This window comes from Thalia democratica, chromosome 1 (assembly GCF_965202585.1).
Source record: "Thalia democratica chromosome 1, ktThaDemo2.hap1.1, whole genome shotgun sequence".
NCBI classification, from domain to species: domain Eukaryota; kingdom Metazoa; phylum Chordata; class Thaliacea; order Salpida; family Salpidae; genus Thalia; species Thalia democratica.
In genome coordinates, this window is record NC_139165.1 from 89777750 (window position 1) to 89849838 (window position 72089).

Below are 72089 nucleotides of genomic sequence, written 5' to 3' on the forward strand. Positions count from 1 at the left end.
AAAACAAACTCAATTAAGTTTTTAATCCTTTGCGCACAAAATAAAACAACATTATATCAATACACTTTGAATAAATAACAAAATACTTGCTGCAAATGAGCACACAAGTTAGAAACACTCTTTTTTATTAGAAAAAGTGTTTTAAAATGTAGTTTATTTACTAATTGCAATAAAGGATTACCAAAAATATGTGTAAATCTCTACCTTAGTTGATCATTTCAGTTGCATTGGCAACGAACGATTTTTTTTCATGTTTGTTTACTGTCTATAACAAAAATTTATGAAGGTTAATGATTTATTTTATTTTTCATTTTCTCGGTTGCTTTAATTTTCAAGAAGCTTACGAATCTGTTGTCTTATCACTTCGTTATTGTGACGTGACAGCTCAAGTTGACGATGTTCGTCTTCATCAACCAGTGACGTGACAAACTGCGATCTCACGACAACTAAACCTCACGTTCATATCAAACTCCAGCGTTCTCGATGACGTCAGTTACCGCGTTCGTGACGTCACCGCGTCAGCTCTGCACGGGGCAGGCGACGTAGCCGAGCTCGAGCATCAGAGAAGAAACCAGGAAGACAATGTAGAGGGCAAACAGGGCAAATCCCAGCTTCTTGGTCATCTTCCACTTGTTGCAGGCGATGCTGCACACGACCAGGAAGAGCATGATGGCCAGCAGCAGCACGCTGCAGAACAGCCCGTTCGACTCCACCTGTTTCGATTACGTCACGGTTATTGAACGAAAAAAATACGCTAAAAATAGTTGGTCTTAGGACGTGGTGCGCGAAAAACCATTCGGTTATCGGGTCGCACACCTTTTAACGTCTTGTCCAGGATAGTTTGTTGTTATTCCAAGCTTTTATAATTTGAAACTCAAGTGTATACAGATTCAAAATAAAAGATTTTTTTTTTTTAATTTTAGCTTCTGACTTTTACTTTTGTTTACTTTGATTTAAGTTTTTTTTTGATATTATAGTTGTTTTCTAAGGATATTGTTAACTTAAATTTTTAAGTATTTTTAATCTTTTTTTATTAAAATTTTAAAGCTGAATTAAAAAAAAAAAAGCTACATTAGTTTACTTTCTTAAAACTCAAAATTGTCTTTATATAAAATATGTAGTCTCGAACACAATTTTGTGTGATAGGTTTAGTTTAAAAATATAGTCGAACTATAGTTTTTTATCTTTAATATGTTAACATAGTTTGTTAACTATCTTTTACTTACCTTTACAGTTTCTCCCAATCTTATTAGTGTTGCCATAGCCCACGGTAGAGGCAACCTGTTTTTTCATAATTATTTTTATTTTGTTTTATCTTTATCAATATTGAAACGTACATGCAAAAAAGTTGAGTAAAGTAAGTGTTATTAAATAGGTAAGACATAAAATTTTTGTTTACTAAAAGCAGCTTTATTACCAATTCTGAACGTTAAAAGTGTATGAACATAGTCTGGTTAAAGTTTATACATGCTACAAAATGTTTAACAAAAGTTTTTACGTATAGGAAACAACTTCAAACAAAATTTACATAAAAAAACAAAATAAATATAATTAAAATTTTTAGTTAAAAATACAAAAGCCCTTTTTAATTTAAGTATAAAATTTCTATTTAAGATTTTTTTTCTGAGAAAATTTATTATTGATTAACAAGTTTTTTGGTTACTTAACTGCTACTAAGTATTTTTGTTACTTTAACTTTAAAAATGCCAAGTCTTTCTCTAAACATCATTATTTTATCTACATCAAGGCAGTATTAACGTGAAATTTTATCATAATTAGCCACAAATTTTCCCAAAGTCTTTGTTTAAATAGCTTTAGAATAAAGTGAAAACAATTTTCAGAAAATTTTATTAGTAAGTACGTCTCATTGGGTACAATACTATATGATTGTCTTAAAAACATTAAAGTTATTTTAATAACGTACTACAATTTACATCATAAAACAAGTTTTTAATTTTTTAATTTTGCATTAAATCTTAGTGAAATTCAATGCATACATTGTTTTTAAATTATTTTGATCATGCAATTACTTATCACAACTTAAAATTATTGATAACGCTTACATAACAGAATATAATGATGACTTATTTTAAAAACTTTAACTTTTCGATAAACTTTTAATGAAAAGAACTGTTGTATAACAAAATATTAAAGCCTTATATAATAAGTTGAATTGTTATGTAATTTTCAAAAGTTTAAACAATAAAAAAGCTTTGTTTTTTTTTTACTGTAACTTGTCTTTTAAAACATTTTCTTTTAGTAACGAAAAGTTTGAATTTAATTTTTTACGTTAAAAAAAATAAATGAATCGTAATACAAACGACTCGGTTTCTACGGAATATTTTACTTAATTTTGAAAAAGATCTAGTTTTGTTTACTTGAACTAGCTATAAAATTATTTAACAATTTTAGCAGTTGTAATTTCTTGGATATTATGAACAAAAAAACACGACAGTATTTGAACAATCGCGTATTGAATCCTAAAAATACTAAGAGAGTAAATAAATAAGGATATTTTTCATTTTTTTTTACAAAAATCTTCTCTTCACGACTGAAACTATTTTTGAATAAAAAAAGCTACGTAAATTTTGATACAGAACACTTGTTTTAAAACTAAAATAAGTACAAAGAATACGTCAAAGCTCTGTTTTCGATCACACCATATTTAGTTTGTCCCAACCGGTCTTCCAACACACAAAGTGAGAAATCGATTTCGACTTTAAACTTGTTTGTCATTGATTAAACTTGCGCAGAAAAGTACTGGCAGAAAGTAGTTTAGTCTTTCGATTGAATAATTAATGTTAGAAATCAATATCCAAACATAAACTTATCTGCATACAAGAGCTTAAGTAGCTGCGTTAGTTATAAAGATTGAAATGTTTTTTTTTATTGTTTGTATGCTAAAAACATACACTAAAATTTTAAAATTTGTTTAACCTAAAACAATCTAGTTTTTATCTGACGACTGTGGAGCTAGGTATTTTAATTTAAACTTATAACTGAATAAAATGGCTTATTTTTTTACTGATTTTTTTTTTACTTTAAAAATAGACTGCTTATACTTTTACTTTCCATACACAAAAAAAAGGCACTTTGCGCAGAGTAAAGTATTGGACGCGTAAGGTGACATAATATTTGTATGAGGTAGGTGTTAGTAATACTACAATTTTGTAAAAATAAAAATCATAAACATTTATTTGAAATTTTCCTACTTCACAAAAACATTTTCATCATTACATTATGAACAAACTAGTAAGATAAAATATTATGCCGGTAGGTCTTTTTATGAGTTTCCTTTTATGGGTTCCCTAGTTGCAGCAGCAAAAATTTTGCAAAACTGCTAAAAATATTTTCATAATGACGTCATCAAAATTCCTTGTAAACGTTTTAATTCCCTAAATCAAAACAAAGTGGTTGCTACAATCACAATCACTAAAAGTTAACAGTTATCGTAACTATTTTCCTAATCAAAGAAAGTTTTAAAATGCTTTAATTGTTATACTTTTTAGTTTAAAATAAGGTTTGGTCATACCAATTAGACCATCAGACCACAAGCCTTGGTTAGACCGATACCGGTTTCGTCCTGATTGGGACTCATCGGTCCACTGAAGTCTCAGTCTACCAAAGGCTTGTGGTCTGATGATCGAATTGGTTTGGTCAAACCTTGTGTTAACTTGAGCTTGTCTCACGGCACATGAAAGTCCAGGATTTGGCTCTGTAGACTTTCGCCAATGTTTTTGTTTTCGTTAATGTATAAAATTGTGACCATTTAACGATTATTAAATATTTTTATATTCAGTAGAAAACATTTTGCAAAAAATTTAACTTTCTAAAACATAACAAATTGGTTGCTACATAAAAAACATTAAGTTCGTAAATTTTAAAACTTTTTTCCTTATCAAAAAAGATTTTTTAAATTATTAAAACATATACTTTTTAAATTAAATTGTATTTGTTTGTAGACAAAATTATTTAAGAAATTATTTTAAGCTCTATTTGTTAGTAGTTTATACTTTTAAAAAAAATTTAATTCTTTTTTTTTAAATCAAAGTGGATTTTATTCATTGAAAAACCAATAAAGAACGGTTATTTAATTAAAACATTTATTTGTCTACCAAACAAAAATTTCGATAAAACTTTAAATTTTATGGTTTATTTTTATAACAATGTACAAAAGAAAAAAAACTCTATTGTAGCAACCACTTTGTTTTAATTTAGAGAATTAAAATGTTCACAAAGTATTAACTGCTAACAAATAGAGCTTAAAAAAATGTCTTAATATTAGTACCTATAGTTTTTCATAATACAACTTAAAAAGTATAAGTTTTAACAGTTTAAGAAATTGTATCAAAATATTAACTACTATATAAGTGAAGATTAAAATCATTGTAAAATACCTACATTTACGATTTTATACATTATATTTTAAAAAGTATAAGTTCTTTAGCACTTTAATAACTTGCTTTGATAAAGAAGTTACTTGTAACATTAAAGCATTCACCGTTTTTTATTGTAGCAACCACATTGTTTTGATTTGAAAAGTGTAATGTTTACAAACGTAACCCATAGCATTTTCTTGAGTAAGAAACCCATAAGTTAAATAACAAAACAAATGAGTATGTCTATTTAGGGATCAAATTCAAATTATACCGAAAAAAAACTCTTATTTGGTCTTTGTATGCAATTTTCAAACTGTTGCACATAATTGAAAAAAAAAATTATAAAAAGTTATTAAGAGTTTAAATAATTAGAGTTTTTTTTTTATTATTTACACAAGACAAAATGGAATGTTTTAGTAGGCACATATAACTTCTAATAAAGTTATTTTAAATTAAAAAAAAAAACAGTACTTACTTTCTTTTTTAAATTATTAGATAGAAGAATCATAAAGTTAAAAGCTTAACAGCCATTGCTAAAATAGGAACAAAAAGTTTATATATAAAAAAGTTAAAAAAAGACGCCAAGTGGATTAAAATTAGTAATTTGTAAGAAGGAAACTCATCAAAAGACCCCCAGTGGTCTTTTTATTGGTTTCCTTTTGCTGCAACTACGAAGCCTATATAATAAAACCCATAAAAATACCGACCCATATGATGCTTCTAAATTATCGGGAATACCATGACTTATTCAAAAACGTAAACATTGCGCCGACAAAAAAGTCACATCGCATAATACAACTATGACGTCAAAAAAAACATTTTTGATTTTGCAACAAAACCGTTACGTCGCAGAAAACACTTTTGTTACGACATCACGTAAACAACCCAAATACGAGTATAATCACAAACAAAGCAAAACACAACTATCTCTTGAAAAGTTTGATTTTGGTACTGGTTTCACACAACTATTTCTATTATGACGTAACTATTCATAATATTTTTGAGGGACTATGTTGGTACAACTACTTTTATTATGACGTCATACTAACCCGATGGTGACGTCGAATATGTTGCTGCCCACCGAGCTCGACACGGCCATGTCGCCCCGCCCCTTCCTGGCCACGATGACGGAAGTGATGAGGTCGGGGACGGAGGTTCCGGCGGCCAGGAACGTCAGGCCCATCACCGTCTCGCTCATTCCCGTCGTTTCCACCACCTGACGAAGTCATGATGTTTGTGTTTATAATATTTATTTTATCTGAACTGAAAAAAATTTACAAAAAGTAAAGTGTGTAAAAATATAAAACAAATGAAATACGAACACTATATAATACTATACATACATATATACATAACAGTTTCGCTCATTCCCGTCGTTTCCACCACCTTGATGGAAGTTTATTTAAAATTTTACATAATTTTTTGTACTACATGTATTAAACATAAATTTAAGACGTGACTCATTCAAAAAGTACTTTTATTTAAACACACAATTAAAACTACTTTAGTTAGCAACTAACTTTAAAAGATAATTTTGCGTAAATGAACAGTTAGAGGTTTCATCAGAAAATAATTCAATTATCACCAATTAACTTAATTAAATTAATTATACCACAGATGTTTTTGTGTCAAAACTTTATTCCGACTAACGGCGTTTCACTGCTCTCAAATAAATTTAAGAACAGATCTACGGAGTCTATAAAATATTTACTCTTTAGAAAAAAAGCATGTATAATTATGTATAGTGTTTATGTGAGTAGTAACTATAAACGAACTTTATTGTTTAAAAACAAAGTTTTTTTAAGGGAACCATCGATTCAAGTACTTCAAATATACTTTTTTTCTTAGAATTCAGCATTTAAATTAGTTATATATATTTTTTACTTAAACTGTTATACTCGAGGTATTTTAGAGTTACTCCCATAACAGTCTTCCCCGTTGTTTCTTGATGTCGTTTACTGTTTTAATTCATATGTATATAGGTATTGTGTTATATATTGTTCTATTTAATTTATTTCATATTTTTACGCACTTTGTTTGTTGTACAATTTGTTTAACTTGTTCTTTTTGTCTATTAATTTAGGGTTTTTTTTAATTTTAAATAAACACTTATCAGGTTTTACAATTTGTTTTAAATTACGTTATGGAGTTTGAAATACTTTTGAAGTCACTAATTTATTTTTAAATTTTCTTACTAAAAAATTATTTATAAACTGCATTGCTAATTTTTAACAAAGCTTAAACTATATGCAGTTTTTAATAACATAGCTGAGTTTATAATTTAAAAAATTTACAATACTCAAACACATAAGAATTTATTTACTAGAAAAAATGTAAAAAACTTCCACAACATCAATTGTTTCAGAGTTAAAAAACTTGATACCATTTAGTAGTTTGTTTAACAAAGCTTTTTTTTTCATAGTAAACGAGTATAAACAGCTTTGATAATAATATGTTTTTGTAAAGAAAATTGTAAGTTATAAACTATAAGTAAAATTAAAAGAAACTAGTAGTTTTTTTAACTATTTAACAAACATAACCTTTATTTTAGAATAAACGAGTATAAAAGTCTTTGAAAGGAAAATGTTTTTATAATGAAAAATAAAAACTATAAACTACAAGTAAAATTAAAACAAATTAGTAGTTTTTTTTAACAAACATAACGTTTATCTTATAGTAAACGAGTATAAAAGTCTTTAAAAGGAATTTTTTTTATAAAGAAAACTAAAAACTATGAATAAAAATAAAAACCATGATTAAAACTAAAAACTATGAATAAAACTAAAATAAGTAAATAAAACAAGTCACCTGATGCGCCCACCACACCATCAAGTACGTGAAAAATCCAATCCACAAAATGCTCATTGCGAACGTGACCAGGAAGTACTTTTCTTTTTTCTGTTGAGTTTTAAACTTTTACAATACTTCTGACAGAACTATTTATAACTATATAACTAGTATATTCTTTAACGATTTGAACAAGCACTTTTAAGTTTTTGAAGGTAAATGCTTTGGCAAAAAACAAAGAATTGTTAAAAAAGAGGAATTTTTTTTTAATACAGAAACAAAAAGATTTAATAGTTTATAAAAGTAAGAACTCAAGAAACCAAACAAAAGTATTTTAAGTTCTTTAGTTAAAAAAAAGTTTGTGTGTTCAATAAAGAACAGCAGGAAGATAAAAAAAATTAATTGCAGCAAAAATTCTGCAATCGCAATTGTGCACAACACGTGCGCTTGTAGACCAAAATGGTCGAAATAGACGTGATCTCTCAAGTAAATCAGTGAATAATTAATGACGGCAATTTCAGTGCGTCTCTTGACTTTGTGTTTTCCAACAAACAACAAGCTTTCTGCCTAGTTCAGTTTTTTTTAACACTTTACGTCTCGATAAATGTGCGTTGCAAAAAATACTATTTAAACATACATATAAACATGCACAAAACAACAGACTCGAGTTTCGTGCTTATGCAATCATCAGCTTCAAAACAAGTTCAAACTAAAACTCGAGTCCTTTTAGTTTTACATCTTGAAATAAACCTTTTTATTAATAAAGCCTTTAAGGTGGGCTCAGTGAGAAAGATTTGATTAATCAAGTTAAATAACTTAATTATATGTATATACATATTTATAATATAAAAAAACAACTAATTTTCAATTTGTTTACTTAGTTTTAATGCTTTGTGCATCTCCTAAGAACGAAATAAAGAACAAAGTAAGATTTTAAAAGAATTACACAAAAAAAAAATTGTTACGTTTAAACTAAAATTAAATAATTTTAGTTAGCCTATTTTAAAAACAACTTATGTACAAGTTAACTTATTTTTGCTTCGTTTGTTCTTGTTTTTGGACTTATTATTATACATTATTTATTATTATTTATTATCATATTATTATATATCATTTATTACTATATATTTATTACTATTATATATATATATATATATTTATTTATAGATAGTATATAGAAAAATACAATTTTAAAAATTCTAGTACATATGTTTCATAAAGCTAAATAATTTAATCATAATTTAAATGTTTTTACAATCGTATTTTTCCAATAAACTGTTTAAAAACCCTTTAAGTGGGCCCTGTAGAAGGTGTTCAAGTTTGAATAATTTATTTTATATATATATACATATATATACATATCGCGTAGGTAACTAGTACACTTCGGAATTTTAGTTATCAACCAAGTATGGCTTTCTTTTCCGAAGCTAAACGATTTGGTACTGTTTTTGATTTTAACAGTTGGGAATTAAAGATATAGTTAACAAGTCAAGATTTAAAAATAGTTTCAAACTTAGAGTGTTATTAGTAATTTTTTTTTGTAATCTTAAAATTTCACAAGCAAATTTATGAAATTTTCTAACAAAAGTTAAAAACACGTTTACTAATTCAAATGTGAATTTTTGTGAGTTGAAAAAGTAAAAACTGAGTAGGACTGAAACGACAAAAAAGTAAATTAAACTTTGTTTTTGAGCTATACGACAAACTTTGTTTAAAATCAGTTTAAGCACGAACAAGCTATCAGGTCGAAAGCTATCAGAGCTAATCTAACTAAGTAACTTTAACTTGACCTAAAGTAAAAGCTAAAAGAGATGAAAAGCTAAAAGTTTGTTTAAATTCAGCCTTGACCTTGGAAAGGCTAAATTTAAGCCAACTCTATTTCACCTTTTACTATTTATTTTTAGATAGTTTACATCTTAACTTTTAAAAAAAATAGTTTGTGTGAAAAAGATTAAATCTGTTTAGATAACGAACTCATAATCAATATCTTTAAAAGTTCAAAGCTTATTTCTTAGTTTAGTTTATAAAAAGAAAACTTTTTTTATATTAAATTATTTTTCTTTCACACAGAATTTAAAATAAGTATTTAAAAGCGTTAAAAACTAGTGGTTTGCATATTTCTTGATAAAAGGCTAAACAATTAGTTTGTTATGGTTTTTTTGATTTTTTTATTAAATAAACGTTATAAAATTTGTAAATTTAATTGTACTATATTAAAACTAAACGACTTATAGTTTCAGTTACCACTTTACAATTATTTTTAAGCTTATTGTTCACACATACAACACAAGCTTTCGGTAATTTTTAACAGGGAGACCACGCTTTTACGCTTACAACGCAATTAAAGCCGATTGTTACGTTTGCGTCTGAAACAAATACAACCAAACAATTCAACTTGAAGTTTTGTTGAAGCCAAATACACGTAGTATTCATTTTATCTTTTGTTAAAATTTGTTAAAAACTAACAGGTTTCCTGACGTCTGGTAGCGTCAGCACCAGTGGGAGAGTGATGGGAAGAATCAGCAGGTACAGGATCCTCTTCTTCAGAGTGGGAGGCCAAGACATGTCGAACGGAACCGACTCTTCCTCCGCAGACGACTCCGAAGCGATCTAGTAAACAGATCGCTTATTTGTTTTATTGCTTTTTTTTTTTTTTTGAAATGGTTTGAATTGCAAATTATAACTTTAAAAATGTAAAAAACTTAATAACTATTAAACATTTTATTAACAGTTGAATCAGCTTTTCAAAGGAAAAAATATAAAAATGGTTTAACTTCTTTAAAGCTTTAGTAAGTTTAATGTTAAAAATCAATTTTCATTATTAGAAACTTCTAGAATTCATTTTTTAACCACTTTTATAAAGATATTGACGTAAATGCTGGAGCCTAATTAAAATTTAACATAACTGTATGTTGTAAATTTTATAAACAATTTTACTTTAACGAAAATCATGAATAAAAATTTCACACAATACTAAAATACTGATTAAACGAAAAGTACTAACTCGTGATTCCAAATCTATATCCACACTGAGTCGGTGTTCTGAAAAGTAAATTTTATGTTTGTTGATTTTATTAAAAAAAATGTTGATTTGTTTATTTTTCAAATGTTTAACAAGTCTTAACTAACAACAAAGCGAAGTATTGAGTTAGATTAAAACTTAAACTAAATTTTCAAATGACTTTGTACTTTGTAACTTTATAATTACCTTTACCATTTGGGGCAGCTGATTCATTCTTCCCATTTAGTTTAGGAGTACCGTTCTGTTATAAAAAAAATTACTTTTTCACTTTAAGTTACTGCATGTAGTGAATATTTCAACTTTTTTTGTACAAGCTATTTTATGAAAAAAGTTGTTTACATTTTCTTTTTTCTGAACTTTCAATTTTGAGATTATTATTATTAAGTACTTTTATAAACAAAGCATTAAACTTTGAAATTAAAATAAGCAAAAAGATTTTATGTTAAAATTAGAGTTTACAAAATACAATTTGTTTAAATGTTAGATATAAATAAACAAAAATTATTTATCATAAATGCACTATATAAATAAAAATATTATCTTAAAACAAAGTATTTAATACTTAAGGAAAAATGAAAAACAAATTGCTTTAAAATGCGTCAATAGACAACTGGATTTCTCAATTATAAATGCAATAAAACAATTAGTTTCAAACATATTGGAGAAACAAGGCATTTATAGATGTGTTTAAAAAACAAACATAGTTTCTAGAAGAATGCAGTTTTGTATAACAGATTCTCTGCATAATTTTGTACGCACTTACCGTAAAGCCTTATCAAAGTCTTAGTTCTTACTTTACATTATACAACGCATAAAGCGCATTAAACGCTTTGTATTGATTTTTATACAACGTCACTTAGTTATTTTTAGAATGCTGATATTCAAAGAAGGATCGAAAAAAATCTATTAGTTTACTATCAGTTTGTGCTTGTTTTTTGTTTTTAATTAGGCGTTTTTTTAATTTGAAAACATCTTAAATACTAACAGTATTTATCTACATGTTTTAATTTCATACAAGCTTATTTCATGAATTTTTTTTGCAGTCAAATTTGATAAACCTTTAAGCCGGGGTAAATAAACTGCGGGTAAAAAGGATATGTGCATCACACAAGTTAAGCTTTATAAAGGCATACTTGATGAATTTATTATTTATTAACAATCAGAAAGTTATACTTATTTGTATCTGCTTAACATTCCTTAAAATAAAATTAATTTCAAAATTACTATGTTACAAAAATAAGCTTTTGGTTCAAATGTATACTATAAGCACATAATCGTTTTCTTGTTGTCTACAAACTAATATATTTTTTTTTTATTGTTTACTCTAATATTTTAAATATAGTCCATAAAAAAAAACCGAATAAACCTTTATGAATTAAAACGCCTGACTGTTTAAACACCTTTGCATCTGCATATGAATATTATAAAAAGCAAAAACACTTTTTTTTAAACACCACAAACCTCATAACTGTCTTGCAACGTCATGGTTGTGTGATTTAGAGCATGCTGATTGGACAAAACTTCTGCACCTATTGATAGTTAGTTGTTATTATAATTAGCAGCGTACTCCAGTTAGTCAAGTTTTTAATATTTTTATTTTTAAAATCAACATTTAACCTTGGAATTTTTAGCTTCAATATTTTTTTAATAATATACATAATTCCATTTATATAACGGACTTTTTAAATAAAATGCTAATAAGTTGTATTTTTTGTTTGTAAAAATACAATTACACCTAGAAATTTCAAAATAATATGAAATTTTCTTATGCAACAGAGCTCTTTAAAGCGAAATTTCAAGTTTTAATTAGATATGATTTTTTAAATTACAAAATAAATAATGTTTTAAAAGCTTAACAAAGATTTCTATTTCGGTATGCATAATAATTGTTTACATAAACAAGCTTTTAGCTTCTTTTGAAGCCATCCAAATACTGTGGAAGACAGTATTAAATTTTTAAACTCGTTTTAAATGACGGCCAAACTTTATGAAACTTTTGTTCGAATGCTTTCGAAGTTTGACAAGTTTAAATTAAAAGTTAAGCCTGCTTTGAATAATTCATTTAAAAGAACAAAAGCCAGCTAAATTAGTTACGAAGTGAAATTTTTCTACCCAACCAGTTTGTTTTACTAGAAATTTTATAAGAACTGATTTTAGATTCAACAAGTTTTTTATTTATTTTCTCTTAGATAAGTAGTTTAAGACGTGGTTATTAAGTTTAAACTTATTTTTGTTTGAATAAATTACTCTTACAAAACAGTTTAAACCATAGATAACAAATAAAATAATAACTTCAAAGATTTTTCTTTCAATCACAGAAAAAGATATATTTTTATTTTAACTGTAAGAACCTTATTTTTCTTAAACCCATCAAAAATCGAACTCAATTAATTGTTGCTTATACAATATTTTTAAAATTACAGTATCAAAACTATTCAACTTGAAATTAAGTATTACGGTTTGCTCAAGTAAGCTACAAATTTATATAGAAAAAATTATTTTTATCTTATCAATGTATGCTTATCAACAACAAACCAATACCTTGGTCTGTGCAAACCACAGCCGTGGCTTTCTTCAGTTCTTGCACTTTCAAATACTCGTCGCCGCTATAAAAGTTTTTGTTATTTCAATTTTTATATAAATCAAGATTTTCAATGCTTATACTATATTCTAACTTTGAGTTGTTTTTTGACGAGTTGTTGATTTCCGTGGTTTTGCTTATGTTTTTTCCGTTTCGGTTTGAGTACAACTGAGCGATTTCATTGCCATTAGCGTCTGGTTAAAAAATAGTTTTTTATTTTTATTTTTTTATAGGTCAAAAAGTTATATAATGGTTACCAATCAAACAACTAAGATAGGATGTAGAGTCTAGAACACTGTACACGTATACAAAAACAAGTGTAAAAATTTTCTAAAAAAATAAAAATATACATATACTTACTGTTACAATTTTTTGTTGCCTTTTTTTTTATTGTATCAGTCTTTTTTTAAATATAAAAATAGCCACATGACAACAACAACACCACAAAACACGTGGTTAAACTCTCAAGCATAATTTAAAATTTAAAACACCCACCGTCAGTCATTGGGTCTAGTGAGTGCATCATCAAGTGGATCATGCCCATTGAGAAGGAGGTTTTGTTTTTGTCGTCGATGTTGAAACTCGTTTTGTTTGCGTCATTGTGCTTCTCGTTCGCACTGTTCACTACAACTTGCACGCTTTCCGCGCCTTTGTTTTCCTGGTTAAATTTAGAAAATAAAACTAGACAAAAATATGTCTTTATTTTATTGTACAAAAGTTTTTTTAGCAGTATTAAACAAAGTGGAAGTGTAGAGTAAAATCAATTTATAATTAGGAACTAACTAAACAAATGTTTTTTTTTCTGAATTTTAGCGTTTGCTTTTATTGAAAATAACTCTATTGTACGAGTTTGCCATTCAAATAGTCAAACTTTTACATAAAGGTTGGCAAAACAATGACGTAACAACTAGTTTGGCATAATTTAACTACGTTGGCTAAGTAAAAGCATTCTGACTGACAGGATTTACTATAACTAGTTGGCCAGTTTACAAGTTTCATGAAAAATTATTTAAGCTGGCCAATGTGCTTTAATTCATTTTCCGGCAAACCTAACCCCTTAGGAATGTTAATATTTGTGCCCTTCAACTAAGAGTTTTTGTCGAGTTTTAATAATAGTGTTTGCTTTAAATTAAATTGATTCTGTTTATATAAGCTTGTGGGGATACGTTTTAATTATAATGAGATAAAATTAAACAATGTTAATATTATTTATAATGTTTATTAACGAGCTTGAACTTTTATTTAAGTAAAAACAAACCATTTGTTTTTGTTACTCTTTTTTAAATGATTTTTAAAGTCAGTTTAATTAAGGTGGGTTGCTTGATAAAAATAGATATTACATTACTAAGTTTGTTTATTGCGTTCAAGCTTAAAAACCTAATAACTTACAGTTAAAATTTATGAAAAGATTAACAATCTATAAAAGTTAAATGTTGGTAAACCTTAAATCATTCGCCGAAAGGCAAATGAAATAAAAAACAGTTACACTAACTTTCACAAGTGATATAATGAAAATTTAATTTAACCGTAAACATTAGTAATTATAGAAAATTAGACCGAAACTTAATTTGCATAATAAAGATTTGAAAAGTTTTACATAATATCTCCCTAGTAATTGAAATCACTTTATATGTTTTCTAAAAATCATAAACCTTAAATCACTCAAAAAATACAAATAAAACTAAAAACAGTTACTTTCACGGGGGAAACTTTTCCGTTTGCGGCCACACTGTTATTCGTAGCAGATTTTCCGAACGTTTTCTTCAGCACACCCTTGAATTTTTCCTCTATTTTCTTGTTGTTCGCCATGATCGCGACGTAAAACGCGTACAAGCTTATCAGTATGAGGGACTCGCATAGCTGAAAAAAAAGTAAAGATTTACATCATATAATGTTTAATAAAACTAATTAACTGATTCAATTGTATTTAAACAAATCATTTATAATTCTTATGAGAGACTCGAATAGCTATTAAAAGTTTCAATAGGAAACAGCTCAAATAAACATTAAAAAAAAGCTTAATTTACAGAGTTGAAAACTTAGTTTACTTCGCCACCGATGAATAAAAATTCTTTAGTTTTCTAATTTGTGAAACGTTAATTAGAACATTTTTTTAAATAACTTTAAATGTACTTGAACCGAATAGACATATATTTATAGACGAATATTTAGCAACTAAATACAAACGACTCTTTCAAACTTTTAGACAGTTTATGATACTCTAAATGACAATTTAGATAAAATTTATTAACTTAACAGTATACAGCCTTTTAAAATAAAATCATTTAATTAAATAGTTTAATCTTACCAAAGAAGCATTGTAGTCTTAGGTTTTTTGATGAGATTACTGTTCAAAGTAAAAGTCAAATAAACAAAAAAAAAACATAAAAAAAACTTAAACAGAATTTTTTTAAAAAACAACTATACGTTGTTGTTATCAGTTGCTAAACTTAGCTAAAGGTAGACTAACAAAAGAAAACTGTCACAAAGGCTGAACATAAAAAAAATTGTGTTCAGTTTAATTTTCGATTGGAAACACAACACATTGATTTTTTAATCCCAATTCAAAGGACAGTTTAAATTCGCCTCGCATAAAGTGAAGCTTTATTTTGAAAGTTAAATTGCAAAAATTCATCTTTGTAGCCAAGAAGTTCAATCAAATTACCTTTAAATAGTATTAAAATAAAACTAATGCTTTCAATCAGTCATTCAAATAATTAAACTGAAACACACTTTATAGTTTTTATTCAGTGATTGCTAAAATAAAAAGAACCAGTAGCTATTCATCATTTAAAAAAATAAAGTAATAAAATATTTAAAAACTTTGAAAAAAAGAACTTTGAAAAAACGCTTTATATAAAATTGACTAGGTAGATTAACTTTTAGGAAAACTAAAGTTTAAGTCTAATTTACATTTTTTAAAATTTTTAATCAAGATATGTTCAAGGTTGAATTCATAATATAAAACTTTGTTAAAAAAAAACTTATAAAAACTTTTTTTTTCTACAGTAATTTACCTTTATAACTTTACCAAAAAACTAGAGAAAATTAATCCAATAAATGTTGAACTCACTTATTGTTTTTAATTATTTAACTTTTAACAACAGATGAAAACAAAAGCAGCAGTAACATTTAAATAGTAAAACAACTTTTTTTAGTAATAAAAACTTAATTGTTTTAAAGTTTTACTAAAAACAAAGAATACATGACCGAAGACCAACAGAAAAACCTACATGAGAAATAAAAAAATACTATTTAATTTTAGCTGAACCTTGCGCAACGTGCTTCAAATGCAAATCTACGACATTGAAGTTTAAAACATGTTACACAATTTCGACTTACATAATATTACTTGGCTGAGGTTTTGAAGTAAAGCCAATGCACAAAAATAATAATTCAGTAGTTGGCAATTCCGGTTATTTTTTATATAAAATGTGCTGTTCTGTGCTTTCAGCATATTTTACTGAAATGTTAGTCGTTTTTACTTCATGTTTTTATTGAGTAAAAACGACTACGAAGTTTTAATGTTGAAAACTACTATTTACTTAAACATTTAAAGCCTATTTTTTTGTAGTCAAGCATTTATTACGCAAAATATTTTTTATAAGTTTAAAAGCACCAATTACATTTATTAAAATCAAACTACTAAACGTTGACCCTGCCCTTACGAAAACCAACTCGAAATGCCAAAAGTCCCCGCGGCCGTAATAGTCGATTACGCAACGTGCTGTTGACCGGTCAAATAAGTTTCAAACTTTGTTAACTTAAACTCGGTCGCTGCGTAACTTTTAGAATGACGTGAAAGTCGTTCATGAATTATTAAAAGTAGAAAACGAAAACATTGCTGTCGAACTATTTGAGTTGTTAAATATTTTTTTCTAATGTTAAACAGAAAACACTAATGAACACCAAGTTTTTACCAATTTTCCTGTCCGTAAAAGCAAAAGTATTTGTTAAATAATTTTAGCTTGTCTTTGTTAATGGTATTCGTTTATGAAACACAGAACGTTTTGTCTTAACTGTCGATAAACATAGCTTTACAGGCCTTTTCTATATATAATAACTTCTGAAAAAAGTTTCTATTGAAAGTAATTAGATAATGTTAATTAAAACAACAACAACTGAAACTTTATGTTCTTAGCACTCAAAATAAAGTTGAACTAAAAACGTTATTTAGTTTTTCAACTAAAATGATAATTTTTTTTTTTTTTACTCTAATGCCTTTTAGTGTAGTAATAACACTTTCAAAAAGTAATGTTGCGCTTGATAAATACAAATTTAAACCTAAACTTATTTTTTTTATATTAAAATGTTTTATGACTTAATTATTTTATTTTTTAGCATCGCCTTTCTTTTTTGGTCGACAACAAGGTTTAATTATACGAAAAAAACATACCATTCAAACTATAAGCTGACGAACGGGTCACTGAAAGAAATTTTCTTTAAATTTTATTTAATTCCATTTACACATCCGATCACCAAAAATACTAAAAGCTTCGCGTCTTAAGGGACAATTGCAAACGTGATTTGTGAGTAACAAAATATTTTTCTGGGGAGAATTTAATACGATTTACGTGACTTTAAAACGAAACAAATTGGCCAATTAAAATAAAAATTTAATAAAAATAAAAACGCCATGTGTTGTTTTTGAGAATTTTCGCTGAAGACTTTCCAAGGTCAGTTGTTTTCATTTTTAAACCTGTGCAAGAAAAACAAATATAATTTTTAAGTTTCTTAATGGCTGAAAAGAATCTACGGTATACAAAGCGATTCTGTTTAAAAAGAAAAATTAGCTAATTTACCTCTAGCCTCTCATTTAAATTTGGCTCTGGCGGAGAAAGTTTCACTCAAAATGCCAAAAGTCACAAAAGTCACAATGGGCAATTGCACAACGAGTTTGCAGCCAATCAAGTTGAAGTTTTCGAACTTGCAAACTTTAGTTTAAACTTGGACGCCGCGTCGGCTTATAAATGACGTAGTAGTCGCGAACTACTTAACTCAGTCGTGTTTTTTTTTATATATAAAAAAATGCATTGTTACACAATATCTAGGTTAAAAAGATAGTTTTAGTACTTTATTTTGTACAGATGTTTTTTACTGTAACAGAGCAGCTAAAATGGTTTTGTTTTAACTAATTAATTTCCTTGTAAACGATGTTAAATCTGTTGGTTTAAACATACTAATTTTAAAACTGTTATACTGACAGAAAAAATGTAATTTTATGGTAGTCTTTTTGAGCAGGTTATCAATTATGTTTAGAAACTTTTATTTTGGATTGAGTTCTAAACTTTAAGTTGCATGCTTATCATGTACTGTTTTGCAGTCTAGTTATTGATTTAAAACCAAGATAAGCCTAAAAACGTAAAAAAACTGACAAATTTGTCTTTTTAAAGTTTTAAAGGCGTAATTTAAACATTAATGCAGTTTTTAGGTTAAGTGGGTTTTGCTGTTTGTTTAATGTTGAAACATTTACTACAACAAAGTTAGTCATGGTAAACTTTATTAAACTAGTAAAAAAGCAAATGCTACTGTGTACTCTCATATGTTGACTAAATAACGTCTATAGAGTTTTAAAACTTTTTCTCAGTTTAACTCAGACCAAGTTAACTAAGGTATTTTAATTTTCTAGCTTAAACTATATCAATTTTTTAGTTCTACTTATTAAACGTAAATTTAGCTATCTAACGTTAAACCTTTTAGACCACTGAAGCCACATTGTAATTGCTTTAACATCGTTTTATAAATCTTGTAGGTCAATTAAGTTTAACTTTATACTTTTTAATTTAAATTTTTGAGCTGAATTTAAACTACATTGAGTCAAATGACGTATGCTAGCTCCGTAAATACTTATATTCTTTTATTTCAAGCACTATATTTGCGTTAGAGTACAACTTTTCAACCGGCTTCACAAACAAAACTCACGGTGACTTGGTAGTCGGCGAAGGTGACGATGAGCGCGGTGAGGCACACCAGGTAGAAGACGCAGTCGCGGAAGAGGGGGTACCACGTCAAATCCAGCGGTTTCTTGCTCACCAGCGCGCACGCCCCGATCACAAACAAGATGTTGAACACCGCGCTTCCCACGATCGTGCCTGTGTGTTGAAAATATTATTATTTTCTATAAGTGTGCTTCAAATCAGCATGTTAATAAAAAAAAAAAATTTTTTTTAGGAGTAGCATTATATCTTAAATATTTCTAATACTTGTGTTAAATATTTATCTAGAGCAACAAACATTTTGACTTTGTTTAAACTACAAATTTAATTTTGGCGTTGAACACCGCGCTTCCCACTATAGTGCCTGTGTGTTTCAAATATTTTTTTAAAAATATTCTATTGTAAACAACACATTTAATATTCCGTGCTTAATCTTGTTTTAGTAGTTTTTATACAGAAAATTTTATTTTACACAATGGTGCCAATTTATTTACACCGCGCTTCCCACTATGATACCTGTGTACTTCAAATATTTATTTAGAAAAATATTTTTACTTTTTTGTAAAGTTTACATGTTACATTTGTTTACAATTACAATGTGAACAATACATTTAATGTTGGTTTTATTCTGTGCTCAATTTTGTTTTAGTAGTTTTTACATAGATGTGTTGAGTATTTTTTAGATTAACAAGATCTTTGTTTGTTATAATGTAATGTTTATTGAACGACAAAAAAAAAAGACGATCAAAATATTCGGTCCAGGGACCTGGTGCACGAAAAATCTTTCGGTTATCGAGTCGCACCACTTGGATGCCTTTTAACGTGTTGTCCTGGACCTAAAAACTCGTAAACAGGATCTTGTAAACAATGCATTTAATTAATTTTGGTTTTATTCTGTGCTCGATCTTGTTTTACTAGTTTTTACATAGATGAATTTATTTTGAAATCGCGTTTTTTTATCAATTACTCTTAACTATTGTATCTGCATGAATATTAAGAGATAAAAAAGCAACACGTTTATTATTTCTTTTATTTTATTGCTTGATTAATAATGTTCGGTTTTGGTGTATAACTTTTTTCTGTGGTATTATAAAGTGTAATTGAAAACTTCTTTTAGCAAGAAAAAAATGAACTAAATTCTAATCAATAGTTTTTTTAGTTTGTTATTTGTATTTATATATCTATACGCACAGTTGAAGACTAAAGTTTTAACAAAAACAAATTGTTTTATTTTTTACTTTAAAATTGCTGTGAAAATAATGCTTAATATTTTTTGTCGAATTTCTTGTACATAATTTCCATACGAAAAACTTTACTATAATTTTATATAATAATAAACAAAAACTTTAAACAAATTTCAGCTCTTTACATCTAAGCTTTATCTTCTTTAATAGTTTAACACAGTTTTGACAAGTGCCTCAAAATAAATCACCAAAAAAAATGCTGACATAATACTCTTACATAATAATCGCTGTGTGAAACAACCATAACTTTCCATCACAATTACTTACGGTGGAGATTATGTACTACTTGTAGCTTAACGTGTACGCTTGTTACTGATTCTTTGTGCTAATTATCGATTTTGTATCAAAATAAGACACCATACATTGCGTAACTGAACCTTATACAAACTTAAAACTTCCTTAAGACTTTCAAAGAAGTTTTTTAAGGTAAGTTATACTATTTTTAAACTTATGTTTTTGTATTCATAAAGTACATATCGTTTAAGAAGAAACTGCTTTTTGTAAAAAGTAAAATTAATAATTACCGAATTTTTTATGTTTTCTTATTATTTGTTAATTTCTGAAATCAAAATCATTAAATCATAAGTAAGTTTACACAATTTAGGACTTAACTTTTTTGTTTTCAAGCTAAATTTACTATATTTAAAACCTAAAATAACTAGTGCATCTATTAAAACTCTCACTTTAAACAAACTTAAAAAATATATAAAATTTGAACAGTTTTATCTTAAAATGCTCCTTTTATTTATATAAATTATTAATAAATATCTAAAGTTTATTTGTTTTAACTTTGCGTTGAACTTCAAGTTGCTTTGAAAACGTAAAATTTACAACATGACTTAGCTTGTTTTTTACACGTAAACTGAAAATTTTTCACACTTACGAACACAGCTTGTAACAAAAAAAAAACTCACGTAAATTGTTGTAAAAAATTCAGTGACAGATTTTGAAATTGTATTGGCTAGACTTTGTCAACCAGTTAATGTTTACATAATATGGCGTTTCAAAGGCAACAAAAGAGTTTTTTTTTAAACATATAAAGAAAACAGTTGTCTTTTGCGTACGCCAGACATGTTCTTTGCGCAAAATCAGTTAAATCAATTTCATTTTGAATTATTTCTCCAGCATTTGATGCGGACGTAAACAAAATTATCGATTCGTAGCATGAGCCGGTTGCAGAGCTAAAATAAGAAATTGTGTCAAGAATTTTTCGATTTTTCTCCTTAAACTTTAACTACTTTCCAAGGCTATTTACACTCACATGGATAACTATCTCGAACCAGTCTGTTTCAGTTTTTCTAGCAGTTTACTTGTCTGCTTTTCTAGTTTCTGATTTATTGTGCCATAACCAAAACCTTGCTAAAATCAACATGAGGAAGTTGTATAACAAGTATTAGCGACAAGTATTAAAAACACTTGCACTGTATGGACATAAGCGGTACATCTTTTTTTGTTTTATATTTCGCTGTATCATTTCCTAATCGTTTTTATCTTTATTCAAAGAAACCCCAAAATTTTGAGTAAAGCTTTTTAGTAGCAGTCACTCATTCGTATTTTACTAGATTATGTCCAGCCACACTAAATTTTTTTTAAGTCATCAAAAAACAACAGTTTTCTTTTCTTACATCAAACTATCTACTGACCAACGCCAACATCACTCTTAGCGAAGACAACCCTCATTACGAAATTGAACATTAAGCAACAACAATTTTTTTTCTTGTGACAGTCGTAACACACTGAAGAAAAATGCTGAAATATATTTGTGTTCAGTAAAAGACCTTGTTTGTTTTTATAAAGTTCAATAGCAAATTAATGTTTAACATTTTTAATTAATTTTATTTAATGTCCAAACTGATCACTGACCGACACCGACGTCGCTCTTGGCGAAGAAAACTCCCACAACGGAGGTGAACAGCTCGGGAGCCGACCCGCCGGCGGCCATGAAAGTCGCTCCGGCGACATCCAGCGACAGCTTCAGCCTGCTCGTGATCACCTGTGAGGTTGGTAAATGTTATATATATATATATTTATTATTTTATATAAGTATATATATATGTATAAAGGTTATATTTATATGCTAAACTTTTTGACTTTTATTTGTGTGTTTTATTTTGTGATTTATAAAACATATGTACCAGTATTTTTAAAATCTTATTTTTTTTAATAAACTATTTAAAGCCCTTCAAGTGGGCTCAGTAGAAGGTGTTCAAGTTTAAATAACAACCTTATTTAATATATATAAATTTATATATATATATATGTATATATATACTTATACAAAATAAAATGATTATTCAAAGTTTCACGCCTTCTACAGAGCCCACTTGAAGTCGCCTTTAAATGGTTTATTGGAAAAGTGCGATTTTAAAAATACTTAAAAAGCGTTTAGTTTCATGAAACATATGTACTAGCATTTTTAAAATTGTATTTTACCAATAAACTACATGTTTTTATATATATAAATATATAAACTATGCATGTAGATTAACTAAAATGTTAATTAAAACCTTGCTAACACAGTTATAGTTGTTTGAGGAAAAAAATAATTTAACAAGTATATTTACTTATACTTATTTGTCTTTTGAAGTTTTATGATGTTAAGAGAGGCTCTTAACTCTGATTAAAATACTTGGCAGAGGACGCGTGTTGAACGCAGAAACAGTCGTTCCAATAGAAGTTTATTTTTGTACAGCTTTATTTATAAATGTACTTATATACACTTTGATGAATGACAAAAAAAAGCGCTAAAAAGTACTTTGTTCTAAAACATGGTGTACGAAGAAACCTCTGGTTATCGAGTCGTATATCACTTGGATACAGTTTAGTGTCATTGTCCAGTGTACGTAAAAAATCTGAGCATATCTCTACATGTATGTACAAAATTTATTATAAAAAAAATGAAAATCTTGTGATAACCTATCAAAGAATTTACCTTTAGTTTAAAGTAATTTAATTTAACACACAAACAGTATTCTAAGTTAAAAAATTTGTATGTTGTTGGTTAGTATGTGCTAGATTAATTTCTGTTTTAAAACAACTATCAAATTAAGATCGTTTGTATTAATTTTAAAGAATAACTAGTGTAATAAAAAGTTCTAAACACAAACATGTTTTTAAATAGTATTAGTCAGTATATAAGTTTATTGCAATAAATATTTAGAAAATTTAAAAGCTCTCGTTTTAAAGCCTTTGCTAAGTTGGCTCTTTGAAAAAGCAAAAATGTTTTAGTTGACTTCGTTTTTTATACTTACGCAAACAAAAAATTGTACATATGTTATGTACTATTATATAGTTATGTGTAAACAGTAATAATGCTTTCGCTAACAAAAAAAAAGTAAAATAAAAACACTATTTTTTAATAAAACATTTAATTACATCAGAAAGCTTTTTTTTTCATTTGTCAAGTGTGGCAAAAAATTAAAATCTATTTTTGAAACTGTTGTAAGTAAATTACTGTTATATCTAAATTCTAAAGAATATTACTTTCGTAAAAATAATTTCGTTTTTAAAAGAGTAAAAGTTTAAGTATTAATAAGTTGTAGTTTAATGAAGTAATTATAGTTTTATGACTAAATAAGCATAAGTTTTAATTAATATCAGACTTTTCTTTAAAAAGACTTTTAAAAAGAATAAATGCAAAGCTTGATTTTCAAGAAAGACTTTCAATAAAATAATAGCAGGTTTTTGATGTAAAGCTGTTTGAAATCGATAATTCTCAATCATACGTCTAAAAGCGAAACTTAAGTATCGTTTTTTATTTCAAGCACCTTTACAAAGTTTAATTAAAACAAAAATCCAAGAAACAATTGTTTATAATTTTTTTTTTGTTTTTACGTTTTTGAGTTTATTATATGAGGTTCTCATCATAAAAAAACAGTTTTATTTATTGAATTTGTTTTAATTATAAAATTTTTTAAACCACTAAATGTTTTTTTTTCATATTTTTTATCAAGGTTTTCGTTCAAGAAACAATGATAGTAAAAGTTTTGTTTTAAATTTTCTACCACTTATTTTAGGCATAATTTTAGAAACTTCAAATGTCAACGACAGTTTCTCGAAAACAGAAAAAAAGTACCTCATTTCTGTCTAGAGCTTCTAAAATATTTAAAAATGTTGCACAACTCTGTGATTTTTATTTAATTCACGTAAGAGGTTTTTCTCGTAATATGTTTTATCATTTTTATATTTCAATTAATTTGTATGTAAAATAAACTGCGTCATAGAAAAAGTCCGAAATGTAGTTTCAGAATCTTTATTTCCGGATAGTTTTTCGAATGCATTTAAAATCTACGCACTACTATGTTTTTAACATTTTTGTACTATTATACTTTTTACGTTACCCGGTTTTTAGCATGCTCTTTATATTTGAAGCATGGAATGATGCAGTTTTTAAAAAAGTCCATATAAAACTTCCACACTTACATTTTTTAATATTTATTAAAAACTTAGGGATTTTACCTTATCATTTTAAATTATTATAATAAATAAATACTTGTATATTTTGAGACGTTGTTAAAAAATTGTTTATGTAGATGGAAACTTCATTAAAAAAAATTGAATTAATTAAACAGTTTGTCTGTCAATCTAGACAAATGATTATGTTTTTTATTAGAGAATAGTTTATTACTAAACAGTTTATTTTTGAAATTTAAAATAAAAAAAATTGTACAAATAGTAAAAATATCAAAATGTAAACTACTATATCAATAAGCGTTTCAATAGATTAACTATATCAACTAAAAAAAAGGATTTTTATTTAAAATATCTCGCTACAAATACCCTAATGATTTATTTAGACTTATAATAAACATATGTAGTTTTGATAAACATTTAACACCAATATTAGGCCCTTTATAACTTCTAACATATTTTTTTAGCGATCAGAGGATAAAAGAAATGGCTAATTAGCTAGTAAGGCGGAGATAAATAATAAAGGGGGCGATCTTTTTTTAAACTTGTGCCGATTGATTTATTAGAAAAAACGAGTTCATTTTTTAAACAAATTACCATTTACCAAACAAATTAATATTTTTACTAGGAGTTAAGTAGATGCAAACTTCTAAAGCGGCAAGAATAACTCGTCACGAGTAAAAGGGAGTTATAGTTTTATTTACTGAACGAAAACATAAATAGCGCTCAAATTAATTAGCCCTAGGACCTGGAGTACGAAAAAACCTTTTGGTTGTCGAGCCTTACATTACTTGGATACAGTTTAAGGTCATGTTCAGGACTTATAGTAAACATTTAATATTTTTTACTGTAGATTATACACTTTAATCAATTCAGATTTCGTTTTTTTTTTCATAGTCCTGACCAGACGTTAAAAGTGTCCGTGGTGCGCGACTCAACAACCGAAAGGTTTTTTCGTGCACCAGGTCCTAGAACCAAACATTCTAAGTGCTTCTTTTTGTCGTTCAACAAACCATACAAGCAAAGGTCCTAGGTGCACGAAAAAGCCTTTCGATTGTTGAGTTCTAGGTGCTTTTTTTTCGTCGTTCAATCAACGAATAAAACTAAATTTTGGTAGTCATTTAAACTGTTTTACTGTAGCTTATGCACTTTAATCAACATTTATCATTTTTTATATAACAGTAAACAAACCTCTAGAGCAGGCACGAAGAACTCGTCGCAGATGATGGCGAGCGCTATGAACATGTACAGAACCCCAAGCATGTGCAGGACAACCGCACCTGAGTAAAAATAAATAAACTTTATTTAATTTTAATCAGGCTTGTTTTTTACGTGATGTACTTGAACGAATAGTTAAACCATATATATATGTGTATAATAATCGCTATTTCTATACACTTTAAATTTTTGACACGTTTTAAGTAAAGTTGATCACTTTATAGAAGTTTCGTAACCTACACAAAGTTCTAAAATTTACAAATAAAAAAAAAACAGTTTTAAAAGAAACACAAGTTTTTAAATACTTAACTTTTACTTTTTTAGTTAAGTAATACTTTTTGTTTTAAATTTTTCTGTGAGTAAAAGCAAATATTGTCATAAGTATGTTTCTTAAATAATGACTATTTATACGCTTTTTGCGTTAATAAAATATTCTAAACAAAAATTACTGTAAAATAGTTTTTATTTTAGTATCTTTAAAAAAAATTTTGAAACAAACTTAAACTTTTAGCTTTATACTAGCTAATTTTCATTTAATTACACTTAAACTTAAGAGATAAGAACAATATTAGCAGCTTATATTTCTTTAGATTCAATAGAATATATGGCATAGTTTTACATAGCGTATTATATCGTTAAAATTAAATATTTAACAAACAAATATTTTACAGTATTGAATAACTAGTAAATTTAATGCAGCTTAAACTTATGCCTTTCATTAAGAAGATACTTTATGTTTTTAAACGGACAAATTCCTACAATCTTACAACCGGTAAAGTTGTAATCGTGTAAAGCACAAAAACGCTCATAAAAAAAAATAAACGACTCAAAGAAAGTAATGCACTAGAAAAACACACCTGTGTTGTTTTTATGTCAAGTTCATAATACTTACAACAATATTACTAGCCCGAATGTGCGATCTTGCATTGAATTATTCATAACAATGAATAATTCAACGCGTATGTTTTACAAAGTCGCTTTTCTACTTGTATTAAGTTGTTTTATTTTATTTACCTAAACTAATGTTTACTGACATTTTTTTAAACAGCTTAGTGAAAGAAATAAAACAAAAATTATTTTTTCCAATTTTCCAACGTAAGCTACGTTTTTAAGTTTAGTTTCTATGTTATGCATAAGTGTTTAAGAATTAACTGAAAAATATATTTTTTATAGCCATTATTTGACACTAAAGGAAAACTTTAGCTAAAATAAAAAAGAGCAATATTATTAAGATAAACATATATGGAACATTTTAACAAAGTCTTAAAGTTTAGAAAATTTGCAATTTGTTTAACTTAAAATTGGGTGCACGGCTATTCAAATTCGGACAATTCAAATTCCGACAATTCAAATTCTTTAAAATAAATGGAAACAGCCACAAATAAATAAGTAATGTATATTTTTCAAATATAAAAGATCTGTATATGATTAATATCTACAAGCCATTTTTTTTCTTTTTGAAATACATTAAACATTTCTTGAGATATGGCTTAAATAAAGTAAAAAACATAATTATTTTTAGTAATTTTAAAATATCATGAAAAGTATTTTAGATTTTGAAAAAAAGATTAAAATAGATTGTAGATATTAATAAGCTCTACATATTTATTTTTTTTTTTCAAGGTTATATTAGTTATTGAGATATAGTCTATTAAATATTTTTTTAAGAATATGAATTTTCGAAATTTTAATTGTCCGAATTTGAATTGTCATGAAACCCTTAAACTTAAACAAAGATCCTGCTGCAAGATCAAAAAATATTTTTTTTTAAGAATATTTAAAACATAAAACACCATCAACATTTTCCGCATTCACAACACGAACTGACCGTTTTTCCTCGCTTCCAGATCGAAGATGTCGCGGGGATAGACACCGCCCTCAGTACTCGTGCTAGTGCTCAAGGTGGTAGCAGTGATGTTGAAATCAGATTCAGCAGTTGATAGGCTGGTTGCCATGGTTTGTTATCTTTTCGTTGAAATGTTTTAGAACTAGACTAGTTTCGTTTAGTTAATTTAGATTATGTTATTTAAACTGTTATGTTAAAGCGAGTAACTCTATTTGCTGTGGTGATAGTAAAGCTGCAAAAGTCAGAAAACTTTATGTTTCATATTGTTTAGTTTAGTTTACATATTACTTTAATGCTACGGTGTTACAACAAATGTACCTAGTAGTCTGTAATAATCTCATTAGAGTTGATCTATAACCACATTCAGTGTTTTTCAAAAGGCTACTGCTCTCCTTTCAAAATACTAGTTCAGCTGCAAAGCTCAACAGGAAACTAAAACCAACTGGTAACAATAATCAAAAAGTTGTTTCTGAGGTTATGTCTAAACAATAACTGTACACTCGGTATTGGTAGTTTTAATACCAAACTTTCGTCTTTAGCTCCTCACAGCCGTTGCTGATTTTCTTTTTTTCTCTCCTAGGGTGAGACCAGTTTTACGGCAACAGTTGCTTTCGCAACGTCCAAATTTCACAAAACAATTTGCGTCTAATTACCATATTTCAAGACAAATGCCAGACTGCGCGCAAAATGTCAAGTTTAATCTAATCAATTAAGAAATTAGCGGAAAGCGTTGCACTTTGCGTGGTAATTAGCACGTTTGGCTCCCTTTTCATATTCAAATTGTTTGTTTTGTCCGAACGCTTGTGGTACTTGTCTTGAAATTAAGCAAGCTTGTTTATGACTTTAAAAAAATAAGTTTTGTCGAATCTACAAAATAGTGTTTGTCAATAAGGGTTTTTTCAAGCCACTCGTTAACGATATATATTGTCATTAAAACTATATTTAAAATACGTTTTAATGACGTCATGACAGAAGGACGTCACGATAATTGCAACTGCTAAAGGCCAACTGCTTAAAAGGCAGGGGTCACTTTTTATTGACAATGATTAAAACTAATTCGCTTATATAATATCTGAGACGCAAAAACAATAACCTTTAAGCCTTTACTACGACGGCTGTTAGCTTTTCAAGAAAATTTATTTTTAACTTTAGCTACAGTAAATTTTCTGTTTTAATATTTGTTGAAACATTTCCTAGTTACTTGCAAGTTAAATTATTTCCAAGTTAAATAACAGCTATATAAAATATACATATTAGATATTAATGAATTTTTTTTTTTTAATTGGATTTTACCCTCTTTTTTCTTACTACACCTTAGAAACATAAAAAAGGTTGACATTTTGTTATAAAAGACTTAAGGAAAATATATGCTAATTCTAGTGCCAACAATTTACTTTTAATCAAAAATGGTTAACCGTACAAAAATTTTAAACTTGCTTAAAAAACACGGATTGTTTTATTTTTTGTAACGTTCTTTTAAAATCAAAGTTTATGTTAAAATATTAGTTTGTCTTTAAAATTTTCAATAAAAAACACAAATACGAAGTTTACAATTAAGTTAGATACGTTATATTTGAAAAAAAATATACAACTACAGTTCTAAAATTAGCTTTCAAAGCAATTAATGAATTTAAAGTTGTTTTAGTATCTTTTAAACTCAAAAACTCTGACTCTCAAAAAAATGTTCTCATGGCGGACTTAACGTCAACTGTGACGTAACAACATTATGAGTTCTGCAAACATCCCAGGTTTTATACAAAAGTTTAATCCGTTTTACCGAAATCCGAGCATCGATTTTTTCCGACTTGGATTTGCCTGTTGGCTGTAGAAGGGGTTCACTTGAGAACTAGTCTAAGTTAAAGGCAATTACTTAAGACTCTAAATTGTGCTTGCGTAAGTTTAAAAGTGTGTATTTAAACTAGTTTGAGTTCTTTTTATCGATTTTATATTGAAGTCTTTTTTTATATAAATAATTTGAAAAAATAGTAAGTTTAATGCTTCTAACTTACTAATACCCCATAATTGACGTTTAATCTAAGTTTATATTGTTTTATTCGGCTGGTATGTTGAGTAAAAGAACTTTGTATTTTTAAGTATCAATACTTTATCCCAACTTAAAATTGCCTGTTATCAAAAATCAGAGAGGTTCAAAATAATTTTGAAGGGAGTTTTTATTTCAAATTTTAGCGAAAGTATTTTCCAAATAACCTGTTTTAACAAAAAGTAGCATACAGATAGAAAACTAGAAACAGATTACAAAAACTGTTAAAATATACTTATTTACTTCTTTGAAATAAAATTACTTAATGGAAAAAACTTGAAAACTAGAAAAATGTTAAACATCAAACTTAATTCTGCATCAAAACAGTTTTCAAAACCTATTTGAAAATTAGGTTCTAATAATTGAAAGTATTTATATATAAACAAAATGATAACTTCTAACGCAATTTAAAAAGACTTTTAAAAACTGAATCAAAACATCTTTAAAATCTGTTTCATCGCATGCTGCTGCCATGCCTTTGACACAAGACAATTCTGCTTTCGAACTTCATCGGAAAATTTGCTCTCCCTTTTTTCATCTACGTCACAACTCTCTTTTTTGCCGCCGCTTTCGCCAAAACAACAGAATCAGAACCGTTTGACTCGAATTGATGTGAATTGGTCTGTCTGCACTCTACAAATTCTATTTAAGCTGCAATCGCTTGTTGGTATAAAGAATTGTATTGATTTGTCCAAGTGTGTTTTTTTTCACGATAATAAGTGGACTTTTCGAAGTTAAAAACAATTTTAAGCATGTTTGTGAACAAAACGTTAAATGTATAATTCTATTTCAATTTTTTCGTATGTTTATTGCTTTGGAATTACTTTTGTTAAAACTTAAAAATCTTATCTATTGTTATCTTCCTTATCTACTGGTGAGAATTGCTAGAATTTTTGGTTTGCTGAGTTGTTTGTCTCGTTAATTCTGTTATCTAATAAATCTACGTGATGTTTCAATATATTTTTATATCAATTTTGTTATAATACTGTTGGTATGCATAGTTTTGAATTTAAAGTTATATATTCTAATATGTTTTCAAGGTTCACACAAACTCTATTTTTGATAGATTGCAACATTCAAATTAGAACTGAAATCTATTAGTACTTAAATTGAAGTTTGTTTCAAAACTATTTAGTAAGTAGAATTGTGTCCTAAACTTTATCTAAGTCATAAAAATGTATAAAATCAATTATACTTACGTATCTGTATACGCTCACAGTTCCATAAAACCTGATATTTCCAGCTATCTTTAGTCTATTATTTCAAATTATAACATTTAAAAATATTTTACTTATCGTTATAGTTTTTGTTAATATACCTTTTATACCAAAAACATTTCTTTTTTTAAATAATCTCCTTCAAATGTTTTGCCAAGTAACCACTATAAACCAATATATGCACACTAGACTACTTTGTGCGTAAGCTGAAATTTTATCGATTTAAGCTTACTTTCTCATTAGAACAGTTTTAACTCTGGATCTCGAAACAACTAATTAAATACGAAATTTACTGTAAAAAAGTACTTTATAAAATCTATTATGTTTTTGTTTTACTCTGCTGCAAAATCCTTTTAACTGCAAGTTTTCTTCGTTTTTTTTTGACATAGTTTTTATAACTTTTAAGTAGTTTAAATCTCATAACAAACCTTTAAAACATCACAGCAAATTAATGCTGTACTACTTATTAATTATTTAAACCATATCAAACTAACAAAAAAACAATGTTATCTACGGCCTTTAGATTTTAAAGTTTGTTGTGTATAAAACTTTTCAAAAAAAAGCATATTTTTTTAATTATATACTTTATACTTTGACTGTGTTTTGTTTGTAAATTACTGCATCATGACATAACCAACAATTTAAACAATAAAATTTCGAAAACTGGTGCAATTAATTTTAATAAAATAAGCCGACAGATTTACCGTTTGTCGATCAATAAGTATTTCATAATATATTTTTTTATAATATAATATAAATTTTTATAAATTCAATTTTACAAGAAATTGACAAAAATTATTCAGCATTTGTTTACGACTTGCATTTGATTTTAAACACGAATATGAAAAAAAATTCCAGTGCTTAATTGTTTTTTGTTAATTTTTTTTTTCATGGCAGTATTTTGATTTTATTGCGCTTCAACTCTGACCCAAATGAATGGCAGTTTTATTGGAGATTTTCATGGTGAAAGTTTGATTTAAAACACCAATTAAAAGCCTTGTCTTTGTTTTTATACAAGACATCTGAGGTGTTAATGCATTATACTTTTTTGTGGAAGAACAAAATAATAACAAAGAGTGTGGGGAAGTCGTTATATGAGTATGGCTTTTGACTTAATTTCATATTTCTGTTAACTTAAAAAAATTACCGTTGTGGTCAAATTTTGTATTGCAGTGTTACAGTCAATGAAGTATAGGCTAACTTGAGTCATTGTTTGTAGGTTTCAAATAAAGATAAGAGTAAACTTAAAAACGTAGCAATAATTTATATTTTTAAAACTGGATACTTATGCCTCTTACTGCATAAAATATTTTTAGCACTTGGTGTAGTGTAAAAATTTTCTAGCTGATCATAAGTGTGTAATAACTTCATGAACAACCTTAAGTTTAAGGACATCTCTTTATGGAAATAAGTAAATATTAAACTACGTATTAATCACTTTACTTAAAAGTTAGAGAAAACATTTATTGCAACTATTTCTATAAACATTCGGTAAGGTTTTGAACGTTTTCTTAATTTTGCTCAAAGATAAATTCTTTGACCAGAATTACCCAGCAAAGTGTATTTTTGTCTGAAAATTTGGTTTGAAAATATTGCATAAAAAAGTTTAAAATAAACTTTTATGTTTTGGTGTTTGATAAACTGAAACCGCAATCTGGATATAAGTTCAAGTTTAACTGAAGTTTTTGCTTTAAAATATTGTTTTTAAATCTTCAGTATAACCCTATTAAACCAATCTGTCCCGTAGAAAAATTTTCTTGATAATTCTAGCCAAAATAAGCTTTTAAAGTTCTTTTTAAACGTCGACTACCCCTATCATAATGCTTTCATCATTATTTAAAAAACATCGACTAGCTTAGAGCAAACGAAAAACCTTATTAAATCAGTACATAATTTTTGATTGAAATCTTTTATATATACTAAACTTTTATGCAATGAATAATAGCTTGCAACCGACAAAAAAATACTATAAAAATGTGTTTTAGAATACGTAAAAATCAATAACAAATCAAAAATAGCATAAAGTTAACAAAAAAAGAAAAAATAACCTACCAAAAAAGTAACATTACCGAATGAAATCAAAATAAAATTACGATTACTAATTATCAAAAACACTAAGGTCTACAAATAAACCTGTTTACAAACTATACATTTAAAAGCATAACTATTGCTAACAAAACTGCATAAAACGTAAGTTAAAACTTATCAAGTTTCCAACTTTATAGTTCAAGTTTGTGTAATATTTTTAACTTGAACTCTTCCTTGCACTTTTTATTAAAACTTCAACCTTTGTAAATAATTACACTAAAGTCTACAAACAAATATGTCTACAAAATAACTAGAAGTAATAAAACCACATAAACAGATAGTAAAAAATTAACTAGTCTTAACATTTAGCTTTAATTTTTTTTAATGTTTTTATTTGAATTAAATCTTGCAATTTTTGTTAAAATTTTCTTTTTTTTTTATGACGTCACTTAAACAGCTTGCAATCAGCTTTTTTTTCTACTATTGCCGCCAAAACTCACAAAAGGAGAGAAATTCAAAGTCAGCTACAGACGGCAATTTGTTCAAATCGATAAAGTTTACACTGCGAAATTAAACAAGGTTTACATTTCATTTTGTTTTTTCTCGTACAAACATTGGTTAACATGCTATAAAATTGTCGTTGTTTTAGTCCAATATTTGTATTAAAAGTTTATAAAGTATTTCAAAGACTGCACTTTTGAAATATTTTTCTATTTTGCTTCTGCCTTTTACAAACTAGTTTACTATTTTGTAGTTTAAACGTTTTACTTATAACTAACTACAATTAAACTAAAAAAAATACAATCGTCATAAAATGATTAGTCTCTTTGAAATTGTTTAGCTGGTTTAAACAGTAAACAAGGTTTTTAGAAGACGTTTGTACTTCGGAATAAAACTTATAAATTGTTAATATATCTTATATTGCTAAGTTTAATTTTTATAGAACACCTTACTGTTTTTATTTAAATAAAAAAGTACAATAAAGCTAAAATTTACTAACAAACAAGTTTTAACTTTTATATAGTTACACTTAAACCTAAGAAAAAAGTTTTTATAACAGCTTTATTTTTTATTTGTTTTTTTCTTGTAAGGATTAGAAATGTAATTAAGACACCACTAAAAAAGATTAAAATCACTGTAGTTAAACTATAAAATTTTATGACTAAAATAGCTTTTTTTAAGTCAAACTATTTTTGTTGTTTAAAATCAGCAGTTGTTCAAAGTTTAATACCTAAACTATTTTGCATAAAGATCTTTTTCTATTCTTTGTAGCAACCACTAAATTTATTTTATATTTATTTTTAAGCAAATCTGTATCGAAACTAATTAACTAAAAACTTATGAAACTTCTTTAAAAGTGGCTGTTCAAAAAAGAGAACTTGAAGCTTATCGTGATGCTAAAAGAACGTAAATAATGAAAAAATAGTACTTAATAAATAACTTGATAAACAAATGCTGGTAGTTATTAGAAATAATCATTAGATACAACCTTGACTTTTAAAATGTTCAAAACAAGGTAATGAGCATTTATACCGAACCTCTAATAAACTTATAGAGTTTTCGTTTCATGTGGTTTAATATAGCAAGTAATTTCTTAACTTAAATTAACTCCATAATTTAGGAAAAATAAATGGTCTTCAAACGTTTGGCATTTTAATGTTTTCACTTATTTTCTGATTTCGTTCCTGAAAAAGTCAAAGATTTTTTTAAGAGATATTTAGTTCACGTCTAAAAAAACCATTATAAAAGAAACTTAAATCTAAAACCGAAAAATTTAAGCTGAAAAAAAATGTTGTTTAATTTAAATTTTATTCATTATCTGTTTTATCACTTTTTTATTAGTTTAGGTTTTTCTAAAGTATTGAAATAAACTTTTGATACTTAATGAAATGTATTCTAATAATATTCTAAGTTATACCTTTAATTTTTGTATTAAATACTTTTCTCATTAGTACTACAAATTCTTAATCAAAAGAGTTGTTGCATTATAACTTATTATACATTTTTAATTATGCATACTAAATAAAACTAATTTACTTAAGTGTACATTTGCACAAGTAAAAAAACAAGTTCAGTTCTAAAAACGTTACTTTATACACTACAAATTTTATTTAGCACATTTATACTTCATCAACTAATATAGAACAAGAATAATTTTGAATGCCTAATTAAAATTAAATACAACAAACTAATAGTCTATGAGTACTAGTTTTATTAAAGACCTCAAGATCGATATTAAAAGTTTTTTAGAATTTCAAGTGAAATCAAAATATAAATTTTTACTTACCTTGCTGTTTTGTAAGTAAAAGTTTGTACAAAATTGTACAAAAATAAAATTTAAAAAGTAAGATGTTATGTTTTTATCAACTTATTTTAGTAAAATGTTATAAAATATTTAAGTTCAGAAATATGTAAGGACAGGCAAACTGCGACCCGCAAAATTAATTACTTATCAGTTAAAAAATATTTATGTTTATTAAAAAAAAGTTAAGTGCTTACAAATAAATTCTTAGTTTAGTTTATATTTATTCAAATTTTATTACACTTTTAGTTTAGAATACTATTTTTTTTAACATTAATACAATTTATTTAATTAGCTGCGGCCAAAAAAAGAAATTTTTCATGCAGTGCGGTCTGCAAGTAACTTTTTATAAAAAAACATAAAGCTGACTAAAATTAATTGCACCTGAATCGAATAATGACGTAACAAAGTGAAATAGCGATAAAAAAATGTTATTCCTATTATATATAAATATTTATTGGATATTTTTATAACTTACTAAATCTAAGCACAATTTTAAACGAGTCAATGATCATCTATATCGGGCTCGTGTTATTATCCGACAAATAATGTCAATAAATTTTTTTATACTTTTTTAGTCCAGGAGTCGGCAAACTGCAGCCCGCGAGGTACTTTAGAGCTAAAGGTACTTTTTTAAAAACATATAAAAAAGTTTTGCAATATTAACTTACAATTGGACTCTTAATTTAATCGTTACTCTTAACCAGTGCTATTTTACTGCTTATTTTGTAATATTTTGGTTTAAAATAGTTTTTTCTACTAATAAATATGATTATTTTCGAATGGTTGCGGCCCTCAAAAAGTTTTTTTTAGTTGTGCGGCACCCGAGTATTAATAAATTAAATATTTTCTGAGATAAAAAAATTGGCCTGAGAGTTACAAAAGGCTGCCGACCCATGTTTTAAGATGAAATAAACTAACACGGAAAGTAAATTTTAAAGTCTAAATTTGATTGCACTTGAATTGTATAGTGACGTCACCAAGTAAAATTTCGATAAAAAAATTTTTAGTATTTAATTTTAATTGTTGTATAACATTCAAGACTTACTTAATCAAAAGTTATTTACACAATTTTCAACGAGTCAATGATCATTTATATCGGACTCGTCTTTGAAGAATATAAATCAAAAACTATTTTATAACGTTTTCGTCGGTTGGTATGACTTGGAAAAAAACAGTTTGAAGTATGTGTTTTTACTTGCAAATTTTTTACACTGTAAAATTTAAATATATTACGATTAAAAAATGTTAGTGAAAAACGTGTTTTAAACACAAAAACGACCATTATATATAGATTTTGCTTAAACTTTTGTTTATTTTTTTTTAGAGCGACGCTTCTTAAGTAACAGGTTGTTCAACAAAATTAAAAACATTTTTATTATTTTCAAATTAAAGTGGATTAAAATTTTAATTATATTAAGTAAATAGAATAAAATAAAGATTTAATTTTTTTGTTAAATACGTTTTAAAACGAGTCAAGTATCATCTATATCGGACTCGTGATTGAACAATATAAATCAAAAACTATTTTATAACGTTTTTGTCGGTTGTTTAGACTTTATAAACCTTTTAAAGTATGCGTTTTCACCTGCAATTTTTTTACACTCTAAAATTTATACCCGTAAGTATTAAGAAATGTCAATAAAAAATGTGTGTAGCATATTTAGGAAAATTTAAATAAAATACATTTTAGCTTGAATGTAGATACAAGTTGTTGTATTGTTAATAACTTATTTTTGTACATCTTAACTACTCAAATAAAAAGGTTTTGATTTATTTTTGTTCTTATGTTCACATTTTAAGTGAAATATAATAAGTGTTCGTATAAATTACGTTACTAGTTCGCAAGCTGAAAGGTCTCAAATAAAAAGGTTTTGATTTATTTTTATTCTTATATTCACATTTTTAGTGAACTATTATAAGTGTTCTTATAAATTACGTTACTAGTTGAAAGGTACATACATTATTACTACCAAATAGCCCGACTTAAATGTTCATTGACTCGTTTAAAATTTATATAAGTTGTTGAACATATGTCAACTAAAATGTTTTTTTCTAGTTTAAGAAATTATTTTTCATAGACCCTTATAAAAGGGTTCAAACACAAATTAGACCATGAAGATATAGTTTTTGCTTAAATTTATTGTTAAAATGTTTTTTAAGCAAAATGTGCTTAAGTAACAGGTTGTTCAATGAAATGGAATATATTTTTACTGTATTTAAGGACTAGAGTTTTGAATATTTCAAGAAAAATGAATATTATTAAGATTAAATTTTTTTGCCAAAAATTATAACACATTACTGATTATCAACTGAACAATAACCGTTTGAAATGCATCTGGTTTACTAAACAGTTCGTCCTTCATTTCTTATTGTGAAGTAAATTTTGAATATTATTTCAGCTCTAAAAGTTTTAATTCCTACAGGAAAATAAGCGGGGATGTTAAAGCAACACAACTTGTGCACAGCGTCTACTCACGGGCCAAAGAAGGTAAAACGTTTTTAGAATTTAATCTTTTATAATACTAAACACTTAAAAACATTTATTTTTATTAGATAAATAACTATGTATTTGTTAATTTTATATTAATTTTGGTTGTGTTGTTCCCATAGGTATTAGAATTTTAACTTTAAATTACCAAAAATGTTTATGGTTTCAAAAGTCTAATCATTTGGTTCAGTTAAATTAAAGTCAGATCAGTCAATTTTTTTAAGAGATTATGTAGTAATTTTTGATATTAATTATTTTTAAAACATTGCTCTTACATGTATAAAAAAGGTAATGTCAGTACAAAATGAGTATCTATAATTACAAAAAACAGCATTTATTTTCAAGCAAAAATCAAAGTATAGAAATACATGTACTTATAATAAAAAAACATAAGATGTTAGCTTAATCATTGAATAAATACAAATTATTACTTACAGGTGTATTGGTGGTTTATAAACTTACAAAAATAAAGCTTAAAAAGTTCATTTGATCGTATTCTAGAAGCTCAATAAATAATTAACAAAATATGACAAACAACATTGGCATAACTAATACTAAAAATTCCATTCATAACAATATAGATAGTGAAGTGAAACTTAATGTTCTTTTTAACAAAGTTTATATTGTCCAAATAAACATGCAGAAATTGCTTAGTAAATTGTTTTACTTTAAAGCTTTATTGATAAGTTCTTATAAAGACCACAACTCTCATTATACTGAGGTAAATTTTGAAACGAAGAGAAAAATGTCTAAATTAATGATGCAGTATATAAGACATGGAAAAATTGATCTTCACTAAAAGATTTTTTTTTTAATTTATAGTATTGCTCTTTACTACGGAATTACAAAACATATGTCTAGATTTTTTTTTTACTTTTAACTTTACCAGTAAGAATTTATAATCTTAACTTTATTTACAGCAAGATTATAAATTTCTCGGTATCGACTTTAGAGATAGAGCGTTGAAACTTAAGCAAAGTGGCAAGCCGTCATTTTCTGGAAAGTATTTTATGGAAACATCTAGAAAAAGTTATGATGTGTATAAAAAAGGTTCGCAACTGAAATTGTTTTCAAAAGAGACTAATTCTCTTCATGATGTAATGTTAAACCTACCAAAACGCAAAGATAGTTACAAATAGGAACTCGAAAGCTTCAGCAACACACCTGTTCTTTTAATTTCAATTGAAAATCCACAGGTTAAAACCTTCATGCTGTTTTACGATATTAAAAGAAACTGACAATCAAACAACTGACGCTTTTAAACAAACAACTTTATTTTTCTCTAAAAATGAATATTGTTCGCCATCAACTTCGCTGGAGAAGATTCAAAACCAGATGCTTTCTCAGCCTATGAGAAGGTTTATGGAGAAGGTTTATGGAAAAGCTCAGATGGCAAACAGTGTCGAACGGTCATTCAACGAACAACATTCTGTTGAAATTTTTTTTTTCTCAATTCGTAGGAAATAAACTGTATGTGTTTTACTGTGAAGACAAGCGTTCAAATCAATCTGAGTGATGTTTTCGTTATGACTTTAAATGCAAAAACATTAAGTTTTATTAAAGACGAAAAGTTAGTTATTAATAACAAAAAGTCAGATGTAAAATTTCAAACTGTTTTGTTTTGAAAAGAACACAAGCTAAATGTTTTGTTTGTTAAAATATTATACTGATATTCTGCATAAAAAGCAATGTATTTTACTTAAAGCAAGCCCAAAACATTTGAACAGTAGTGATTATGATTACACATATAGGCTAGCGTTGAAAAGGGAAATTGCTGTATTTAGTTTCCTCTTTATGCGATAGTTATAGCAACTTTGATGGCCGATTTAAAAATTCAGATTCATGGACTGAAATAAAATCCTGCTCCTATGAGGAAGACAACATAGTAACGGGTAATTTCATTTTTAGAACTGATAAGAAGACAATTTTTTTTGTTTGGTTCCTTCTCTTAGATGCCCGTGTTACGTATGAAGTAAAACAACTTAAAAGTAAACCACAAGTTAAACTACAATCATTACCGATAAACACGTGGATAAATACAAATTTACAACTAACATCGGTTTATTGATGTATTAAATTATAGTAAATGATTGAAAATTAATACTTAGCAATTACTATACTCTATGCTTACTTTTTGTTTTTATTTTTTAAGGATTTCATGTTATTCTGTGTCTTTGTACTAGTACGTGATTTTTTTTTTGCTTTCTCAGTTTAAACTTGTAGTTGAATGAAAAAATACTTTTTTATACTTGTTAACATTTATTTATTTGAAATAGTTGTCTAAAAGCATGTAAATTGTGAAATACCTAAATAGTATATTTAGTATTTTTTCCGAACTTATACATTTGTTATAAAACTTTAAAAAATACTTGAATATATATTAAAGTTATTAGATATTGGATAAATAATTCTGATTTTTCACTGATTAAACTAACGTTTTATTGCTTTTTTGGTACCAAAAAATCTTTCTTGAATTGAAACTTTGTTGTAGAAAATAAATAATATTGTTTCAACTACCGCTCACCGTTTTTGCTTAAGCAGTATAAATAATTTTTCAGTTACAATTACTTATTCTCAATACAAATTTATAGTGTGTCATATTTTCTATAACACTTTTTTTATTTCCTGATGTTATAAAGTACATATCTGATTATTAGTCATAAAACATTATTTGGTCGAATTCGGGGATCTTTTTATGTCGAAAAAAAAATTAAACCTATAAGTTTTGAAGACTTTGTAGAGTTGTTTATATTTTATCGTCTGGGCAGCGAATGCTGTCAGACTGCAGACTGCAACGCAGCAGCTTAACACAAAAGGTGTGACAGTTTTCAGGTACGCTTTAATTGTTTTCCAAGCACTGATGAATAAGCGATACGTATGAGTATGACCTGATGATAAGCATGGATTGTGAAAATTGTGAAATTTTTTTGGATATTCTGTGTAGTCTATACAGTATACAATATTTTCAATTTTGAACAGAAAAATTTTAAAGATTAGAAATATTGATTTAGATCAGGATTTTCCAAAGTGGGCCGAGCAGCCCTCTTAGTAGCCATTACAGAAATTTATGGTGCCAGGAGCATCAAAGGGGTCAAATAGGGGCCATAAGCAGCAAAGAGGCCACAGAGGGGCCTTGAGCTCATAATTTGAAACTTACACTAGATAAATGATGAGGAGCAAAAAGAAGGTCTAAGGCGTTTCAATGGTAGTTTTGAAACTCATACCGGATATTATGGAAAAATATAGGAAATTTAGGGGACCACAAGCCTTAAAAGTGGGTCAACAATGCCATAATTCGAAACCTACATTAGATATTCTGGAGTCGATGATGAAGAGCAAAAAAAGGTCTTAGGTGTTTTTAATGGCAGTTTTTTGAGAACTCTCGTTGGAGGAGGCTTTTTAACTTTTCAAAGGGGGCGTTTAAAAAAAAATTGAAAACCCTGATTTAGATGAATTAAAATTTTTCATAATAATAGACGAACTGAAACTTTTAATACTACAAAATGTTTAGCATTTTAGATGACTAAAACTGTTTATAACATTCGCTACTACTATTTGTTTTTAATTAAGTTTCAATCTTAATAAATAGCAGTTTTACAAGTTAAGACTTTTTTAACGTCGGAATAGAACTTTAAATTGTCCTTAAAAACTCTTTTCAAGTTCACATTTAGGTTTAAACATTGCCCGATAACTAAAAATTTTAACTTTAAACATATTTACTCTATTGTTGTTGTTTAAATCCTTAGACGTCCTATTGTTTTTTGTAAACAAAACAATGTTTTTGGTTGAAGTAAAGCTACATAAGAAACCTTGTGTTTATTGGATTACAATAATTTTAGTTAGATGCCATTAATACCTACAAATAAACTCTTGAAAATGCTGACTATTTTTTAAATCATAAAATATGATTTTATTAAAACACACTTCAATAAATAAAACAGCATAAAACATATAATTGTACGATTAAGTTTATAGTCCTGGTTTTAAACCACTTTAATGCTAAGTAAAATCTTAGTTCAAACACTTTTGACAGTAAGTTGTTGAACAACATGATAAATATTAGCTAACTTAAAAATAAAACAAAGTACAGAAACCTGACACTTCCTAGTTAGGTATGGTATACACTTTTTAACCAAAAAACGCTATGTTCAAAATTTATTTGTTTCTACTTTGAAATAAAAAACCTAAAAGTAATAATTCAATAGTACGATATTTTTAAATGATTTATGACTAGTTAAATTTAAAAAAAAATCAAACTAAAAGAACCAGAAAATAAGTTATGAACTTACAAACTATATATCAAATCCAATAGTTAATAGAAACACATTACATTAACAAAAATAACAATTTGTGCAATTTAAAGCTGCATCTTTTATGATAAGAACATAGGAACAAAAGTATCAAAAAATTAATAGGTAAATTAGATAAACAAATATAATGAACAGTGCAATTAACATTTACATACCAAATGATTGAAACATAAAAGTAAAAAGCGTACAACAATTTAGAATAAAACTAAAAGAAACAAAAAAAATGAACAGTGCAATTTTACGTTTACATACCCCATGATTCCAACAAAAATATAAAAAGTCATATTAACAAAAATAAAATATGATGCAATTGACATTTAAATTCCTTGTTATTCAAATATAAATTTAAAAGTGATGTTAATGAAAGTAAGCAACATTGCAACTAAGATTTTTTAGAATTAGATATACAGTAACCTCTCGTATCTTTACGCACTCGTGACATTACGCAATCTCGTATAGTTGAACATTTTAGAATTCTAAAAACTCAAAAATTAAAATTTTAATTACAATTCCTCAAAATTCTTATGGCATGAAATTTCATTCCTACTCAAAAAATCCATTAATATATCTTTAATACAATGCAAGACAAGTTTATCCTTATGTGGGGAATTGTCAAATTAAAGAAAGTTGTACTAACATATATTTTATATATTTTTGTTCAAAAGAAGAAATCAAACACAGCGCCAAATGCACGTTTTTGTTAAAGGCTATAGAAACAAATTTTAATACAGACACCACACCATTTCTTAAATGTAAACAATTGCTTAACTATAAATTGAATTTACTATGTAGAATATAATACAAATGTTAAGTATCAAATAAGTCACATATAAGTAAAGATGAAGATAAAATCTACTTATTTTAAAAATTAGTAAAATTTTTCAACAAGTAACATTATTTTATATGATTTAAATCTTTTTTTATATATTTATAGTTTTATCTTTTGTTTTCATACTTAGAAATAAAGTAAACAAATTGTTAAAAGTTGGAAAGTACCCAGTCTGCTTTTAACTAGAAGCAACATATAAAAACAGCCATTATAGTAAGTATATTTGGTACCTATCGTTTCTTTACGATCATATCTTTACGCATTTTTTATGTAGTATAAAATTTAAACTTGCAAAATTCTTTAAAAGTTTTTGAAAGCTGATTGTAGTTTTCCATAGTTGTTACCTGCAGCTACTTGCGGTTCTGCTGAAGATAGCTCTCCTTCTGAAATGACAGACTTTGTGTAAATGTTATGAAGAATGGTGGTAAGCTACAAACGTTCACCATTTATACAAACATCCATTGGCTTATACTTAGTAGTCTGTTCTTAATTAAATTATCATACAACTAAATAAAAAATCATTCACACAATTTAATGAAGTATCATCAATGTTTCAACAAACCTTTATTTATCAAAATTTAGTAAGTTATTAAATACTTTATGTAAATTTTAAAGGTTCAAGAAAATACAAGATGAGTTAAAAAAAAAACTTTGTGGGTTGAATATAAACATGCATAAATAAATATTTGCATATAAATACATATATTATTTAAATATTTAAGACTTCTAAATAATATACTTTGTATTTATAATAAAGTTTTTTTTTGGGGGTTTTGCTTTAATATTCATACGTAAACTTTAGTAGCTTTTAATATGCTTGTGTTAGGCTTAATGAAAAGATTTTAAAAAATAAGTACACTCTTATGCTTTGTGATCAAAGTAGCCACAGAGTGGCAGGTTATTGTAGTTTTATATAATAACAAGTAATTTACTAATAACATTTACTCATGCATAGCTTGTTCTGATGAAAATAACTTTATACAAAATTACGTTAGCCGAGAATTATTTAATTTTTTCAATTAAAAAATATAAAAACTGCTAAATTTATAACGCATTAAACTTAGTAGCTTAATATGCAGTAAACATTTGATCTTTTTTTTTTTTAAACGTTCACATTTTATCACTACAAAACGAATCAAGATTGGTTAAAAATAAAGCAAAAGTCCCACGTTAAAACAGTATTTTCCGCACAATAGTTCGCACCTTTACAATCCTTAGTTTTACATTAATTCAGTGATAATTAAGTTTCTACGTACTCACAGTAGTTCACAACCGTATAAAGTATTTTTAATTCGATAAATTTTAATATAATAGTAGTATATATAATACATTTTGCGTATATATATATATAAATATTTATTTATGCGAATGTATTTGATTTTACTATATCTGATTTTTTTCTTCGCGTTATTTTGTTGTTACTTAAAAATCCCTAAAACTCTTTTTAGAAGAAAAATTTTTGGAACTACTGTGTAAAATATAAGTTATATGGGAGAAATATTTTTACTTTTAATTTATCAAGATAGTTTAGCTTTTCGTTATTTACTCAGAAGGCTTTATTATTTCTTTTACAAGATTAGGTTTTTCCTGCAATTTTCTTACAAAGCTCGTGAATAACATATTAAAAGTCACAAATACAGTTTGACAACTATCAGAATTAATAGCTAGTTATGAGATTTTGACAGTAAATATTTTATAGTTTAAACTTACCAAAGTATGCTATATTATAATTAGACAATATTTTCATTTTCATTATTCTATAACTACAGTTCTAAACTATCAACAACGCAAAATTTTAAAACAGCTGTTTATTTGATGAAAAATGAAAGCTAAACACACAATATTAGACTATTAAATATATAACTATTAAAATATTTTGGTATTGTATGAAACTTTTTTTAAGTCAAAATTAAAACAAAATAAAAAGACTACTTTAAAAATAAAAAAAAGAGTTTTTTTTTCCTTAATCAAATTACTTTTTAACAGTGCCCAGTGGGTATTTGACATAATACCCCTTGGACAGGATAGTTCTTGTAGTAAACACAATTAAGATCATTCAAAGCATTCATCTCTCTGTAAAAATAAACGCAATCTTCATTACCACCGTAGTCATTGGGTTCTCCACTTGCCCACGAAAACATCAAATTTGAGGCAGGTTGTCCGTTTGTAAATCTGTAGCTACCTTCTGATTGAAGGTCAGAAATTCCAACCCAAACGTTGTAGCTGTAGCTGTTAAAGACCCTCCATATTTCACTGCAATTAATACTTTTAATTTTTTGAATTAAGTAAGCATAAAAACTAGTTTTGTATTTTTCTAAGGAGCAAAAAGTGTTTAAATCAACTTTCAACTAATTTTTGCAGTTGTATAAAGTTGTAGCTTAGAATTCTAATAAGAATTTACTTGATTTTTAGTGCCTTAAACGTAGATAGGTTATAATTTTAGTGTCAGTTATTTGTATAACTGTTTTGTTTGATGTTGTTTTTGAGATTGATTCATTAATATTCTAATTTAAGCAAACAGTCTGGGTTTTTAATATTTTAATCAAGGTTAAAGCAAACCTATGATAATTAACTCCATCACTCCCTAACAGTCTTGAAGCAATTTCGCCTCCAATACTGTTGCAGTAATCTTTTGCACTATAGTAACTACTCCCAGAATACGATGCAATTTCAAAACGATAACAAATATCTGTATGTTAAGTAAACAATTTTTATATTTTACTAACATAAGTTAAAGTTTTCAATTGATAGTAAAATATGAATATTTTCCGAGATACTTTTATTGGCTTAAAGATTGTTTGAATATAAATTAATTAAATCTTAATCAATGTCTGCGAAACTAAATAAAACTTTCAAATCTTTCTTTCTTTTTTCTTAGCGAAACGGTGAATATAGCATAAGCATTGTTTGTCCTTTGTTCATTTTTGTTTATTTAATGTTGTTTTGCTTAAGAAAATGAAAAATAAACAAGTAACAATTTTCATATGACACAAAATGCTTATTTTATAGTCACCATTTCGCTAAGAAAAATTAAGCATTTGAAAGTTTTTTATTGATTTTCTAATTTTTTAAAATTAAAATTTTAGTAATCTATATATTGCTTACCTATTTCACAGTTTGCTCCACCGTATCCGTTCCGTACTTACAATCGCATTGGTAATTCTCATCAGTTGTTGTACAGACTCTATTGTTTAAACACGGATTCACATCTTTGCAGTATTCTAATAAGTTTACAAAGTTTTACTTTGAATATATATGGTTAGAAAAACACTTAATTTTATATAATAAAGTCATTAGAATTTTTTATTTAATATTTTTAATAATTTAAATTTGTACTAACTTTAATGAGAGTACTTTTTTAACAAAAAACTATTCACCGTATTGACAATTATCTCCGAAGTGACTTTGCAAACAAGAGCACTCATAACTGGTATTGTTTTCAGTATAGATACATTTTCCTTCATTTAAGCAAGAACTTGAGTCATTGCAGTAGTCTAGAAAATTAGAGTTTTAAAGATTAAAAGTTTTTAGAAAAGCTTAAGAATTGTTTTAAACAACTGCATATTGTATTAAAAATAGTTTTAATATTAGCTTTCTAAGTTCCGTAAATTTTTATATTTTTGTAGTAATCAAAAAAAAAAAGAGTTTTAAAATAAAAAATTATGTACAGTCTAAACATCTGCATAGCGCAGTGCAAGTAAAGTTAAATTTCTATCTTCTACTAGTTTGCTAAAACATTATAAGTTATTACCAAATTGGCACTGATCTCCATAGTTTCTAGGCAAACAAGTGCAATTATAACCAGTATTTATTTCAGTTGGATTACATTCTCCCCCATTTAAACAAGGTTCATCGTCGATACAGTGTTCTAAAAGTGTTGGAAATAGATATAAACTATTCATAGAAAATATGAAACATTCATTCTAATTTTTGAAAGAAAACAAAAGAATCTATTACTACAAATTTTCGAGGAAAAAATAGATTAAAGCTTAGGTTTAAAAAAAAAAAGTATTTTACTTCAAAGATTAATGCTATCTTTTTGTTGATTTTTTCGAAACTTACTTTTTTCACAATGTTCACCGAAGTAGGGTGGTCGACATGAGCAATTGTAAAAATGTTCTGCATTTAGATCAACATTACATTTACCATTGTTTTTACATTGCTTTTGTGAGCAGACCTCTAAAAATTTATTTTTTGCTTAGTTGCTTATACATAAGAATATACAATTCTTGTAATTTAAGAAAAACTAGGCAAAGATTTCACATAATTTATAATTGATAGATTACTAGTATTTATGTTTTTTAACTAATTTAAACTGTACGCAAATATTCTATTGAAAATAAGTTTTGATTAGACAGTTTAACATAGTTTTGTAAATATGTCATAACAATTGTTGTATTTTGTTTATCATTGTAATCAACAAATTATAATTTACATAAGTATTTAAATTAAAAGCTAAGTTTTTAACACACTTTCTTTCTTATAAATATCCTGCATTGAAAAATTTAAATTACACTTTATAAACGTGAAAACAACAAAATTTTAATATAAAATTTTCCAACCTATACAAGTAAACGGTTTGGTTTTAAATGACGGTAGAAATATTCCTCTAGAACAAGTTCTAATTGGTAAATCATTGCTAATGTACCCGTCATTACAACTGTATTCAACAACTTCATTATGACGTAATACAGTTTTTGAACTTTTACTGCCTTCTGTTACGTTGCTTGACGCGTTTTCTATTTGTTCAATTTCACATCCTAAAAAAATAATCGGCTTATTTTTAATAAGACTTTGTTTAGAACTTTGTAAAATAAAATAAAAAATAACAATTAAGGATTTTTTATTTTTTATAATAAAGTAAAATTTTCTTTATTCTAGTGAAGATAGTTTTTAATTTAACTTAAATCATTTAAAACGTTTAGAATTATTTTATTTTTTATCTAAATAAGCGTAGTGAAATTATATAACTTTAAATAAGTATTTAACGATGTTAAACGTTAAAGTTATTTTATTATATTTACAAAACATTTTATATTTTTACAATTTTTAATTAAGTTATGTTCTAGTTGTGTCATGAATTTTACAAAAACTAACTTGAAAGCTCATCGAAAACAATATAGTTCTCTTGAAGTGATTCATTCAGTTTTTTAGAAACGGTTTTAATTATTCTAGACTGGTTCTCAATTATACTAGATTTATTTTGTAACAATTTAGACATTTTTTCAATCAAAACTGTGTTGTTTTCAATCAATTTAGACTGCGCTGCTCTAGCAAAACAGATTGTCTTTTAATGTGAAGTTCCAATATTTTAATTTTGTTTCCATGTTTTGAAATAACGTGTTTGTTACTTTCTCCTTTCTGACCCGGACTTCCGACATCTCCTTTCTCTCCTTTTTCTCCCATTTTACCTCTTGAAAGGATAGAACTGGGACCTACAGGTTCCGGCGCTGTTTGTTCCTCATCACACACTATTCTGCACTGGCTGAGATTATTTTGCTGGCTCAGCACAAAATAGAACGAGTTCATGAGCAACAAAGCTAGTACGATCGTTGAAAATGTTTTCATTTTCGTTTCGGTTGTACAAAAGTTGATCGTACGAGCTTATATACAAATTTCTTTTTCAAGGTCGAGTAAGCACTTACACAACGTCTGGTAAAATTTATTTGCGCTCAATTTTACAACATGATCAAACGAGTACTCACCATAAAAGCTGAGATTTATGACCTTATGTTTATTCTCGTGGTCAAAACAAACAAAAGCACGTTGTAGTTGTTTACTTTTTTCTAGTACTTCTAGTACTTAACAAGCTTAATTTTGTTTGAAGAAACAACTGTTAAATTCAAACAATTTTTACTGACTAATTAATGAGTGAATGGGTAACAACTAAAAAAAAAAAAGAAATGCTTATCAAGGTTAATTAAGATAATAGCTTTGTAATATCACTTGATATTTTATATTATTAGTACCTAATATACGATTTGCTTTTACAGGGTCGATTAAACACTTACGTCTAGTGAAATTAAAGTGTGTCTAATTTTACAACTTTCATGATCAAACAGATACTTGTCATAAAAACTTGGATTTATGACCTCGTGTATTTTTTTATTGTTCAAAGTAAATACAAAATATTTCTTAGTGGTTTACTGACCTTTTAGAATTTAGACAGTACGTTACTTAACAAACCTATATTTGTTTAATAAAGCAGTTGTTACTTTAAAACAACTTTGACAAAATTAGTTTTTATTACATTAGTAAAAAAAAATTTTTTTAAGTGAAATGCTTGTTAATTTAAATTAAGGTTCGAGCTTTGTAATACTATGTAATATTTTATAATAAAAACTTTTTTAGTTTACGCATAACTAAATTACATAAAACTTTTTTTAGCTTTTTGTTTTTATTTTAGACTTAGTTCAACAATCTAAAAACAAACTAGTTAACTGTTAAAAAAAATTCAGTTTCTAAATTTTTATATAATCAAATGTTAGAAAAAGTACCATCAAATAGTAAAACTTTTTTTTACGCAATTGTAATTAAACAAGCTAAAAAGTAAATTATAAATTTTGAAGACGGTTGTTTTCCTATTTTTTAAAGGTAAAATTAATTTATTTTTGTTGTTAGTTTTTACTTATGCTTCTAATAACTGTGCAGTCTAAAAACCAAACTAATTTACTTACCTAACTTACCTAAGTTATCTACTTACACAGGGACAATTTAAACAAAAATTTATTTACTTTTTATATCTCAAAATTATATTTCAAATCAATGTTTGCCTAAGTTATTAAAGTACAAATTTGTGACTACTTGCAACTACTTTGCAACATAACAGTTGTATTTAATAAGCTAGTAAATACTTTTCTTTACTAAACATTTTGGAAATTTTTTATTGAAAAACTTTTTACGTTTTTTTCGTTATTATTTTATTGTATACAATTTCTAATATTCTAGATTTTGATAAAAAATGTTTTTATTTGTTTCATCTGAAGTTTAATGTTTGAATTAGATAGATACTTGGTTTAAAAGGTAAAAATAAATACTTTTTATTTTAAAATTGCGATAAACAACTATGATCTGTGTAGGTAAAAGTACATAAGCTGTATTGAAAAAACACAGTTTTTGAATAAAATAAAAAGTGTAACCAACATATAAAGTCATTTATGCAGTGAACCAGCTTGCTTAAGTACATTCACCGAAAACGTTTTAAAACTAATTCACTAACGAAATTGCGTTCAAACAGAAAAAAAAAGCTAAAGCGCTAGAATTTATTTATAGCAAATATGTCATAAAACTTTTTATATTATAGAAATAATAAGGCTTCGAAGCATGTAGTAACAAAATCACTTTAAACAACTGAATAAAAACAAATTTATACAGGTTGCAATTAAACAAAGCTGAGTAGCATTACCATAGCTTTCAACCATTTAGTATTGAAAACATTTTTTTTCTCAAATTTCAAATTAATCTACTTTTTTATATTTAAAACAAATCTAAAAACAATCTAAAAACAAACAAAAATCACGAAAAAACTTCAAAAAATATACTCGAAAATAGTATCTTAAGTACTTAACTACTTTGCAAGTTAATAATTGTATTTAAAAATACTATTTTGTGAAACATCCAAAAATTAAGACACATTTCTTATAAAAAAAATTATTTTACCCAAAAAAAATTATTAACTTTTTATCATTAGTAGTTACTAGTTTGATATTGTGTACAGGTTATATTTTAGCTATGAACAAAAATAACATGTTTTGTGATGCTACTATATGAATGACTAAAACCATACAAACATAATTTTAATGGTCTAAATAGAAGAAGTCTGAAAATATTTATGTAAGTACACAAAAAATATTTATACTGGGTTACAATAAAGTTTTGTAAACAATGACCCTTATTGTAAGTATATAACAAAGCCAAAATGAAAAATATTTTTAAAAGTGCGTTTATAAACGCATCAAAGTAGAAGTGATTTAATATCTAAGTTTGTATAGCTCAATCAAATATATAGTTTCATACTTCATACTTTTTTTTTATGACCATCTTAATACTCTTGTAATAGAGTTAATTTCAATTTAAATGATACACCAATTACTTATGGTTCTCTTCTTTTTATGTTTTAGAAGTTTCTTAAATAGTGTGTATATAAAAAAAAATATGTTATCTTAAAACTAACACAGTAATATTCTTCAAAAAATATCTTTAGGTATAACACTACTAATTAGACAGCTAAAAAAAATAAAAAGTAAAAAAATTTGTTAAACAATGAATTATTAAAGTTCAAACCCTTTAACAATCTCAAAAAAAAGTTACTTCTAAGTTGGTCAAAACTAAAAGAAATTGTTTTGTTATAGTTCACAATGTAAAAACAGTTTAAAAAATTTTTAGCGTAAAATTTTGCTAATACTTAAATCGGTATACGGTTAGTTGTAAAAAACTTCAAATGAACGTAAAACCTTCTAACGTTTTCTTGCTCACTTGCTAATGTAGTAGTATAAGTAAATCATAATAAAGCTACAAATATATAAAACTGGCAACAAAACATTCACATGCAACTTACAACGAGCAGTAATTTAAAAATTATAAAAGCATTGTAGAAGATAATCATAATCCTACATAAATTTTAAGTAATGATACATTTTGCTCCTGTTTTTTTTATGCCTTATCTTATATAACTGATTTCAAAATGATTAAAGGTTTTTTGACGCATATTCAACGTAAAAATAAGTTCAAATGCACCAAGTATAAATTATAAAAAAGTTTTCTGAGGTTTGTACTACTTTTTTCAATATATAACACTAACTTTAACAATAAGTTTTGAAACATTACTTTTATTGCAAGTTTTTTGTCCTACGATAGAGCCACGCATCAAAACCTTGGCCATTTAAACTAAAACAACATAAGAAAGAAAGAAAAAAAAAGTGTTCACATAAAAATTCATATTGTTTAAAATCAGGAACCGCAAATTAATTTGTATTCTTTAGATTTTTGAATTAAGCATCAAAAGTTAGAAATTTAAATACCACAGTTAACCATATTTAACATTTAAAACCCAAACCTCAAGCAAATTCACAATAAACAGTCCAATAAGAAAATATTGATTACATTGAAAACGGACATATTATTCATATAAGATACAAACTTGATCAAGATATAGTTAAACCAAATTCTAAGAGCTAAACCAATGACTAATGAAACAAAAACTATTTACATTAAAATTTTACTGACAAGCATTGTGTTTAAATCAATTTTTTATCCATAACATAAATTGCTTAACTTTTTCACTCGTTTGAAAACTTGTTCCACATTTCAACTGAAGTATAAACAAATAATTATGCCTAATGTTGTTGTTGAAATAATTTCTGTTTGTAAATTTTCTCTTACCGTGCAGTTAATTTTATAAGTTTCAGAATTTGTAAATCAGTTGTAGTTCCAACGTTAACTAATTTTAGAGAAAGAGGTCAAACTTAAGTCTTATATATTCTAAAGGTTTAATATTAAGTTCTGTTATTCAGGTAAGTGGCATAAGCAAAATCGCAGCTATGAAGATTGTTCTGGTAAATTTTCTTTATACAGAATCTATATGGTTTTATGTTTTTTTAAGTATGGAAACTAGACTGATGCGTTCTTCACCAATTTAAAAAAAATGTATACGACATACGATTTATTAAGGTTGACATACAACTCTTTTAAGTTTTAAAACATATTTTAGTAGGTTCAATTTTCAAAGGTAACTAAGATAATGGTTCTATTTTAAATTCTTAGCAATTAAAACTTCAAGATATTTAAACACTTTAATTAAATATAAGACTTTTTTGATTATATTAAAGTCAAAAGTAGGGATAAATGTATGTTTTTGAATATTGGAACATTACATTTACTAGGTTTTAAGTTTATTCTTCTTTCTTTTAGCTAATGGTAAATTTTACCAAAAGACAAAAAGTTTTTAGAATATAGATAATTATTTCAATGAACAAACAGAGGATACTTTAGAATAAATAAACAAATATAGAATAATATTTTGTTTTTTTTTTGGTATTTTGCTTATTTACACTCTTAAGAGCTGTGATTACAGAAAACGTTGTAAGAAAATTTAAATGTTGTTGAATAACAACAAGTATTGTACTGTCCTAATTTTAAATAACTTTTATGCTAGGTCTAACTTTAGTTAAACTTTTTTTGTTAATCAAAGTGATTCAATGTTATCTGTTATAAAACTTCAAAAATTCTTTTCTCTTTAAACAACCTACTGAAACATTAATTCAATAAATATAGTAACTTAATATGCAGTGAAACTTTAAACATTTAACTAAAACTAAAACATTTTATCACAACAAGCTTTAAACAAAATTAATTTATATTTAGTTATTTTACTTAAATTGAAAACAGTTAAATTTATATCGAACAACAGATTTAGCTTCCATGTAAAACCAATATTATTCAAAGTTTCTACAGGCGCGCGGAGATACGCATCGCAGTCTAATTTTAAGTGTTTTGTTATACTTTGCGTACAAATAAACAAGTAAACTGTAACTAAAGTAGTTTTTTTGAACTTTTCTTTTTAACTATGTCTTTACATAGTTTTTCCATTTGAGACTTTACTAAAAACACCTTTAAAATACTCTTGAACTAATGTGCCAAAGTATAGTTCAAATTAAAATAACATTTAAGTTGTTAACTAAGTTTCTTTTTTTTTGAATCAGTAGGCTTTAATGAATTAGTTTGCACGATACTATTTTTCCTGCTATTTTCTTTAAATTTAATATAATGCTCGTGAAAAGTTAATAATTAACAACAAAGTTTGACTTTTATCTGCCTAACTTGCTAGTTAACACGGTTTTGACAGTTAACTCATCAGTTTTATTAAAAGTTATTACAGTATATTATTTAAAAATAAACTTTATTTTTATTTCAATTGTTTAAAAGTAACAATTCTATACAATCAACAATTCAAAATTCAAAAACAGCTGTTTATTTGGTTAAATATAAAAGTTAAACACATACATGTTGGTCAGAATTAACACAATGTATTCAAAGATGTGTAAACAAATACATTTTAAATTTATTATTAACCATGTTGAAAATTAAAACAAATAATTTTTTTGGTCTACTTTTTAACACTGTCCAGTGGGTATTTGGCATAATACCCCTGAAACAGGCCAATGTGGGTTGGTGTGACAAATACCATCATTTAAACCATGAAAATGTCTGGCAAAATGGACGCAGTCTTCATTGCCGCCGTAGTCATTTGGTTCTCCGCTGCCCCAAGAAAACATCAAATTTGTGGCAGGTTGCCCGTTTGTAAATTTGTAGCTGCCTTCTGATTGAAGGTCGGAAATTCCGACCCAGAAGTCAAGACTGTAGCTGTTAACGGCCCTCCATATTTCACTGTTTTTGTTTTGAATAAAGTTGAGTATGAAAAAATTGTTTGGTAACAGTCTAAAGCAGCTACAAAGCGTTTAGAATAATTTAAAACAATGTAATTTCATTTTAAATTAAATTTAACCATCACACAAAGTTGCACCTTTTTTAATCAATTTAATCAAATGTTAGTGTTTTGAATGAAGAAATGCTAAAATTTTAGTGTCAGTTATTTATATATACTGGTTTCTTAATGTAGTCTTAACCAAAATTAAAGCAAACCTATGGTAATTAACTCCATCATTTCCTAACAATCTTGAAACAATTTCACCTCCAATGCTGTTGCAGTAATTTTTTGAACTTTGGTAAGTTCTATCAGATATAGATGAAATTTCAAAACGATAACAAATATCTGTTAGTTAAAAAAAAGGTTTTTATAACTTTCAAACGGTGTTTTAAATTTTTAGTAGTCTTTAGATAAACATGAATATTATCTAAATTGTTTTTACTAGTCAAATAGATTTTATACTTGGTATGAATTTAAGTTGAAATAATTGTGCAAAATTAGTGTTGTAAAATGCTTAACGTTATAAACTGACGAGGCATTATATTAACTGGAAGAAATTAACGAGAAAAAACTTTGTAACATATATTCACTGTATTATTTAAAGAAAAAATAGGTTTTGAACTTTACAAGGGATTTCTTAGGCTTGGGAAACGTTTTTAACTGGTGGGCCGGATCAGGAAAAAATTAGTCCTTAGCGGACTGGAGCATTTCGTATTATTAATCTAAGGGATCCAGTATACGTATCCGGTCGGATAATCACTTTTTAGACCCGTATCTGGCCAAATCCTAATCATAAATTATTTTCTAGACTTTTCTGGATAATAACTTTGAAAAACGATTTGTATCCAGACTCATAATATTTTTTATAGATCATGTTGATCACTATTTCGAATCCATTTAGTATACAAAAACTTCTTAAGTGTGACATTTAAGTTAATATTTCTTAAGTATTTAGATTTATTTATTTAATATAACCGTGGGCAGAACTAATAACTATTTTATAAGTGCAATCATTTATTAAATAAAAATTGCTCGAGAAAAATTTCAACTTGTTAGTTTTGAATTTTTCTATGATGAGATTGTTTTTCTAAAGTTCATGGTCACACCAAACTCATTGTCAGCTGAAAATTTGATATTAATGTACTTTTCTGTTGATATTAAAGATTGTTCTTTATTTGCAAATATTGCAAAATGTTTCAAGTTATTCTTACTCAGATGGGGAGAAAATAGTTTCAACTTTAACTTTTATGCCTTAACTACAGAGTACATTTCATGAGCAAAAGTACCCTTCCCTATTAGTTTGGTATTCAGTTCGTTCATATGCCTAAACAAATTTACCATGTGTGCAAAATCTGAGAACCAATCCTTATTGCAAGTTCGGGTAAATTTTTAAAAAGTTCTTTCATTTTTAAAAGTTGCCGAATTTGCGGCTTTAGGTCCCAAACGCATTTTCAAACTTTTTCTAAACTTTGTTAAAATATAAAGTTAAGCAGTTTGACTAAAAACAACTGTCAAATACTTGTTGGGAAGTAATAAGTAAAAATAATTTTTTATAATATTAATATAAAAAACTTATTATTTATTCGGGAATAAAAGTCATTTTTGACTTGTCTATTGTTTTTGAATGTCATTGACAAAGGTAGGTATGTAAAATAACAGATTTTCAATTAATAATTTTGCTTAACTTAATTTGACAACACATTATTCCAACTGAGATTTTTTTAAACGAAACATAAGGACAAAATGATGTTCTACACATAAATTTAAAAATAAATATAACTTGTTTTAAAGGATAACTCTTGCGTTTTGTTTTGTAAAAATTTAATAAATCGTTTTAAAAAAATTTTGTAATATAGACCTTGGCGGGCCGGTTACTTCACTCCCGGGTCATTTTCATGCATGGACCGGGAGCATTGAAATTTAAAAACTTTTGGGGTCCGGTCGTTTTCACTCTGCGGGCCGGATCTGGCCCGCAGGCCGTACATTTCCCACTCCTAGTATTACTTTCTAACATATTTTACTTAACTTAAAAGTATAAACTATTTTATGTTGCCAACCTATTTCACAATTTTGTCCACCGTATCCGTACTTACACTGACACGTGTATTCCTCGTCAGTTGTTGTACAGACTCCATCGTTTAAACATGGATTTACATCTTTGCAGTATTCTAACAAGTTTACAAATTTTTATTTAAAATACCTATGATATAAAAGCCACTTGAAATCACTGCAATACAGTTAAAAATTCACAATAAACCTATGTCGTATAAAACTTTGAAAGCACTTGTATTCCATAAAGTTTTTAACAAGTTTTAGATTTATTCAAATCATTTTATTACTATCAATTAAGTTTACAATAATCTCCGTAGCTTTTTAAAAACAAGAGCATCCATAACTGGTTTTATTTTCAATACGTATACATTCTCTTTCATTTAAGCAAGATTACTTTTTATGATAGAAAAATTACTCTTCCCTCTACATTCTACAACGATAAACATTTTGGTTTTTGCAGTATTTTTAAAAGCTTAAATATTTTTTGCCATAGAAGCTTCAGAACAGATTCAAACAACTGCATAATGAAGTTAAAATGATTTTAGTATCAATTTTCTAAGTTCTATAACTTTTGAAAAATATTATTTTTACTTACCATATTCACAATGATCTCCATAAAGTTTTGGCAAGCAAGTGCATTTATAACCAGTTCCATCTTCATTTGGATTGCATTCTCCATTATTCAAACAAGGTTCATCGTCGATACAGTGTTCTAAAGATGTTAAGTTTTTAGTATAAAATATAAACATGCAAACTACTTTTGTTTAATGAAAAAATAATAATATTTAAATTTAAATCATGAACTTATCGATCAAAACGGAAACTGATTTAGAAAAAAAAATTACTGTGCTACAACTATCATTACTGCTTTTTTGATAATTTTTTCGAAACTTACTTTTTTCACAATGTTCACCAAAGTAGGGTGGTTGACATGAGCAATTGTAAAAATGTTTAGCATTCATGTCAAGATTACATGTTCCGTTGTTATTACAAGGCATTTGTGAGCAGACCTCTAAAAAAATATAGTTTTCTTAATTGCTTATACATAAGAATATACTCTTGTAGATTAAGTAAAGCTAAGCAAAGATTTCACATAAGTTATAATTGATTGATTACTAATATTTATGTTTTTAACTAATTTAAACTGTACGCAAATATTTTTATGAAAATAAGTTTTGATTAGACAGTTTAACATAGTTTTGTAAATTTGTCATAGCAATTGTTATATTTTGTTTATGCATTGTAATCAACTAAATTATAATTTACATAAGTATTTAAATTAAAAGCTAAATTTTTAACAAACTTTCCTTTAAATAACCTGCATTGAAGAATTTAAACTACACTTTATAAATGTGAAAACTACCAAACTTAATATAAAATTTTCCAACCTATACAAGTAAACGGTTTGGTTTTAAATGACGGTAGAAATTTTCCTCTAGAACAAGTTCTAATTTGTAAATCATTGCTAATGTACCCGTCATTACATCTGTATTCAACAACGTCATTATGACGTAATAAAATTGTAAAGTTTTTACTGCCTTCTGTTACGTTGCTTGACGCGTTTTCTATTTGTTCGATTTCGCATCCTAAAAAATAATCGGTTTATTTTTAATAAGACTTTGTTTAATAGCTCCGTAAAATAAAAATAAAATAACAATTAAGGATTTTTTATTTTTTATATAACAAAATAAAATTTTCTTTCTTCTAGTGAAGATAGTATTTAGTTTAATTTAAATCATTTAAAACGTTTAGAACTATTTAATTTTTTATTTAAATCAGCGTAGTGAAATTGTAAAACTTTAAATAAGTATTTAATGTTGTTAAACGTCAAAGTTATTTTACTATACTTACAAAACATTTTATATTTTTACAATTTAAATTAAGTTATGTTCTAGTTGTATTATACGTTTTACAAAAACTCACTTGAAAGCTCATCGAAAATAATAGAGTTCTCTTGAAGCGATTCATTCAATTTTCTAGAAACGGTTTTAATTACTCTAGACTGGTTCTCAATTATACTAGATTTACTTTGTAACAACTCAGACATTTTTCCAATCAAAACAGTGTTGTTTTCAATCAATTTATGCTGCTGTTCTAGAAGAACAGATTGTTTTTTAATATGTTTTTCCAATGTTTCAATTTTTTTCGCATGCTTCGAAATCACGTGTTTATTACTTTCTCCTTTCTGACCCGGGCTTCCGACATCTCCTTTTTCTCCTTTTTCTCCCATTTTACCTCTTGAAAGGATAGAACTGGCGCCTACACGATCTGGTGCCGCCTGTTCCTCATCACACACTATTCTGCACTGACTGAGACTGTTTTGCTGACTCAGCACAAAGTTGAACTGGTTTATGAGCAACAAAGCTGATACAATTTTCAAAATCTTTACCATTTTTGCTTTCATATGGTTGTAGATGCTATAGTGCCTGCTTATATGCAGTTTGCCGTTTCACGGTAGAGTGAGCACTTACACAACGTCTGGCAAAATTTTTTTGCGCGATGCGGTCTATAGAATATTTAAGGTAGATTAAAATAACAAGTTGTTTTAAATTTTTCCAAGAAAAGTATACGGTCTAACAATTTCTTTTATAATGTTTAACTTCTAAGCTATAAACATATTGCCTAATGTCTAATTTTTTGCGGTCCATAAAGTATTTAAGGAAGATTAAAATAAGAAGTTGTTTTAAATGTTTCCAAGAAAAATATACGGTCTAACAATTTCTTTTATAATGTTTAACTTTTAAGCTATAATACATATTACCTAATGTCTAAATTTTTGCGGTCCAAAAAGTATTTAAGGAATATTAAAATAAAAAGTTGTTATAAATATTTCCAAGAAAAATATACGGTCTAACAATTTCTTACATAAAGTCTAACTTTCAAACTCTAACATATATTACCTAATGTCTAACTTTTTTTGTTAAACTAAGATGAAATTTAATCGTTAACGCTCTTTTTGCTTTACTTTTGTGTAGTTATTAAACAATGCAAATAACTTAATTAAAGTAATAAATGCATCGACAATTTTTTGATCGATAACAAAAATGTTTGATTTATTCGCAGAAAATTTTTGCGATATGATTGTTTTGTAAATTTACAATATTAAACTTTAATAAACTTTTATAAACTTTAATAGTTTCCAAAACGACTAGTTTATATAAAAGTAAGTTATTTTTCTACGATAGTTTAGAGTTATGGAAATTTGATAAAGTAATTTAAAATTTTTAAGTAGCTTTTTTTTTCGTCCCCTTAGTTTTATGTATCAATAGAACTAAATTTTGTTTTTTTTTTTGAATAACATATATTCAAATTCAATTTTGATTTCAAATTTTTTAGTTTTTCAGAGTATTTCAAACAGTTTTGTGAATTTTCAGCTTATACTATAAGCTAAGAATTTTTGTTTTTTTACAAATTAAGGTTAAAAACAACAAAAAACAGCTAAAGCATTGACTGATGATTAATTATTTAAAGTATTGATGAAGTATACAAAAGTTTTTGTGTTTGGATCTATTAAGCTTTATTTTCTTATAAAGGTAGTAGTAAATATATACAATTATAACTAATTTTGCTTTGTATAAACATACATTTTATGGTTTAAATAAAAGTAATTAAGTTCCAAGTATTAAACATATAGTATATTTTAGTTCTTGAAAGCTTTACCATTTTGTTTTGGTGATACGAAAAACTTAAAACTGATTGAACGAAGTAGTACAGCTTAATTTTACAACGTCGAATTAGAACTTACATCATGTCTAGCAAAACTTATGTGCGCTCAATTTACAACTTTCATGGTCAACAAAGTACTTGCATAAACACTGAGATTTTTTTGAGAATTACATAATGTGTACTTTTATTTCAAAGTTTTTATCACTTAAATAGTCTACTTTGAGACTTCCAAAGCGTGATTTTTTTTATCTAATTGTTAATTTTATTTTAAGTTACCAGAAAGTTACTTAAGTTGAATCGAAATTTGTCTTACAAAATAATAATTTTCGATTGTAAAAACAAATTAAGTATTAAATTTGTACAAACCAACTTTAAATAAAATCATCCGTACGCCTTATTCTAAGAAATAAACTAAAATTTATTTTAGCTTCATGACTATTACAGAATGGCGTTTTGCAGAAGGTTAAATGCCGATATGCTTTACTTTAATAACAAAATGATTTTGGTTTCTTATTTGTTATTTTCAACTCTGAACGTTTTAAATTAAGTACATATTTTAAAATTTTTATTTTCATTTTAGCTTAAAACGTTTCAAAAAGTTTTACTTATTTTTTATTTAGAATTAACATTGATTTAATTACTACTATAGTTTTTATTAAGTCTTGATTTTTTTGAAAAATATTTAACCTTAAAACTATTTTGTGGTTATAGTTAGCTTTTAACAAGGTATTTAATTTAAACAGAACCAATATTTTTTGTTATATGTATGCTTTATTTTATACTCAAATAAAAGATTGTTTTATTAATATCATGATTTTGTTTACTGTTCGTTGGAACATATAAAATTTAAATTATATGTTTAACGGAAAAGAATTTTATTTTGCTAAATAAAAATTTTCATGTCTAAAATAAAACTATTACTTCTTTGTTGCTCAATTTCAATATCAAACGAAACAATGCGACCACATGTAAAATAGTTTAACAACTTGAATAAAAATATATAGGCTGCCTTAGCTCGGGTGCATGACTAGTCAGGGTTTAACGATACAAGTTCCAACAATTGAAATATTTAATGAAAATTTTAAAGGGCAATAATTAAAAATGAAACATATATTTGAAAAAATATAAAATACGTGTGTAGTTCTAATTATTGCCTACAAACTTCTTTTTCTTTTTACAAAATTTTTAAAACTTTTTGAGATATGGTTAGAATACGTTTTAAAATACAAGTAATTTTTAATAACTTTTAAGATTATCCTTTAATTAATTTTTTAATTTTATATTTTACTATTATAATCTTATTTATAAAATCTAAAACGATCTTTTTTGTTAATTTTTAATCTAAATTTTAACCGGATTATACAAACTGTTTTTAAATTGTCAAATTTCGGATAGAAATTATTTTAAAACCATTAGAACTACTAAACAATGATGAACCCCTTAAGGTTAACAGCTTAAAAGCAAAATAACAAGTTGAAATAAACCTGAAGTTATTCACATAATGTATTTCTCGAAGCCACTATACTTAATACCCACATTTAAGTTTTAAAATTAAGTGAAAACAAACAAAATTTCACTTGACTTTTAACGTTCGTTAGAAGCTATTGAAGTTGTTATTTTACATTCAAAAAAATTATATTTCAACAAACATAACTTCTAACGCTTAAGTTTTATTTTCAACATTTTTATATAATCTAACTAAATTAGTGCAAGAACCGTTGTAAATAAATAGATAAACAAGTATAAAATACACTCTCGTCTCAATAGGGCAATAGTGTAAGTTTAGTAGTTTGTTTAAATTTTAGTTACCTGACATTTAACAAACGTAAAAGTTTCGTAAGCAAACATTTGCATACGAAAGAACAAATACAAAATACAAAAAAATTATTGGTAAAAGCATACCCATTTTACTTGATTATTTAAAGTTTGCACTTTGTTGTTACATTTTATTTCTCAACTTTAGTTACATATACTTTTTCTATAATTTCTACAACTATTTTAAAATATTTGCGGCTCATGAAGTACTTTTTTTATCAATTAAACTCTGCGCAGCCGACCCTTAATATAAGCTTTGAAACAGTTGTAGTTGAAATTTAACATTTAAAATCAAGTGCACGTGAAGTAAATTGTGACGTAACGAAAATTAAACTGCTAAAAATTAAAATGATAATTTTATGTTTACCTAGAAGTTCTTGATGTAAATTGTAAGCATCTTAGTAAAAAGTTTCCTTATTTTGAAACGAGCCAGTGATCAATTATATCGGACTCGTATTTACTTAATAAACTATATAAAGCATTCACTTTAAAATGTTTCAGTCGATTACCTTTTCAAAATAATCTACCCTTTGCTTTTAACTAGCAAGTTTATTTTAACACTATAAAAAGTATTATCGAGAAGCAAAGCTAAGTTTATATACATAAACAAAAATGTGATGAAAGTTAATCAAAGTATTCAAAAAAAATTCTAAACCTACCAAGTAAGAGCCATTGTTTATTTTTTTACTGACTTTGTCAATTATTTTAGTTAGCATTCACCGTTCAAACTATTAAACTGCGTCAAGTACTTAGTTGGTATAGCAACACTAGTTTTCTGACAATCACACATTTATCTATGTTTTTAAAAAATGTTTTTAGATAATTTAGAGACGTTTATAAAAAGTATGAACTTTTTTCTTCAAAACTAACTTTGGTGCTTCAGTCTATTTTTGATTAACTATGTTTGTTTAAATAAACTAAATTTTTGTGGTGACTAAATTTAATTTTATACGTTCTATATTTTATTTTACTTACAACAGTGACATTCGAGGAAAATTAAATCAAATTAGCTATGCTAAAATATAGTAAAACTTTAATATAATCATGCTGAAAACAGATCTGTAGTCGTATCAAAATTATATGGATATTTTTCGTTAGTTTAACTTTATGATAGTTTGTTTCAAAATGTTTTAAAGCACTAGGGAAAAATCTAATTTAAATTTTTGAAAATTGAAAAAAAATGTAAATACGTACTTGTTATTTTCATTTAATGGTTTTTAACTGTTGTGGTTTACTTAAGTTGTTCTTTTAAACTTGTTTGTATCAAAATATTAAACTATATTTTTAATAACTTTAAGCAGTTATAGAACGCATTTACTTATAATTTTTATTACGTTGCTTAAAAGTACTTAAATATGCTTAGATTCGATAAAATAACACTAACTTTACTAATTAAAAAATGCAACACTTTAGTTTTAACTCAATTTGTTAAAAATCTAGTTAATTTTTAAAACTATTATTCAAGCTTTAGTTTTTAAAAAGTTGTGTTCAAAGTTTTTGTAAATAAATTACTAAAAACGTAAGTTTTTATTGTAAATTCAAAAATTATAATTCAGTGAAAATATAACTTCAGTGAATTTACTATTAATTTTTCGTTATTTACACTTTATTTAACACTACTAAACTTTAAATACCTTTCAACTTTATTACGTTATATATAAAAAATAAATACTTATTACATGGTTTTTTGCATTCGGACTTGTGTTTTATTAGAGTTAAGCGTAAAATAAATTATTAGTTTTTATTTGCATCACTTTTTTTTTTTTTTTTTAAAGTTTTTTTTTGCATTTTTTCAGTTATGAATTACAATATTACCATTTCTTCACTCTTTACTTGAATGGTTATATGTAATACACTAACAAACAACATTTATTTTTTTATATTTTTACTAAGTAAATAACATTGTGTCTTTAATATACTTTTAATGAATATTTTCTTTCCTTAAAATACTACTAGTTTTTAGTTAAACAAAACTAAAAAAAACAAAGTTTTTGCTAGTTTGAGTAACATATTTTTTGCTTATATTGGTATGACATATGGTATACGCAAAAAAAAAGATAAAGGATAGTTTTGTATTTTTATGTGATACTAATTTAGTAAACAAAGAAGAAGGGTTTCTATAATGCTAATGTTGTCAAGTGAACATTAAATCTCAATTTTCGTTTGTTTTAAACTAAAACTTTATGTTCTAGTAATATTTTTAAATAACTTTGAAGCTGTTGGATTTATACATGACAAGAACCGTTAAGTTCCAAACAGCGATCATTTCCAACCCACGCACAATTCCCACCCGATCAAGTTCGAGAAAATTACCGAGCGAGGCTAAGAGTTAGGGGTAATAGTAATAGTAAAAAATTAATAGATAATATATAATTTTGAAAACAATAGTATTAACAAATAAATAAATAAAGATAAAAAAACGGGTGCAAATTGTGCGGTCGGGAATCGTAAGTATACCCACATAACATATGTGTGCTTGAAAAATGTATGCAGCTTTTATTTCAACAAAAAATGTTTGGTTCAGTAATGAAAGTAATGTTTGGTACAAGTTTATTGTTTTATGGCTGTTTTTTTATAAAAATAATGTTGAAATATTTTAATTTCTAACTCAAGAAACTAAGAATTTTTGAAATGTATAGCTCTCATGTATTTAGTTATTGTAATCAAATAAAATGCTCATAAAAAGTGGTTCAAATTTTATTAGCCTCAAAAGTTTTTTAAGTTTTATGTACAACACGTGTTTTAGGGTTATTAAAAGCATGTGGTGTTATAAAAGTATCAATTACTATTAATTTAAGCTAATTTTGTACCAATAAAAACTAAACCATGACTTTTTTAAACTCTTTAAACTACTACAACAGTAAAAAGTGTTAACAATTACCTTTTTACATTACAAGAGATAATTTACTAAAAGTGCTTTTATACTCAAATACTACTCTGTACTTAGGTAAAAATATGATTTTTTATTAGTTTTATAGTTTAGATTTTAATTTTTAGTTTAGATTTAATATACGTTGTCAACAATAGTTTTGTTTTGTTTACTCATTATTGTAAAGCATATCAAATCAGCGTTTTACTTGATCAAAAAACTGTTTAGCTAATTTTGGTTTTAGATCAAATTATTATAGATATTTCAAATTAATGTTTTAGAAATAAGTTTCATGTCAATTGTGTTTCAGAATTGTAAATAGGTTTTTTTAACTTTAGTTTAATGCTTAAAAAGCTAAGTTTAAGTTTTTTATCATTTTTAAAGTGCAATTGTTTACGACTGTTTTAATTTATTAAGTTGTCTAATGGTTTTTAAATTTTTTATTGTATATAAGTTATACCAAAGTGTACGTATATAACAAGTGGGTTACATGACAATTCAAATTCGGATTTTGAATTGTCGGAATCTGAGTTGTTCGAATTTGAATAGTCGTGCACCCAATAAGTATACCCAACTGGGGACAATTGTGGCGCGCAAAGCTAAATTATCAAATGCAACAAGGTGTTTTAACAAAAAACGATCAATGCAGAAGCATCAAATTATTTTTTTTAAGATAAAAGTTTACAAATATTATTTATTTTTTGCCCGTGAGTATGTTGGGTTGCCTTTTTAATTCTCTCAGGGTCGTATCATACTGTGACCTGCAAAAAACTTTTTATTAAATATAACGCGTTTGTCTATTTTTTTTTTAAATTTTGAGCAGCTAGACTTTTTTTAATAGACGGGTTAGCACAAATTCTAAGTCAAATAATATAGTTTTTATATGTAGTAGTCTTTTATAGAAAACTTTAGAAGTAAAGATAATGTATGCTGTTATGTTACACTATTTATTTATTGTAATGTAATTAAAAAAATTTACTAAGCAAGTTTGTATTATTTTATTGTAAATGTATCTTAATGTATTATGCAAAATATGAAATTCGACTACAAGTTGTAAAATGATTAATAAAATGTAAAACAATGATTAAAGCATTAAACTAACAAAATTAAACAAAAAATATTAGATAAATAACATTTATTAGAAAATGTTAAAATGTCACTATATTAGTATTGTTGTCGAGTAATTAAAATGACATGGTTAAATTTTAGTGCACTACATAATCAAAACTTGATAACTTAAACGTATTTAGTAAGTTTTAGTAAATTTTCGTTTTTATTTTTTTGTCTATTATACCATATTAAATTTTATTTATTACTATCAATTATTAGGTTTTATTAAACCAAGTTATTTATAAAAGTATTTTGTTTTTTTTATAGTAGATACTTTGTTCAAACTGTCTTGTCTGATTTAAATAAAGTATTCTCCAATAGAATTGATTATTTATAAGATATTGATTAAACAAGGTAGAATTTAGTTATGATGAGTAGCACCAATAAATTAAAGGTACTAACACCTATCTATACCTTACAAAGTTTATAAATGAACTAAAACTAAAACTTTCAGACTTGTAAATAACAAAACAACAATAAGAATGGGCATACTTATTAGTTCTATAGCAGTGGATATTATGTTAGTTTAGAGATAACTTTTGTTAAACTACCCCTTAACTTACTGGTGTAACTAACTCAAATACTAGTGATTTTATTATTAAAAGTACTTAACTCAAATCTACTAAATTAAAATGATTTAAATGCAGATATTAATAAAAACATATAAAGAACTAGATACATGTAAATGAACAATTAATTTTCTACAGTTTAAATTTTTATCAGTCTATTTATTAACAATATGAAACATAAAAACACTTTAAAGTATAAATTTTAATAACAAACATGTAAACTGCGATTGCGTTGTAACAATTTTTTTTGTTTTCAGGAAATTGGTATCTATTTCCTTGAAATTGTAAAGATGGGTAAGTAAAATAGTGTTTGCATATAATTTTATTACATAAGAAACTGTAAAGTTAGATATTTTAGCAAAAAGAAAAAGCTAAACTGTTTTTTTACAACAAACTAATTGTTTTTTTTGTAATTTTGTGGTTTATATATAGTTTTATAAGTGTAAAACTACTTTGCTATTAAAAACTTATAAAATTTAAACTTTGATTATAGTTCAAACAATGTATAAAACTAAAGGTTTTACAACTTCTACATATTAAATTTATAAATTTAAAAAAATAATAATAATTTATTGTAAACTCTGGATGAGTAGGCACTTAAAAAGGATATTTTTAATAGAATAAAAGGTAAAACAGTTTGTTTTACTTTGTTAAAATCAAAGCAAAAATTGTTCATTTAATATTTTGAATCAAACAGTTTTTTTAATTCATAGTATTACAAATAAGCATCATATATGGTTGTTTTATATTAAATTCCTCAGTTTTTATTTTACAAAAGTATAAAATAAAATTAAAAGTTCTAACTTTTAGGTAGACTAAATAATATTTTTGATCTTTATAAAGAAGCAATAATAATAATAAGTTTTCAGTTTTACCTTTAAAGTTTCTGAATTTCTTATGGTGGCTACTACGGACAGTCTGTATTCTATTTTTGATGTACAAGATTTTGACTTCTCAACCTAGCCGAAGATAAAATTGAGGCTTGAAATGAATTCGGATGAATTGAACCTTTTCATTATATCTAAAAAAAAAATTCTAATGGATTTTATAATTTTCGCTATTAGAATATGTTTCAAGTTGTTTTTTTTTAACAACAGTTACTCTTTGTAAGTTTAGCCTTTTGATAGAATATTGCTCTTTAACTAATAAACATAACTTTGGTTATACTTCGAAGTCTACTTATGTTCAAAAAATTCAAACCTGCTATTTTTTATACAAAATAACGCTTTTAGTCGATTAAGATTGATGTAAACAATTCGGTTATATTAATTTACAATCGTTTTAGTAAAATGAATTTAATTTAAAAATATATTAAATAAAATATTTACACGAAATGTTATATAACAGCCTTGATATATTTACATTATAAACTGCATATGAGATATATAAATAAATGAACACTATTTCAGCACAATATTTAATAAAGCATGTCTCATAATGAAATAGTTTTAGTTATTTAAATTCAAAATTCTATGTTAGTAAAAACAAAGGAAGTATATAATATACTTAAATAGTTCTACTACTTTAAAATATGAATTGATCATGTTTGTAAAGTATACTTAACATGGTAAAACGATCTTATATTTAGTATATTTTAATACGTTTTTAATTAAAAAAATTTCAAGTTTTTAAAGAAGCGCCCACAAAAAAAAAGTACTAGTTTTTCCTTGGTTTTGTAAAACAAAAACTTTTCGACTTAAAATACATATATGCTCTACTTTCGTTGGAAAAAATGGTTATAATTTATGCCGTATGAAAATATTAGCACCATACAAATAGAAATATTTATTTTGTCAAGCTGTAAAAGAAATCACGCGCTGTTTTTGACAAATTTCATATTAATGCTAAACCGACTGTTAGTAACTATATTTAGTATTTACTTTCTCGATTTCATTATACTTATTGTCCCTAATAACCATTAATCGTCCAATAAATAGCGATTTTATATGTATTTGGTAAATTTTGACCTAAATATTATATCGCATAGAACAGGGGTCGGCAAACTGCGGCCCGCGGGCCAAATGCGGCCCTCGAAGGATAAATCTGCGGCCCGCGAGCACGTAATTTTTTTGAATGGAATGCGGCCCTCGAAAGAAAATCTTGCGGCCCGCGAGCATGTAAAAGTGGCCCGCTGAGCACAAATACATTTTAAGAATATTTTCTTGTTATTTTGTTTAATTTGTTTTATTTCGTTTTAGTTCCTGTATAACTTTTTAAAAGAATTAAAAGACTTTACTACTTTAGCTTAAACATGTGAAAAGACAGATTAGCATTCCATCAGGATTTTATCTCAGTTTTATAACAATTTACTTCTCACAACAGCAAGTTATTATCTGAAAAAACAGTGTTAAGAGTGCTTGGTTTTAGTAATTTACTTATATAACACGTATTTAGTAAATAAACTACATGTAAATGTTTTCCATTTTGTACGAAAGTAATGAACAGCAAATTAATTACGATGTCATTTATTTACAATTAATCTATTTTTTTTAAGTTTTTTATTCATAAGTCTGTTTTATAGATTTTGTTTTACTAAATATTATATTTTAAAGAGCATAAAAACAGTTAAAATTACATAGTAATAAGAAATTTAGTTTATTTTATTTTGGTTTTGAAACGTTTAGATTTTATAGAAGTTTTTTGTGAACTTAAAATAAATTCCGATGCACACCAATGTACAAAGGTGCATATATTTTAAACCAATTTTTATTAAATAACTAAGTTAGATTAAGTTTAGTATATGCATAACTTTCTAAGATGAATGTTTTTACATGTAATATCTAATTGCGTACAACCACATTATAAAAAATATATAAGACATAAATTAAAAAAGTTTTTGTCTGGTGTATATTTTCATCTTAAAAACAATTTTTTTTTGCAATTTAAGTTATTTTTAATGTGTTGCATACTGATATACACAGATGCTGTTTTTCGGAAATAGCTATTTAGTACAAGCTAGATTTGGGTATGGTAAATTTATTAAGTTTGTACATTTTTAATCAAAATAGTTCAAATTCAAGCAATTAAACAACTAAACATTGCAAAACATTCAGACTATGACTATTTGAAGACGTCAAATTTCAGGCCAATTTATTATATTTTAAGTTTTGGATTGAATTGCCATTTATATACTAAAAATTAGACTAGTTTTTTGTCACTCAAGCTGGCAAATTAAACTAATGATGTATGTTTTGTTTGATATACAGTGTTCGTTTTCATTATAATATATGTTAAATTTAAAATCTTACAGCTGATTTAATTTAAAATATTATTTAATTAAATGTATACACGTAGGTGTGAACAATCAGTGTTGTTAAAAAACTTGAAATCCGTAAAAGCGTTGAGTTTTAAAATTTCTGCTTTAAAAATACTAGAAAAACCTTGAATTTGAGAATTAAAAAAAAACCTTGAACTTTAAACGTTTTATACTTTTAAAGCAGTGAATTTTCGTTGTGACACATAAAATCTACCATACAAATATTTTTTTTACTTAAAAACACATTTAAAGTAGATTAACAGTATTTTTATATATTTTTATGCAATTTAATTTAATTTTACAGTGATAATAGAAGCAAAAAATTGAAGTTTAAAAAACTTTATATTGCTGCATCGCACTTTTGCTTTTAAAAAGTCTTTGCCTATTGATGTGCTTTGCATTGAACTAAACCTAGAAAATTTTCTAAAATGTCAAAGTTAATAAAAACATCTATAGTAGACGTAGGTATTCTTGTATAATCTAGAATTAAATGAATGGTTTTTGTTGTATCAGTACTCTCATCTTAAAAGATTTATTAAAGTCCTAATTTGATTTATGCGGCTTATAATCTTAAGATATTTCCTAAACACGACTTCTTGTTGTTATTGAAGAAATAAACGAAAATGTTTTGCTACCGCCAACACAAATTCTTTAAAAATGTTTTAAATTCTAACGAATAACTTATTTTTAGTAGTTAAATTTTCTACTTTATAATTTGCATTGAAAATTTTACTGATCAGTCTGTAGTTACTGAAAATGATCATGTGCTTTGTTGGAACTGACTTAAACAATTTTTTTTTTGTTTCTTCAAAAACTCCTTACTAACGTTTTTTAATTCTTGTAGTTTGTCTTATATTTCACACTTACTCTTTTTAAATACAATATTTTTATTGCAAACAAAGATTGCTACTTTATTAATGGCTTGATAAAATATTATATTTTTGTTAGAAATATTAAAATAACTTAATCGTCCATTCAAGCTGACTAATTATGATTTTTTTGCTATATTTTTAACTTACTGTTAATAAACTTTATTATTTCTTTATTTTTTGAACTTTATTTTAAACAGCGTTGACAAACACACAGGCTAGTTTAAAAATTTGAAAAAAACTCAGACTATTTTATACCTACTAAAGATATTTTTTAACAACTCAAGTGTGTGTTAAGCATTTATTTCAAACACTTTGATAAATCTTCGAAATCTCAGAATAATTTTATGTGTAGTGTCGCTCACTAATTATTTATTTCTTTTCTTTTTATATATTGTGCTATTTTTTAATGATGATAACTTAGTTAGGTATTTAACCTTGATTAACAGCAAATTTTTATCATTTTTAAGTTTAATAATTTTAAGCTGGTTTGATATAACTCAGACATTTATTACTTTAAAAGTGGAAACCATGAATAAAGTTAATTAGTTACTAATAATGTATTTTATAAAGTATTTGACCATTAATTATGTTAAAGAATTTGTTTTAGATTTTTTATAACACAAATAGGTATTAGTTTTTTTAATTAAATATTACTGATTTTTTTAAATACCTAAAAACGAAAAATTTTAGACGCAAAAGTTGTTTTCAAATGTAAATATTTATCAAATATGAAAAAGTGGTTCATAGTATAAAAAATGTATAAAAGTGTCTCAAAAAAGTTTTCAAGCTCGGTTATTATAGATAGTTAGGTTGTAAGTAAAATAAAAAAAAACATTAAGTTTAGCTTATTAAGTGTTTAAGAAAGTTAGTATTTTATTAAAACTTAAGTATATTAGTCAATGTAAATTTATTCTAATAAATATTTTTTTTAATTTAAATTTAAACTATGTGTAGCTAAAAGGCATTTAAAAATATTAAAGTAATTAAAAGTAAACACTTTGTTAGAGTGACTAAAACTAAAACCAAAATAATATTAAAATATCACTAAAACTAAAACTGCGGCCCGCGAAGATTTTGGGAACTTGAATTTTGGCCCGCAAGCACCAACTGCCTGCCGACCCCTGGCATAGAACTACTTATGGCAATGCCAAATAAAAAACAAAAAAAATCGAAAGCTTAATGTAAAAAAAAACAAAATTTTGAGGACTGAATAGACTTTTATACAAAGCTTGGTTTCCTAAAGTGGGCAATACCCACCGTCGAGGGGGCTATCAGTGACCAATGACTAATGAGGCAATAAAAAAATTAAGTGAAAGTAACTAGAAAAAAAGTTAACTTTCTGCCAATGAGAGCAATTCTGAAAAAATTCTAAAACAAATGCGTTACTTGAAAATTATTTTTAATTGCTTAAACTCTGTCGTAGACTTTCAAACTGCGGCCTATTATGGCTGCGACCAACCATAACTCGCAAAGCAAAATTCTCAATTCATTTTTAGGTAAAAAACAACCAATTCAGAAGCATGAAAGTAATGCCATATTAAAATAAAAGTTCACAAACATTATTTGTTCTTTGCTTGTAAGTAGATTGTGTTGCCTTTTATTTCGTCAGGGACTTATTATGTTGTGACCTACAAAAAAAAATCACTAAATATACACCGTTCTTTCCTAAAAGACTACCGAGCAGGGGCGTGTCTAGACTTTTTTTAAATGGATGGTGTAGCACAAATTTTATGTTCAACTATAGAGTTTTCTAGGTAGTATTTTTTAATTAAAAACTTTAGAAATGAGGAAATTGTCTGCTTTTAGGTTACACT

General features: G+C 26.2%; 2 protein-coding genes across 2 annotated transcripts; both read right to left on the reverse strand.

Annotated features, from left to right (window-relative positions):
* Positions 1-518: 518 nt before the first annotated feature.
* LOC145840932 (sodium/potassium/calcium exchanger 2-like) lies at positions 519-27532 on the reverse strand. Its single transcript, XM_082948291.1, has 16 exons — positions 27406-27532; positions 25551-25639; positions 21813-21942; positions 18692-18861; positions 14465-14629; positions 13265-13427; positions 12864-12963; positions 12724-12794; positions 11650-11717; positions 10375-10429; positions 10171-10208; positions 9633-9776; positions 7188-7277; positions 5429-5595; positions 1227-1281; positions 519-713 (listed from the first exon to the last, which is right to left on the reverse strand). Exons 1-16 carry the CDS (start codon positions 27530-27532, stop codon positions 519-521), a joined length of 1827 nt encoding a protein of 608 aa, XP_082804417.1.
* A 26062-nt stretch (positions 27533-53594) lies between these two features.
* On the reverse strand, positions 53595-58510 carry LOC145843959 (uncharacterized). Its single transcript, XM_082951256.1, has 7 exons — positions 58042-58510; positions 57507-57704; positions 57014-57130; positions 56714-56830; positions 56124-56234; positions 54282-54411; positions 53595-54026 (listed from the first exon to the last, which is right to left on the reverse strand). Exons 1-7 carry the CDS (start codon positions 58508-58510, stop codon positions 53753-53755), a joined length of 1416 nt encoding a protein of 471 aa, XP_082807382.1. The 3' UTR covers positions 53595-53752.
* Between the last annotated feature and the right edge of the window lie 13579 nt (positions 58511-72089).

Bases quoted from the DNA above. Each gene is read 5' to 3' on its own strand.
- LOC145840932 (XM_082948291.1), bottom strand. From the start codon at position 27,532: ATGGCAACCAGCCTATCAACTGCTGAATCTGATTTCAACATCACTGCT. The intron at 14,630-18,691 runs GTGAGTTTTGTT...CTTTTTTTTCAG, and splicing joins TCGCCGACTACCAAGTCACC to CTATGCGAGTCCCTCATACT. The intron at 11,718-12,723 runs GTTTGTTGTTGA...AACTATCAATAG, and splicing joins TTGCACAGACCAAGGTATTG to GTGCAGAAGTTTTGTCCAAT.
- LOC145843959 (XM_082951256.1), bottom strand. From the start codon at position 58,510: ATGGTAAAGATTTTGAAAATTGTATCAGCTTTGTTGCTCATAAACCAG. The intron at 57,131-57,506 runs GTTGGAAAATTT...ATATTTTTTTAG, and splicing joins CAAACCGTTTACTTGTATAG to AGGTCTGCTCACAAATGCCT. The intron at 54,412-56,123 runs GTTGGCAACATA...TTTAACTAACAG, and splicing joins TGGACAAAATTGTGAAATAG to ATATTTGTTATCGTTTTGAA.